Here is a 72089-nt window from a genome sequence, read left to right as displayed (position 1 = left end):
TACAGTATTATAGGCGCCGGTCAAAACACCCGTACGGTAAGACCCCCATGTGCCTCTGGGCACCAATAGTATTGTGGGCGCCGGAATTCACCGTACCAGGTAAAACGTGGTACAACCATGCCTCCAGTCGGCGAGACAACATTTTTACAGGTACCGACGTCCTCCAGTCTTGAAGAAAACAGCTCAACCTCCCACATGTACCTGACATTCTGCAGCGACATCAACAGTATTGCGAGCGCCCACCATTGTTCCATCCCTGTCGGTGTGGGCAACAAGGCTTAGAAACGTCCGTACTCTCTCTCCCTTTCACTTGTAAAGCCATCCCCTTCTATAAAAGGGGATGTGCTCCCTCCAAACACAGACGGTGAACCCAAGTCAACTTCTTCAAGTTCAGGCTCATTAGATCAATAGCTCGCAACCCCTCAAGCACACGCTAGGACACTTCGTTCATAGCAAAGCTCCTATCGATCTCGGCCCTTCCGACCGGACCGACCAGACACCCTGTCTCTCTCTCTCTCGTTTGTAACCCCACTACAGACTTCGAGCACCTGGGCTTGGAAATAAAGTCACCAATCGACCCTGACTGGACGTAGGGCACGTTGCCTGAACCAGTATAAATCCAGTGTCATTGAGTACTAGACCACCTCCGATCACAACGTACAGCAAAACTACAAATATTTACTAGTTAGTCACTTTCTGCACCAACAAAACTCTTGCAACATACCTCTGAAATAACTGAAACACTTAGACATACACTTGCAACATGCATTTTCAGCGCAATGTCACCTTGTTGCTTGGACGAATGTAGCTCGTCGTTGTGGAGCTCGACGCCGGCAAGGAGCTCGATGCCACAGAGTGAAAGGAGGTCGCGCAGTGCCCGTGATGGACCACCAGCGGAAGAAGTCCCTAACGCGGATGCCATCGAGGCCTGAATGCGGCGGTCGCCGAGGCAGCCCATGAGGCGGTCACTGAAGGTGGCGAGGTAGCTCCCCATGGGTAGCACGATGCGGCAGCTGGAGCGGAGGTCGACGGCGAAGTCACCGGAGCTGGCGTCAAGCATGTAGGCACGCGTGTTGGCTGGGAGCAGGCCACGCGGGAAGCCCCCGAGGCGGAGCTCGTCGTACGCGGTGGTGGCGGGCGGTGACGAGGCAGAGTTTAGGCGGGCGAGCAGGAGCAGGAGCGACGCCGCGAGGAGGACAGTAAGGAGACGACGCGTCATTTCGGGTTCGTTGTGCGGGTCAGAGACCAAGAGGCGGAGTCGTGGAGGCCTGGAGGGCGGAGGAGAACGGGAGAGACGTGTAGAGGCACCGGAACAATGCGGAATGGGAGAGTCGGACCGTTCAAATGTTTGGATTGAGTCGCGGGAAGAACCGCTGCGGGGCTGGACCGCTCGTCCGTAGGCCAGGCATCCGGGACACCCTGACACAGCATTTGCGGATTCATCATCGTCGGTTCATCACCCTGGGAGAAACGGTTCGATGAAAAAACGGAAGAAACAGGCAAAGGCTCCATTCGCTTGGAGGAATTTGAAGAAATCCGGATGAATTAGAGAAATTTGTGAAAGAAATATTATTTCGGATGAAAAAAAAAAGCGTATCAAAGCCGCACGCGAACGGGGGGCGAAAGTGCTGCGGCCCCTGCCTGTCCTCCTTCCCCCACCAAAAAAAAAACCCAACCCCCCCAACCCATCCACCCGCGCCCTTCTCTGTCAGTTGACTCGGCACGACTGGGCAACCGACGCCGCCGCCGGTGCCTGCTCTCCGTCGGGCCCTTCGCTGGCGACGAGCACCCACCAGGTAGGCTCAACCCATCTCTTCCCTTCCTGCTGTGCGAAACCAAGCACCCAAACCCTAGCTTATCCCAGTTGTATTCGGATCTGATCGAATTACAATCCATTGTCCCTACTAATTTCGTTTTTTTTAAAGAAAAAACTATGCTTCAGTTACGATAGGTGGCCATTTGATAGCTGAGGATCACTTGGTTCCTGTGAGCAGGCGTGGTTAGTTGCTGCCTTCAAGCATGCAGAGATCTAATGCACCATCATCGGTTTGTGCTACCATCACCTTCGAGGAGGCTCTGAGGAGGGAGATGGAGTACCGCAAGTGGGTGGAGAGGACCCACCCGCATCTGCTCGTTGGAATTTGTGGAGCCCCTGAAATGCAGAGAGTAAGGTTTCTGGTTTGATGAACTTTGTATTACTATGTGTCAAAAAAAAAAAGAACTTTGTATTACTACTAAGCATTACAGTTAGCAAACATGCTTCAAGGAATTTAGGGGTATGTGGTCCGTGGATGAATTTTACATTGGCATAACTCGGCCATTTGCTCTCTCAATTAGTGCTCAATCCCACGTTTTTATTTTTCAGATGCAAGTAGGCGCAGACAGTGATGGCTTCAGTTAGATGCCCACGCTGTGTTTACTGTTTGTTTGTTTGTTCTGAATTGCCGCTTCAAATTACCTGGAACTCATTATCAGTGCCTAAGTTATGATCAATTTTGTATCAACATTTTAGCTCCATAAGTTACTGTCTCATTTGTTCTTTCCAGATTTTTGTTTTTGTTGTGTCTCTGGAGTAAGCCACACAAGGCTTGAATCTTCAGTAGTTGGAATGCCGGGATGGTTTTGCAAATGACATTTTTTTCCACTTTAGGGCTTTCTACATCAGAAAACCATGAATGAAATGGTTCTGGCCATGCATTTTCTTTTGGCGTACAGTTGTTTTTTCTTTAGTGTCTGTTCAGCTTCCGATTGCATAACTGGGCCATTTGTTCTCTCGGTTAGTGCTCAGTCCCACCTTTTTTTTCAGATGCAAGTAGGCGCACACAGTGATGGCTTCAGATAGATGCACGCGTTGTATTTACTGTTTGTTTGTTCTGAATTGCCACTTCAAACTACGTGGAACTCATTAACAGTGCTCAAGTTGTGATCAGTTTTGGGAATTGGGATCAACATTTTAGCTCCATAAGTTACTATCCTGTTTACTGTTTTCAGATTTTGTTTTTATTCTTTCTCTGGAATAACACACACAAGGCTTTAATCTTCAGTTGTTGGAATGCAAGGATGGTTTTGTAAATGACATTTTTTTTCCACTTTAGGGCTTTCTATATCATAAAATCATGAATGAAATGGTTCTGGCCATGCATTTTCCTTTTGGCATACAGTTGTTTTTTCTTTAGTGTTCTGTTCAGCTTCTGATTCAGAAATCTTTACTTCAGATAACCAGAATACTTCAGCTTCCATAGTTCCACAGTTGTGGCAATCTAGCCTGTAATTGCTTGCAATAGTACAGTGAGTTGGTACAGCCCTGATGTTTAGAGTTCCAATGGTCCTGTGGTAGGGATGTATTTTAGTTTTCATTAGTGTTTAGACATGGAGAGCCAGGGTCTAGCTTGGTTTGGTTCTCCTTTTCTCCGTTCTGTCAACACATAGTCACCTTTACTTATTAAAAAAAACACATTTTCCATTTTATTCCTTTATGAACAATTCTGGAAACCAAAACCTATCCATTATGGAAAACAAATTACATACTTATCAGTTGTAGCTATATTCACTGTTTTATTAGGTGCTCAAAATCTGTGTTGTCTGGAAGCATGATATTTTGGCCTATGATGTTTTTTTTTGTAGGATTCTTCATGCTAAGTTCCCATTTTTCATAACTAATAAATACTTTCAATTTTCAGGATGCCAGTACAGGATCAGTACCTGATGTGATTAAGAGAAAATTAGCTCCTGAGACCAGTGTGCCTCCACAGCAGTCTAGTTTCAGTTGTGTAACTGGACAGAAACAGCCTCAAAATTGGTATCCCTCAAAGAAAAAGGTGAAAGTTCCGCATCTTCCATCACAGATTCTGCAGTGCCCCAGACCAAATGTGGTGCCATCCTTTTGGTGCAAAATTTGCAAGGTTGATTGTGTCACTGAGTTCAATTTCGGCGCTCATATTGGAGGCAAAAAACATAAGGCCAAAAAACTAGAGATTCTAGGTAAAAGGAATGCTGGAACACCTTCTAGCCAATGTGCAGCAGGTAACAGGAACCCTGTACAAAATGGCCATGCAGTTTCTGGAAACAGAAACAATGAACTGAATGTGGCTAGCAGCATTACTGCTGGACCAAACTGTGATCTATCATCTGAAAGCAGAACTAATGGAACAGAAGAAAGCTGATGCACTGTCCACCTGTGAGCAGCTTGGATTTCACTCCAATCTGATATTCCAAGAAAAGTGCTCCTTGCACATTTCTTCTGAAGGGCACAGTAACATATTTCTATGTCAGACCACTAGGACATTATGGAGATTTCATCTAATAGGTTGGACTGAACAACACTAGTCAGGAAATAAGATGAAATGTATGCAGTGCGCTATTTGAGAGCAGTAAATTATTTGGAGATATATCTGACAGCAGATCCTTCTTGTTTCTTTTTCCTTCCTTCGCGAAAATGTACAGTAGCACAACTTTGTTCCTGTAGGAGGTGAAAATTCAGGACACTGTGCTCAGTATGTACTGGATAATTATAACAGAAGTCATGAATGAATACTGTTTAACCTTTGTTCCTATTCATTGGTTTGTCAGGTTGTTCAAAACACCAGTTTTTTGAGGTGCTTGAAAGGTGTTAGCTGTTTTTGTTATTTGTTCCAGACTGATGACAATATTTTAATTTATGAAAATTTATGTGGTTTTGTAGCTTTGGGTCCACAAATGTTGTGTTGGGCCATCATGGTAGTTTGAAGCTGTAAATCACTTCTGTCCACTTGTTTGCCGTCGTGAGTCATAATTAACCACGCGATTTTCCTTCTAGTTAGTGATGTTTTACAGTGGCATATTCCTGTCTGGTCAGTGTATCTTGACTCGAGTGCCTGCCGCCTGGGGTCTGAACCTGGCTTACGCTGAAATGTTGTGAGAGGAAAACACTGTTCGTTCGCTGAAAAGCACTGCTGAAGCAGTGCTGCAGAACAGGGCAAGTCATGTGTGTAAGGATCACTATCGTTGTAAATTTGTAATGCGAACTTTGTGGTTGTATCACGACATGCCTAATAAATGACTAACAATATCTTTTAGTACATAAGGATTAGTCTCATGGATGAATTGTGATGAACTTGGGTTAAAAAGTACTTCAAAGGGGCATCAAGCAGTGCTCCTATCTAGCTAGAGGACGACTAACGGCAGTCGGCAGACTGGGGCTGTTTGGTGGATTATCAGGCCAGTCTCAGTGGCAGGTTTTATGTCCCCGTTTGCAAGAAGTGACACTTAGAATGAACAGGGTCTCTTAATACACAGTTTCATTTCACTGTTTCATAGGCTAGCTTTACCATTTAATTCTTGCACTGTGTTGTGATCAAGTGTGCCAAGCAAAATATGTAGGCTTACTACAATTCTTGCATCAATCTCGCACCAACAAATTCAGATAAGAAACAGCTTTAACACTTCAGAAATTTTAGCAACTAATATGACTGTTTTCACATCTAAGATAAAATGCAAATAGGATGACCAAGATAGATAAATTTGAGGCAAAGATCCCCTTCAGCGATATAGCGTACATCATGGAGCTCCTCAGTTCAGGGAGGTGTGCAACGATTATTCAGCTAGATTAATACACATGCAACGGCGGCGGCACATGCCAGGATGTCGCCTTGCGATTGCGCCAGCTGCCCCCGCGCCCTTTTCCTCCACCGCTGGAGCCACGCAGCCTGAGCTTTGCGCTGCCGCCGCCGAAGCCGCGTCCATCTGGAGACCGAGGAGCATGGCCGGAGCCCGGAGGGGAGGAGAGCAGGGGACCTGTAGATTGGACTCGCGTGCGCCGAATGCGAGGAGACGGACATGGCCACTTGGCCAGATTGACTCGTGTGCTGCTCTGTGGAAGAGAAAAGGAAATCGGCGGGAAGGAAAGAGAGACCGGTGGGAAGGGAAACAGAGATGGCGACTATGTGCGCGTACTTGATCCGGTGATGAAACGAAGCGGGCTCGGTGCTGGTTTCGCGCGGTTTCCAAGTTGTGGGAAACGACGCCTGCTCGTTTCATCCCAATGAAACGTTCCTCAAAACATGTAAAGATTCTATATTTGCTTATGTGTCACTCTATTTAACGTGTATAAAACTCCTGTGAAATTCTCATTGAGACTGGACTTATCCTGTGGAAACTGTCTTTGTCACAACTCTGAAACTCCTTCATGCTTTTTTTTTGTTCTAACGAAACTCTGTTCCATTGTGTACAATTTCTTGTAATGGATTTCATTAACGAATTCATTCACTTTCCCCAGACTGGAGCGCAGACAGAGTTGGTCTGCCTGCCGAGGTCCCAGGATCCATATCGACATTATGTATCCAGATCTGTTCAAGCAGTGCCTTTGTAGGTTGTGCAAAGAAAGCGACGGCTTCACTTGACATAAAGCACAAGCTACTGCTCGAGAGCGCGTTTTAAGCATACAGTGAACTAGCAGAGTCCTGCTCTTTTGCAGAAACGAAGAGAATCTCCATGGTAGAGAGAGTAGTGGGATCGTTTGAATAAAAAAGATGCATTGACCTGCATTGGATGTTTAAAGGTTTCGAGCCTTCTTCACCTACATTGACAACAACTTTTTAACGAGACATACGATACTGTATGCCTTCGTTGGTCGTGTGTGCCCTTATAGGACACATTGGAGGAGCCCATAGGACATGCTTGAGCCCCGGTCAAAATGCTATGTGTGTGTCATATTTGTGGTCTTGCAATACTCACTCTTGCTTTGGGTTTATTTGTTTTTTTTTGTTGGAGCTAAATGGCATGAAGAGTACATGTGTCAGGGCATCGAATCTGATTTAGTCGTCCTTGGAACATTGGATGTCTTTGCTAGGATGTTCAGTCGGAGAAGTTCTTAGTAATAGCCTAGGGTTCCTAGCAGACATTCGATTGCATTATTCCTACTCTCTCATTCCAAAAATATGATGTATCATCTAAGCATCATTTACAAACATACTTATCATTAATGTCTAGTATCAACTCAAATATGGTAATCGCGTTATCTTCTCACGATTAAGAAAGAGTTACATATATATATGCCTTTTGCTTTGCCCTATAACTTGTTTTAGAACTTAATTTGGACCCTACTAATAAAGGGTGGGCGCACACCCAGACATCCACCTCCCTCTCTTTGTTATATTCTTCGTCCCTATGCCCCCTCGCCACCGCCCCACCCACCCGGCTCCGGTGGCGCTCACACCGCCTCCAATGCCACCCTTTGCCATTGTCCTCACTAAATGAAAGCTAGCTTCTCCGTCTCCGGCCGGTGCATCGCCGCCTCCACCACCTCTTGTTGGCTCCAGCGCTGCGTATACCGCGCCTCCACCATTGTCGCTAATCCCAATCCCTTTCTACTTCTTCGGCCAATTCCCTCGTTGTCTGCAATGCGCGCTAATCCTAAATCCTAAGGCCCTGTTTGGTTGAGCTGTGGCTGTGGGAAAAAGCTGCTGTGGGCTGTGAGCTGTGGAAAAGCTGCTGTGGGCTGTGAGCTGTAGAAAAGCTGAAAGCTGTTTGGTTAAACAAGTATAAAATATACCTTTTATCTTTATCTCTCTTGAAACAACTATGGAAGAGCTTTTTATTCCATCAATTTCGAAAAGCAGAAAGCCAAAAGCCAAAAGCAGGGTCAAACCAACTTTCAAAAATGAACTACGGAAAAGCAGCTGCTTCTGAAAAAGCACCCTCCAAGAGCAGCCCCTTTGGTTGGGCTTTTGGCTTTTGGGGCCAAAAGCCAAAGTCAAAAGCCCAACCAAACAGGGCCTAATAATGTTTCCCTACATTTTTTATAAGCCTCCAGCCATCATAGCTACAACACCCTTACACCTCCCCAATAAGTCTGTGAACTCTAACCCTGGGCTAGGTCTTCATCTTTCGGGGAACGACGTGGCTAGTGCGCGGATGTCTGGACGGATGCCCGCGTCCAGACGTCGTCGGCTGCGGCCTGTTCGCCTGCGCCCTACTCCTCGCCCTGCTCCTTGCCCGCGCTCTGCTGCTCGCCCTACTCCTCACTCGCTGCTCACCCACGCCCTACTCGCCCGTGCCTGCTCGACCTGCTGCTCGCTCGCCCACGCCGCTCCATGGGGACCGCCTGCGCCCACTTACCGCACCTCATGAAATACTTGCAATATGGAGGACTTACTGCAATATATACATCTAAAACAGATGAAATATTTGGAACATCTGCTTGCAACATATGTGTATAGCCATTGCAACATATACAACATTCAGATAAAACACTTGCAACATACATCTGAAACATCTAAAACATACATTTGCAACATGCTTTTGAAGAACAGCTAAAATATTTGGAACATGCACTTGCAACATATGTGTATAGCCATTGTAACATGTACAACATTCCGATCTACTTTTACAATATTAAGATACAACATCTGAAACATAAACTTGCAACATGCGTTTTCAGTGCATTGTCACCTAGGGACGAATGTATAGTTTTTGTAGGGGGTGCAAATCAAATGCACCCTAAAAAACTTTTAAAAAATGATTTTGGCTAAAATTTCTATAGGATACCTTATATCTTGCGACGGGGGGAGTAGTTGCAATTGTAAGAGGACTCCGGATCCGTCGCGCAGTCTATACGAGACAGACCAAGGCAGGCACGCACGCACGCAGACATCCCTTTCGCGCCAAGAAAGCAGCAGCCAAATTAATATAACCCTAGCCGATCGACGACCGGGCGTGGCCGCCCGTGTATACCTCGTACGTTGCTTCCCCTCGCTCCGATCCCGGCGCCATGGCGCTGCGCTCTCTTCTGGCAAGGACGACGACTACTCTTTGTCGTGCTCGTGCCCCGTCATCAGGCCCCGTCTGCGTCGTCCCCCGTATGTCGCCGGCGTCGAGCTCTCGACGTTATACCTCTCGATCAGGTACGTATATCGGTATATGTACATATACACGCGCATCTCCACCGTACCTCTCTAATGTGTTGTCTCTCGATCGACCACGCAACCACCGGCAAGCTGTTCTCGACTCCACGCTTAGCAGCCGGGAGCGTCGATCGGCTCTACCCATGCACGATCTAGCTCTGTGATATCACCAGCAGTTTATCTTGCATGCTTGCTTGCTTGCCAATAAGCAAACATTGACGCCAATCATCATGCACAATAGATGACGACCATCAGTTAATCTTTAGCCAACAATGGCATGCAGACATATTCTTAATTAACTATTTGCAACCACAGTGTATATGCAGCATGTTTTGTGCATTAACAACTTGAGCTAGCTAGCTAGGCGAAACTGGCAAGAATCGAAGCTACCACTAGCATATGCCTGCGTCACTTTAGGCCCTCTGAATTAGCAAGGCTCGGACGACTTCTCCAGATTAAAACAGTGAAGCTAGAGGATCGGAAACTACGCTTGGCTCTCTTTTGGTTAAAAGTGGTTTGGTTTCACCGTACCATTCATGTCTTGGTTTTAGCTTCAAAAAACCGTTCTCGTATATATGTGCGCGTTTGATCAAGTCGGTACTGAAGACCCAACAAAAACACTTCCAAAGAGGAAGTGAAGTACATATATACCTCTGTTTTAGTTAGCAAATAATTCTTCTCCTGCAATGCTTGGATGTACTGCCATATCTTTCTCAGTTGCGTCGTTCCCTTCGGTTAATCTTCACAGGGCGGCTACGGTAGGAACTGGGATAAGGAGTTTGATCGACAGCACACTGAGCAACATTTCAGAAAATTCAGGTAAGGCCACCCCTACGGCTACTATCTATCTAGCTATATACTAATAATATCCCTTTTTATTTAGTTAGCACGATGAAATTACTCTAACATTCACCATCGATCTATTCCTCCGACGATCCATGTGTTCTTTTCTTATTTTTAATAGTAAATAATAATAACAGAGAGAACCTCGACCTCATCAAGGAGTAAAGAAGCGAGAGGATCATCTGGAGTTTCGTGTTGCATGTAACTGTTGTCCTTAGCTTCGGTGTGTACACAGTTGTGTCTCTTGGTACTGGTTTTGTTGTTGGTTATGCCCACGGAGTCAACGATACTCTTGAGACAATAGTACGCGAGCTAGCCAAGATGAAACCAGGTACTCTTGAGGCAATAGTACGCGAGGTAGCCAAGATGAAACCAGATAAGTCTACGGATGATGAGATTGTCTGAAACATACGGACTTAGTCGGTTTACCAAACCAAGAAAGAGAGGTCAAAGTCTTGTTTCTGTGCTCGCTCTTACTAAATTCATGCCTAGTAATTTGTTAGGACTACATAAACCAAGGGAGCTCTTTTCTTATTTTCTTATTTTTAATAGTAAACTAGGTAGCGTGCCTAGTAATTTGTTCCGACGATCCATGTGTTCTTTTCTTATTTTTAATAGTAACTAGGTAGCGTGCCCGTCCGTTGCTACGGGATAACTAAATCTTTTGTACTAAAAACACACGGATCGCACGATAAGATAATAATACTGTTAAATTAAATACCGATGTCAAAGTGACCTTTAATTCAAAAAGCAAAGTTCGTGAAATTAATACAGTCATGGATAGCGTGACGTCGCAGGTTCACAAACTCTACTGTATAGACTTTTTTGTGATACGGCTAAGATAATATTTTATATCGGCAGAAAGAATTCTACGATATCTATTTCTTTCATGCGCCAATAAATCTATGAATAAGTTCCACTGTATCTCCATATAATCATGTACACACAGATTCGAGTATATATGTAAATAGGTTCGTGCCCGTGCATTGCTACGGGATAGCTAAACTTTTGTACCAAAAACACACGGATCGCACGATAAGATAACAATACTGTAAAAGTATATGACCAACGTTAAAGTGACATTTAATCCAAAAAGCTAAGTTTGTGAAATTTACACAGTCACAGAGAGCATGGCGTCGCAGGCTCACAAACTCTAATATGTATATCTTTCCGTGATGCGGCTAAGATCATTTTTATACCAGTAGGAAGAGATTTTCGATATCCATTTCTTTCGTGCGCCAACAAATCCACGAATAAGTTCCACCACATCTCCATACCCGGCACTGGCCAGCAAATTAGCCCCAACTTATGTAATTAGTTTTATAATTAGCTCATGTTTAGTTCCCTAATTGATATTTAAAAATTCAATGTGACAGGGACTAAAGTTTAATCCTGGGATCCAAATACCCCCTAACTCTCGACTCCTGCTAGTTGCTCACTTGCACCACCATGCCTATGTGTCTGCACGTATATATTCTAACGCCAGAACGTCTAAGATGGTCTTTAAGATTGCCATTTGTGTATGCTGTAGGATTGGGATACTTTGCACTGATCTATGAGGGTGTCCATAAGAGTCAAAATTTTTGATGCCTTACCAATCAAACAGAGACGAAATTGATTGTTAAAATATTTTCAACACTGCTTTCATATACTCTCTCTATCCCAAAATAGAATTCATTCTCGCTTCCTGAGAAGTCAACTTTTTTTAAACTTCGACCAATTATAATACATGTATTTTTTACATGCATATGGCCTCAGGAGTCAACCAATTGATTGTTAAATGTTGCACATATTTTTTATAAACCTAGTCAAAGTTGAGAAAGTTTGACCTGCACATATCCCATAACGACTTATATTTTAGGGCAGAGGAAGTATATGCTAATGGGAGTAGTCAATTGGAAGTCGTGATGAACACAACAATACTTTCATATTATATGCTAATCGGAGCACGAAGAAACGCAGGGGAATAGACCTATATACGAATGGTGGGAATGTTCATTTAGGAAATTGCAGAAGGTTCACCAGTCTCACCATGTATAACCTGTACATCTTTTATTTGGCACCACTGATGTTCTCAAGAAGCAGCCACTTTTTAATTTCAGGTCTGCATGCTGGAAACACTAAAATTAAGGGCCAACCTCATTGAGTCATCTTGCTTGATCTTTGTCAATTGTTTCCTTCCATGCATAATTATTGTTTCATTCCATGCATGTAGGCTCAGGTGATCGATTTGTTTCCTTCAAAGCAGGCGAGGATCGCAGGGATGACAGTTTCTTTTTCTATCGCGTGGGGTATCGCATGGCCGGAAGAGAGGAGTCTTGCTTGATCTTTGCCAATTGTTTCGTTTCATGCATGATTATTGTTTCCTTCCATACATGTGGCTTCAGGTGATCGATTTGTTTCCTTCAAAGCAGGCGGGGATCGCACGGATGACAGTTTCTTTTTCTATCGCGCGGGGTATCGCATGGCCGGAAGGGAGGAGTGACAAAAAAAAGATTGTACAAAAAAATAGTCTTACTTTTAGTCTTTTTAGTTGTAGGAGATATTAATAACAGAGAGAACCTCGACCTCATCAAGGAGTCAAGAAGCGCGAGGATCATCTGGAGTTTCGTGTTGCCTGTAACTGTTGTCCTTAGCTTCGGTGTGTACACAGTTGTGTCTCTTGGTACTGGTTTTGTTTTTGGTTAGGCCCACGGAGTCAACGATACTCTTGAGACAATAGTACGCGAGGTAGCCAAGATGAAACCAGGTACTCTTGAGGCAATAGTGCGCGAGGTAGCCAAGATGAAACCAGATGAGTCTACGGATGATGAGATTGTCTGAAACATACGTACTTAGTCGGTTTACCAAACCAGCCAAACCAAGAAAGAGAGGTCAAAGTCTTGTTTCTGTGCTCGCTCTTACTAAATTCATGCCTAGTTTGTTAGGACTACATAAAACAAGGGAGCTCTTTACTGTAATGATCGATATTCAGATAATGAAGAATATTCCCCATATACATTGTGCCCTGGATCAATATTTTTCTATTTACATCTATTGTTTATATATGTTGATCGTGAGAGATCAAAAGAAAAAATGACTTAGCAGTTGGCAACGAGTTTCATAACATGCCATTATGAGAAGGAACCTCCTTGAGGGTGGACCGATCTTCACGACAGTAGGTCGAAAAATTGAAAATAATTTGCTGCGAATAGCGGGATAACTAGCTTTATACCTGTCCAATGTTGGATGCGACCAAGCGACGGGGAGAGAGGCACCAAAACCGTGAAGTCTTCGACTTTATCTCCGAACGACCGCAGAACAACAATTTGGAATTAATTCACACAAAATGGTACAGCCATACTGGGAACCATAGAGCTCGAACTAGGGGATCCTAGAGAAATCTCTTCACAAGTCTAAGAAGAACAAGGAAAAACAAAGGTGTGAGTAAAACACTCGACCACTCAGCTGCAATATCAGGGGGGTTTATCAATTCAGCGAAAAGTTCCACTATGCAGTAAGAAAGGCAATATTGTTCTATTGTGTACGTCCGGGCATAAATGAAAATCCGGACATGCACGTTCGTCTGGACGTCCGGGCGCTAGCCACGCCATAAATGAAAATTTGTTCTATTGTGTACAATTTCTTGTAATGGATCATTAATGAATTCATTCACTTTCCATCCCCCCACAAAAAAAAATCATTCACTTTCCCCAGCCTGGAGCGCAGGCAGAGTCAGTCTTCCTGCTAAGTGCTAAGGGCCATGCCAACGCTACAGCGTGGCCGGTAGTCCCAGAATCACTACACCACAGCCCCAGAATGACGATGCACCATTGGTCGCTATAGGTGGATACATCGACGCACTATCGGTCGGTATAGATCTATGCCGACACTTAACTGTTGCCACTGAAAGTGGCGTCGGGATAGGGTTATAGCGACCGACATACTTTTAGCGACCGATAGTCTGACGAAATGCTGAAGCAATACTGACCAACAGGCTGATGGCATATAGTAGTTTTACCGTCCAACAGTTCAAGGCTAAAGGGATTTATACCAACCAACAATCCAACGCATAGATCACATGACGCAAAAATACATTATTAATCTCACATTAACTAAATTACAGTATTCTTTTAGACATGAAACATACAAGGTCACATTCAACATGAGACACAAAATCGAGTCACAATGACATAACTTAGATTTCATTCATGCCAATCGGTACATGTAATAGTCATGCTGGGTTACACACCTCACAGTAACATGAGACACCAAATTACGGTATTCTTCACAACACACAAGTCTGGCTTGCACACCTCACAGCTAACATGCCCAAGGAGTTCTTTACAAAATGTTACATCATCCAAAGCAACTAGCATCCATCCCCAAGCAGTTCTTTACAAAATGCTATATCATCCAAAGCAACTAACATCCATCGATGTTTCATCTCTATCTCACAAAATGTTTGATCTGCTTGCTGACACAAAATAATCACGTTACATCTAGCGCCTTCCACTTGAAAAATCAAAACATATTTTCAGCTAGTGGGTGCTGTCTTATTTTCAGCTCATGTATTATCTGAAATGCAACACAAAGCTGGCCATGCACCACATATACTTATATGTACATATGCAATTGAACAAGCAACTTAACATCTCAAAGATGTGTACACTAACACCAGTTCTAGCCGCTTCAATGAGTTTTGGGTGCACGCCTCTCCTCCCCTGCTGCAAGACCAACATAGCACATATTAGTAAGGCATTCTGTAAGTAGCAAGATGGGCCAAAAAATCAAGATCAAGCTAGAGTAACAGAAAAAAATGAAGATCAGGTTACACTTTGTTCTCGCTACTTACATGATGGGCCAAAAAATAAATCTGCATTCTTGTTTTCTATTACTTTGTACAGAAACTCATAGCATGACAATAAAAAGCAGAAAACAAGATATAGAGTGACAAGCTAGAGTAACAGAAAAAATCAAGATCAGGTTACTGCCAATACCAAACCATCTCTGCCCGCAAAATTATATCATCGTTTACGACATGTGAACTATCAGTGTGTGCGTGCCATGAGAAAAACTGAGGTCCAGCATCACCACCTATTCCATATTAAAGGTGCAATATGCTGCCAGATTCCAGCTATATATGCTTTCACTGCTTTTTGATTATTACAGAAAACACAAAAGAAAATGATGTCTATTTAACTGAACTGAAAAGAGCTGATGCAGTATATATAGCAATCTCTAGTCCTTGCTTTCCTTAACTAAACTGAAGCAAAAGGCAAGACGAAGAACAGCTAGTGGATAGACTTCCTAGGAACAGCTAGTGGAAAGTGAAGTGCTACAGAGACTGCAACTACGTAATGATGGCAAGTGAACTGCTGTGCTGCAGTTAGAAAGAAGAGAAATATTGAATAGGAGAAGGCCTCAATAATGCAGCAAGTAATCAAAGCAGTGATGGAGTACTATGGGTCTGATTTGTTGACAAGCTTGTGCACTGGGAGAGGCAAACAGAGTCTGAATTAAATTGATGAAAGCAGAGGTGTTATGCTGCAATTAGAAAGGTGAGGTGATAGACTGCAGTAGATGCAGCAAGGCAAGTGGAGTGAAAGGTCGAGAGATGTTGATAGAATACAACGACAGATCAGTATTATGATTAGTATGTAGTACCATGCAGGCAAGATGTGAGGTCTCAATTTCCATGACAAGTAAGAGTAATGCAGTAGAAAGCACGAACGGTGAGATTCAGTAGAAGTAGTGATGAGCATATATGTAAAGCAGTAGATGTGAAGAGCTACTCAGCTCATCTATACACCAAGTCGGATTTATTGCCTACCTCATTGCATTAACATGGCTTCATCCATCCGGCCATCTCACTAACAAGCACAAGTGCACAACAAGATAGGCAGGGAAGCAAGCAAATGTAACCTTTCTTCTGGACGCAACACTCATAGCATGACAATAAAAAGCAGAAAACAAGATATACAGTGACAAGCTAGAGTAACAGAAAAAATCAAGACCAGGTTACTGCCAATACCAAACCATCGCTGCCCGCAAAATCATATCGTCGTTTACGACATGTGAACTATCAGTGTGTGCGTGCCATGAGAAAAACTGAGGTCCAGCATCACCAACAATTCCATATTAAAGATGCAATATGCTGCCACATTCCAGCTATATATGCTTTCACTGCTTTTTGATTATTACAGAAAATACAAAAGAAAATGATGTCTATTTAACTGAACTGAAAAGAGCTGATGCAGTATATAGAGCAATCTCTAGTCCTTGCTTTCCTTAACTGAACTGAAAGAAAAGGCAAGATGAAGAACAACTAGTGGATAGACTCCCTAGGAACAACGAGCAGGGTGTGTTCAGCATCACAAATTGCAGCTTGGTATAAGTAAAATTCAGGAAAAATACATACCTGCAGTAGACTTGGATGAATGTGATGCCTTGCTGACGTTCAACTATTACAAATATCATTAATTAGAAACTTTGTTCACTTATCACATATATGAATAAAAGAAACAAAGGAAAGTTTAGTTTATTACTCTGTTGTATGGTCACTGAATTGGCATTGACTTAGCATCAGCCAAAGTCTCAATGTCACCATAAGGGCGAGGTAGCACTGTATCCCTTTTAATCACAACCTTCACAACAACTTCACAATAGTGCTTTCCAAGAGGCTAGCCTCCTAGTACATTGGTTGGATTTGTTGAAATGACTATTGCCTTAGCCACAGCTTCTGGCCGAAACAAGGCATATAATGTGACCTCCTTTCCAACCTGAAATGGTTTATGCACTTGTCAGCAAAAATTGAACAAATGTATAGAACTGCAAGAACTGAAAGCAAGGTTATATTAAGAAAATTACAAGGTTAGTAGGTGAAACACGAGGAGGTTTATTCTTCTTTCATGGGGCTACATTTTTTATGGGACTAGTAGCGCTGCACTCCCGACGAAGATCAATTGATTTTCCTATAGCACTGTGCATAGAGGAGGTAGGAGCGCGCCGCGTAGATGGGGTAGGAGTAGGCTGCACAGATGGAGAGGGAGCAGGCTGCACAGACAGGGCACGAGCACGCTGCGCAGACAGGGCAGCAGCATGCTGCACAGACAGGGCAGCAGCACGCTGCTCAGATAGGGCAGGAGCACGTTGCACAGACAGGGCAGCAACACGCGCAGATAGAGCAGCAACACGCTGCACAAATAGGAAATTAGCATGCTGCTCGGATGGGGTAATATCTGCAAAAACATCATCTTCGTCATAGTGGTCGCAGTTTTCATTAATATCTGCAAAAACATCATCTTCAAATGATTGAGCATGATGTGCCTCATCAACATGTTCTTCAGACCTTGGGCTCTACATAAACAATACAAGAGGGGAAATATGTATTATTCACATGTCACCATATTATCCGGCATAGGAAAGATAGATTATTCAATCATGACTTAAGTAATTCAAAGTCTTGAAGTTCTTTACCACATGGTTTCGTGAATTAGAACCGTTGTGTGAGGCGATTTCCATATTTCTTCTTTCTTGCACTATCCTTGCCTCGTGCAGTTCCTCTTCCAATTCTTGTATGCGTCGTTCTAGAGAACCTTTGTCACTTTCAACCTTTTTATGAGCTAGAACTTCCATTTGTAGCCTTGTTGGCTTGTAACACTTCAAACCAGGGGTACCAATATCTTGGAGAGTTGGTCCTAGACCCAAAGCACGAACACGCCCTCTTGGCTCCTTTTCTCCACAAGCAGCAACAAAGACATCACCTTGCTAAATTGATCTTTCTGTCAACTCTGGGTGGGCTTCAACAACTGATTTAAGTTTGTTCTAGCAAAATGGAATATGGATGTTTATACACTAGAGACTAGAGAGAGATATTAGATACTAAAATTCTATTATGGAAAAGTTACGAAAAAGAACTTACAATTATTGGCTTTGCTTGTTGGGATGGAACTCCATTTTTTCTTGTATGTGTTCTGATATAGATTTCATCTCTTCGAGGCACACGCCCCAGCTCTACACCCTAAAATTATTTTAATTCAATACTAAAACTGCAGCAAAATAATGCACTAAAATTGAATGCTAGAGATATTTTCTATACCATTTCATGCCTAGAACAAGCAAAGCTCTTGCTTCCTGGTGTATGATGTATCCTCAACTTTGCACGATTAGCTTTGGATATTTCCATTCGAGCCTAGGATAGAAATTGTTAAATTCAGCAAATATATTGTAGTCCAAATATGAATATATAAAAATTTTACTCCTTACTCCAAATTCAGGAGAGGTCCAGTGCTCAATGAGGAACCTCCAGTCAGTAGGTTTAACTCTGTCACCATGTTCTAGCTGCAATACCTCAATTGTTACCTTTTCATCAACAAATCCTTCTTTAAGGTTGCCTTAAAATCCTTCCATTTCCTTGTAGCAGTGACAGAAACTAGTTTTTGGCAGCCTCATCAACGTCATAGAATTCCTAATTTTCCATCAATAGTAAATCAGTCCTTAGGGTAATAATCCAATACTCAGCATAAGAATGGAACAACCCACACTTCGTAGCAAATCAGTACAGAAAACAATACATGATGTGTGGCAGGTTTCAGCAATCAAGGTCCAAAGATTTGAAGAGGAAAAATACCTTTAAAGTATCCCACACTTGGTCTTTCTTTTCAACGTCAACAAGCCTCCAGTCCGAACACCCAACTGATAATGTCTGTCTCACTAGAACGCCAATGGCACTAGAAAACTGTCTATAATTCTCTCCAATAGGCTGACCAAATTCATTGAGTATTATCTTGATCTTAGGCATGTTTGGTGTTCTTGCAAATATGTTGTCCATCCTAGTGATGCTTCTTTTCCTCTTCTTTGGCGGACTATTATGAAGATCTGTAGTAAACAATTTTAAATAAGAAGCATTAGTATAAAACATGTAATATGACAAGATATTTGTGATGCAGCAAGTCACACTCTACAAGACCTTCATCGTCGCATAAAACATCTCCAGATGGCTGGTACTCAGGATCTTCTTCAATTTGCTCATTTGCATTTTCAGCACGATTTCTTTGTGACCTACGCAGATTGTGACCTACAGTTGCTGGGTCACTTGATTGTTGTGTCCTCTACAGAAAAGGCACATAATAGTAAAAATATTTGTTAAGAAATATGCAATGATTGTCATAGTAAATAAAAGTCTATAAAAAACCTTTGTTCTTTTACTAGGTTGAACATTCTGCCCTGAACTGTTCATACGAGGCAGACTTGGAGCTTCAAGCTTCTGGTTATTGATTTCAATCTGGTCATCTCGAAGTTGCTCATACGGATTGACATGGACATCCTTATTATTTCTTTTTGGTCTTGACATGTTTTCTCCTATGAATGGACAAATAAATTAGCAATACTCACAGGAAAACAGTAGACACATTGTTTGACAAGACTTACTTTTTAGAACCTTTTTTAGACTTGTTTTGATCAACAATAATACCATCTATGTCTGTTCTAATAGAAGGGACAATCCCATTAACAATATCCACAGTCACATCGCGATTTAGATTAGGCAGGTACACAACTGGCCCATTATCATTATTTATGTCCTCATCCTCCAAATTATCAAAGTTAAACACATCTCTTTGGACTGACTGAACAGCAGCAACCTAGTCAGTATCAATTGCTTCAGGGACATAGTATACTTGAACTGCCTGTGATGCTAGAATGAAAGGCTCATCAGATATCTTTTCACTTGTATTGAATAAATGCCTAAAATTCACAGTTGTGGTCCCAAATTGATCCGTTTTTACCCATTTGTTTTGCACACGGTTGTCAACCCAATCACACTTGAAAAGCACCACATTTCCTTTGTGGTGATAGTTCAGTTCAAGAATTTCAGTTATAATACCATAATATGTCTTGCTTCCTATTATAATGTTATCATTATTGTCACTTTCAAAGCTTGATGACTCAGCAACTAGAGCAACCCCGCTATTTTAAATAGGTCTACCCTCATCATAGGATAGTGTGTGAAAGTTGAATCCATTTATGTTATAGCTACTATACTTATGTGCAAACATCATAGGCCCCTTTGCTAAAAATTTTATCTCATCTGGTGCTTCCTCTCCCATTTCTTGCACCTGTGATTTTCAAACTATAATTAATATAAATGCCAAATCCACATTAACTAACCTGTGTTAAGTTTTATTATTACTTACATGCAACCTAAACCACTCATGAAAGGATTCATGATGCATGCGACTGATGTCCCGTCCATTTCGAATACCAATTGATGATAGATAGTGAGCATGCTTGCTGCAAGGTCCATCATTTTATCACTTTAGTATGCAGAGAAAACCCATCATGTGAAGTAAAGTGTGACAATGGGTCTAGATAACTTACTCCAAGTAAGGCTGTATATTGTCATAGTTGAACAAAACATATCTATGGGCTTGCAGCCATGTCTTGTGATCTATACTCACTATGCACTTTCCGGCCAATCCTCGACCAATGCTACGAAAGAAAGGAGTTGTACTACAATCTTCATTTCTAAATTGATGGCTAGTCCCATCATGTAAGTAGCGAGAACAAAGTGTAAGGCATTCTGTAAAATTAGACCACTCCATAATTGATCCCTCAGGGTGACTTTTTGTATGAACAGAACCCTTCAATCTCATCAGATACCTATACACATAAATAATAGGCACATTGATAATGTCATAAAACTAAAAGGTACCTAATTTAGTTTAGTAGTATGCCTAATTAAATTACCTCTCCACAGGCCACATGCTGCGAAAATGAACTGGTCCAGCTATCTTTGCTTGAGCAGGAAGATGAACCATCAAGTGTACCATGATATCGAAAAAGGATGGAAGGAATATAGTTTCAAGAAGGATCAAGGTTTCAGCTATTTCAACCTTTAAACTTTCCATATCACCTATTCGAATGACAGGGGAGGAAAGTGTCTTGAAAAAAATTACATATACGGATCACTGCAGCACTCACAATTTCTAGCAATATTTTTCTCACACAAAGTGGAAGCAAGTGTTGTAAAATAATATGGCTCTCATGACTCTTAAGCCCAAATATCTTCCTCTCATTAACATGTACATTATGACATATATCAGATGCATAACCATGAGGAAACTTCACCCCTTTTAGTTCTTTACAAAATAATTTCTTCTCATCAGGACTCATTGAGTATGGTGCTGGTGGTAAATAAAGTTGGTCTTCCACTTCAACAGGGTGGAGATCACTTCTAATACCAAGAACTTGAAGGTCCAAACGGGAATTCAAATTATCCTTGGACTTCCCATTTATGCCCATGAATGTATTAACTAAGCTTTCACTCACGTTTTTCCCTATGTGCATGAAGTCAAAATTATGTCGCAACATCAAATCTTTCCTATATGGCAGTTCAAACCAAATAGATCTCCTTTTGAATATGACCAAAGGCTCTCCTTCCTTGTGTCTCTTGGTTGCTGGTTTCTTTCCAAAAGGATCCTTCCCAAAAACTGTATTAAGGTCTTTAGTGCACTCCAAAACCTCCTCCCCAGAAAGTGGAGTAGGTGCTGCCCTGAACTCAGTTTTACCACCAAATTTATTAGCATCAAACCTAAATGGGTGGTCTTCAGGCAGGAATCTGCGATGACCCATATAACAAGTCTTGGTACCATTACCAAGTCTAAGTGAACATGTATAGCTGTCGCAATCAGGACATCCGGCTTCACCGGATGTCACAGACCCGGACACATAGCCTAAACCTGGGAAGTCAGTAATAGTCCATAATACCACTGCCTTCAACTGAAAGAACTCACCCTTCGAAGCATCATATGTTCTAACTCCCTTGGTAAACAGATCTAACAGATCTTGAACTAGTGGCTGATAATAGACATCCATATCACTACCAGGAGCATTTTTACCAGGAATCAACAAAGAAAGGATGAAATTTGATTTCTTCATGCACATTGAAGGTGGAAAGTTGTAGGGAATACAAATACCAGGCCAAACGCTATAGCTAACATTCATGGTTCTAAATGGATTAAAACCATCGGTGGCAAATGCTAGATGGATATTTCGACTATCTGCAGCAAAATCTAGATGTTTCTTATCAAAGTCTTGCCATAGTGGTGAATCTGCAGGATGCCTAAGTAGACCATCCTTTTTACGGTCTTCATCATGCCATCTCACTAGACTTGCTGTTTTAGAGGATAGAAATATCCGTTTTAGACATTTCAATATTGGAAAGTAGCGGAGAACCTTTTTAGGAACCTTATATACATGTTTTCCATCTAGGCCCTTCCTTACTGATTTCCACCGAGAAGCCTTACATTTTGGACATGAATCCAACCCCTCGTTATCTTTCCAAAATAGAATGCAGTCGTTATCACAAGCATGAATACTAGTGTATCCGATTCCTACAGATTTCACCAATTTCTTAGCTTCATGAAAGTTTCTAGGCAGTGTCGAACCCTCAGGTAGTGCATCATTAAGTAGATCTAGTAGCAGGTTAAAACTCTTATCACTCCACCCTCCGAGGAGTTTGGTGTGGAGTAATCTAATTAGGAAACGCAGTTGTGTATATTTCTTGCAATTAGGGTATAACTCTTTGCTATTCTCTGCTACTAACTTCTGAATGGCAACTAGCTCCTCACAGGGTTCTAGGTCTGAATTGTTGTCATCAAAATCCCCTTTATCATCTAAACCAGCAGCTAAGTCCCTAAGCAAATCAGAGATGTTATCATCTTTGTCAGTCTCCTCCATAAGTTCAACACCATCAAAGTTTCCATGATTCATAGAAGAGCTAACTTCTCCATGTAAGGTCCATGTTCTATACCCTTTTAGAAACCCATCACATATCAAATGCTCACGTACTTCACTTCCCTCCGTCCAAAATGAGTTAACACACTTTCTGCAAGGGCATAGTATCTTGCTTCCTACCGCTGAATTCTCAAATGCAAAAGCTATGAAATTGTTCACCCCTTGTTGATATATCTTGGTGTGCCTACATGCAGTTTTTAAGTTAATTCCCATGTTAACTACAAATAGAACTTTTAGTCTTTGTGAAATAAGTATGTGTACCTAGCATCATTATCGATCCATGATTTATCCATTTCCCTTTGTGAAAGATCAAGCAGCTTTAGAAATGAACTATAAAATAAAAAAAGACCATAAGAATCAAAGTAGCTACATTCTGTCAATCATGCTCTTATCCATGAAGCCACAGAATGGTTTTAATTTAAACACGATTGCCGTGTTCCTGTCCACACACAATATTAAAAAGATGGCATACAGAAAGATGATCATACCGGTACGCACAAGAAGAGCAACCGCCAATGTTGTGGATGTTCAAATAATCTCCAAAAGGTTGCAAGTTGCCCACTTCGGCTCTAGGCTGGGGTAGACAGTCCTGTGTAGATTCTTTCAGCTACAGCTCCAACGCACCAGTGCAGCTGTACTGTGAATACACATGACATCAAATCAGTACATGTACAAGTATGTTGAGTCCTGAATTGCAAAACAAAGTAGAGCAACATATAGATTAGGCCAAAAAATAAATCAGCATTCTTGTTTTCTATTACTTTGTACAGAAACTCGTCGCAGGGCACCTCTCCCTCGCAGCCACTCTAGCCCACACTGCAGTCCTTATCATCGCGGATCCCAACAGCTGCGGCAAAGAAGCGTTAGGGACCAAGAACAGGATCAAATTGCTTGCCTGATGGAATCGATGAGGATGAGGCGGGGGTCACTCACAGTCGCAATTGAGGGCCGCGTGCTGCACGGCGGGGGTTGGGGCACCACTGCGCAGTAGCGGCGACAGCAGTGTTGGGCGGCGTCGGAGGAGTTAGGCGGCGGCGGCGACGGAGTTGGATGACAGAGGAGGAGTTGGGCGGGCGTGGGTAGAGGAGGCGACGGGACTTGCGACGGAGCTGGAGTTGGGCAGATTTGGGTGGCGACGGAGCCAAGTTGGAGGGCGACGGCAGAGCAGGAGTTGGGCTGGCATGCGACGGCGGGTGCTAAGAGGAGGCCGCAGGACCTGCGACGGACCGGCTGGGCAGACGGCCGCAGAGAGGAGGCGGCGGGACCTGAGATGGAGCCGGGGGGCGTAGAGAGGAGGCGACGGGGCCTGCGATGGAGCTAGGCGAGCGGGCGCAGAGAGGAGGCGGCGGCGGTGACTGGACTAGCTTAGGCTGAAGAGTGAAGAATGAAAAGCTAGGGTTTGCATAGGAAGGTATTTAGGCCTAATTTTACCATGAATGGGCCCTGTTTCATTTTCAGTCTCCCACGAACCTGTTCTTTTATTTCCACACCGCGCACCAAAGGCACGGCCCTATACCGACCGAAGGTGTGTCCTATATACTGATCTAAACTGACCAACTGTTTGACTATATAGGTAAATATCTATACCGACAGATGGTTTATCGCAACATGTACATTTACCGACACTTGATCCGTGGGCTAGCTATACCGACCGACGGTGCAACGGTATTAGTATATTTATAACGACACACATGTGACGCTATATTAGTGTTGTGGTGTAGTGAATCCATATTAACGTTATGCATCTAAATCAGCTTAAGCAGTGGCTTTGTAGGTTGTTAGATTACTCTGTAGACGGAGCGACGACTTCACCTAACATAAAGCACAAGGCACTGCTCGCGGGCGCGCTGTAAGCATGTGGCCATCTAGCGAAGTTCGGCGCTTTTGCCTCCATGGTAGTGGTAGGGAGAGAGAGGGGGGACGACAAAGAGTAGAGAGAGTAGTGGGATTGTATGAATAAAAAGATGTATTGACCTGCATTGAAAGTTTAACGGTCTCGAGCTTTACTCACCTACATGGACAACAACTTTTAATGAGGTATACTATGATACTATATATAGGGGCGTGCTAGAGTCCGCCCGTTCGGACGGTAATCTCTGTCCGGCAGTTAATCCCGCCAATTCTGCGCTAATTAATTTCGGCTCGCAGCTTTCCCGCGCGAAGGCCGCGCAGGTAGCCCTCGCGAGGAGACGGTCCAGCAGCGCACCCACGTCAGCTCTGACGCATGCACGCAATGACTTCCAACCAAAAAAAGAAGAAGAAAAGAATCATAACTCCTAAACCAGACGTCTGAATTAAATTTCGATTACACCATCGGGTTTCTTACAACAAATCCTTTAAAACAAGATCCCATATTGATATATTTGGATAAAATTTTAATAACAAATATTTATCTTATGAAGATAGAACATTTTTGTATTGAGCAAAGATGATGTTCTAGGTTCAGAGAACAATGTTCCATCTACGTAAGAAAATGTTCTCGGTTTAGAATAACCGTATTGGTATTATAATATACATAAAATAAATAAATACATAACATAAATAAAAATAATAAAATCTAGAGCAAAGCATAAGGAAAAATAAATAAAAACACGTAATAGAGAAAATTTTAAAAGAACATCACATGGATACTTTTCATACATCCTAAAATACACTATAGAACATCACATGTATACTGAGTGAATATCACTAAATACACCATAAAACAACACTTAAAATATTATAAAACATCACACATATATATTATATGAACATCACTAAATACATCATAGAACATCACATAGATACTGCGTGAACATCACAAAAAACATCATATAACATCACTTGTATACTACGAGAACATCAAACATCATAGAACATCACCTGTATACGACGAGAGCATCACATGTATACTACGCGAACATCACAAAATACATTATAGAACATCGCATGTATACCACGTGAACATAAAAAAATATCAAAGATCATCACATGTATAACACGTGAACATCAAAATAAAACATAGAACATCACAAAAAACATCATAGAACATGACATTATATACCACATGAACATCACAATATACATCATAAAATATCACATCTATACTATATAAACATAACATCTCATAGAATATAGAAAATAAAAAATTAAACATGAAAAATAATTATGTAAGATAAAACATAAAATAGAAAATAAAGAATCTACAGAAAACATAAAGAGAAAAGAAAAATGAAATAATTACAAAAAGAATAAAATATAAAAACATGACAAGATAAAACAAAACAAACATAATAATTAATTATAGTAAAAACACAAAAGAAAGAAATAATAGAAATATAAAAAATGAAAGAATAATGAAAAATCACATGAAACAAAAAATAAAACAAAAATAAGAAAATTGAAGAAAGGACATAAAAAATAAGAAAATGAAAGAAAATAAAAAAGAAATAAAACAAACATAAAAATTAAAAATTAAAAGAATAATAAAAATCACATAAACAAAAAAATAAAAAAATGAAGCACGAAAAGAAACAAGAAGAAAAGAAAACAAAAGAAAAAGAAAAGAAAAAGAAAAGAAAATAAAAATAAAAATAAAAATAAAATAAAATAAAAAACAAAACAAAACATACGTACTTACTGTACCTTACTTTCCTACACTGGGGAAATCGCGTGCACGTGGGCCGCGGTAGCTCCCGTCCGCGCAAACGCTAGGGAAATCACGTGCATGTGGGCCGCGGCGGCTCCCGTCCACAGCCATTGCGCGGGAAAACCATCGTGCGGGAATCATCGGCGGAAGGTTCCCGTCCGAACGCTCGGACGGAAGAATTCCGCTATATATATGCCTTGCTTGATCGTGGGTGCCCTCATAGGACACGTTGGAGCGCTGGTCAAAATGCTCTATACTTATCCTACCTATTATTTTTGTTGTATATGTTTGCTGAGACCTGAGATAGATTATTCATGGCTTGAAACAAACAGGCCCATAGTACCGGGCTAGACCTGCTAACGACGTCACGGAGCTACCCGGTGCCTCGCGAGATTAGAATCGAAACAAAACATGGAAATCCATATAGTGCATAAGTGCAATGACGTCAAATAGGCGTGGGCATGGGTTCACAAATGGTTTGACATTATAAATAAGTACATCTATATATGTAATGTATCTGGGTCTTTGTTAAAAAAAATGTATGTATTTGGGGGCCAAACCTAGGTGCCCAGCAGGGAGGAGGGGTGACGAAGGTCCACCCAAAATTTTCAAATTTGATTTCAAATTTGATTAAACTTTAGGAAACTTTATTATAGTACTGACCCCGTACAAAGGAAAAAAAAAATATAGTTGTGACTCCACTTCTGGCCAAACCAAGCATATTTCAGCCCAAACAAGCAAACAACATGGTCTGTTATATCTTTATAAAAAAATCAATTATCTCTCCCTGAATAATCGTATGAGTACAAGTTTCTTTCTCGAACTCCAAAACGGAAGGAGGGGTTGCCTTCTTTAACCCATAGAGCCGTTTAATTACCATTCTGCGCCGGCTAGAAGTGTTTTTTCTTATTTGAACACTAAATCCGTAAACACCTAATAAGGTTTTTAAACCATAAAAAATATCTCCAAGCTTCGAAAAAAACCGAGAAAAACTTTGAAGATAGATTGGGACACGAGACTCAAATAATATATATAGATGTAGAACTCCGAGAACATCTCTAGTAGCTTCTAGAAATTGGATTTTTTCCTAGCAAAATGAAAAAGAATAACTAGCTAGAGAAAATCTGCAAATTTTCCTAAACATTTGATAAAAACCAATACTCCACTTGGCCAAATTATTGTAGCCCACTAATGATAGTTTAGGTGCAAGATAACTTTTCCTTGTTTTATTGTTTTCTCAAAGAATCTCTATATAACTTTTTTTAGGGAAGGGAAATCTCTATATAACTTATTATTTTAGAAATTCATATATACTTCAACAATTTTTTCTGTATATAATAATTTTGAAACAAAATTCTAGTTTTTTTTGCGGTCTTGCGCTGGCCAACAATTGGGCCCATGTTGTAGGGCTAGTATCGTTGCTTTGTCACACGAACCCATGAGGCGGGACTGGCCGGCCAGCCCACAAGAGAGGGGGGATTCGAACTCTCTATTGTCCATATAAATCATGCTCAAAAAATTATCGTCCATATAAATATATATCCGAAAAACTAATATAATTTGTTGAAAAGATACGGGAACGGAACCAGAGAGAAGCAGCAACAAGTCCTTATCTCTTCGCCGTCCCGCATGTTACCGCCGGCGAGCTCTCGACCTCTTCCCTCTCAGGTACGCGGGGTGTTGCGTAGTTGCTTTAATTTGCTCCCGTTGTGAAGTACATCAAAATATGTGTTCTGTCTGTTTCAAATCATAAGTCGTTCTGTTTTTACTAAATACATAATACATATCAAAAGTTGTGCATTTAGATATAGTGTATGTCTAGATACAAAATTGTAAAGACTACGTAGAAAATAGATAGCCACACAAACCCAAAATCCTATAGCCGCGCTCACGCCGTCGTCCTCCGGCAGATCGCTCTGGTTGGCCGGCGGTCTCCCTGCGATATACTGAGTCTAGTTCGAAAGGCTCTTCCGGCCGGCCACAATTATGTCGCTGACGTCGCTCGGCCAAAGGTCCAAATAAGATTATTACATTTGTGGCTTCCCATGGGATTACATGAGATTCTTATTAGCCTTTACTCTTTACTGTATATATGATTGCTTACATGCAAGTACATCAATATCACAATTCAGTGTAATATATATGTACATGCATGGATATGCCGAACAATTCATTGTATTTTGGAGCATTTATATTAGAGCATCTCCAAGAGTTCTCAAGAATTTGTTCCGAAAACAATGGAGTTTTTCCAACTCAAGCTAAAAAGTATTGGGAGAAATAAATAATACCATCTCCAACAATTTCCAATAATTCACTTCTAAAATATAGAAGACAATTTTACATCAGAAATCCTATACTATTTCTAAATTATCCTAACTACTTTTATATATTCTTTCTCTCTTGTACATTTGCATTAGGAACCATTTCCTACTCTTTATTATTTCCCACGCCCTTCCACCTTAGATTGGGAGACCCACGCGCGGATATATCCATGCTTTCGTTGATTTTTTTTCAAGTGCTAAAGGATTGTGAGGTGGGATTAGGAACTCTTGGAGATGAGTTTTTTTTCTATTCTTACCAAAGATTCTAAATTGGGAGGCTTTATTGAGAACTCTTGAAGATGCTCTTACTGGAAAAGAAAACGTCATAACTCATCCAACAGGCCTGAAATAAACATATGAATGCACATGATCTATCTCGGTGTGTGTGTGTCTATATATATATATATATATATATATATATATATATATATATAGACACACACACACACACTTCCTGGAGTAGTTATTCCCATAATTAATAAATCATGTTGCGTATGTGTACATACTTATTTATCAGTTTGAGTATGTTGACATATTAATATTAAGATACTCCGGCCAAATCTTTACTATGTAAATTATTTTTTCAAAAGAGCACATATTTTTTAATATATTATATAATACTATGATAATAGCATATACAATAAGTATAACCATATACTTTAAGTATACATACATACTTGTCATATATAGTACCCTAAATGGTCTAGTACGATGATATAATCCATCTACATACACTTCGTCAGACCATATACGACCTAAATCTAGAGATATACACATTGGAGTAACTACTTCCTAGAAGCAGGAAATAATTTTCATATATATATATATACACACACACACACACACACACCTGTTGTCCACTACTCCATTCCAAATTTTAAGAGTTTTGGCTTTTCAAGATACATAACTTTTTCTATGTACTTAGATATACATAATAGAAGCATTGTATCCAGAAAAACGTCTTATAATTTGGAACAGAGATAGCATATTAGTTAGCCTAATGCAACCCTCCAGAGAAAAGTTAGCCTATTGCAGCCACGCACAGTTGGTGAGAGAGCTGCAAGGGAAGGCAACACGCCTACACCTCGACCTTGGGCAAACACGTGTCACTTCGATGTGTGCTTCTCGATCTTATATCAACTGATCCTTGAGTCACTACACTTTTTTGTGAGGGCAATGGTAGGTGCTCTACCTTTTCATTTCAGTAGGGGATTGAATAATGTACATTAGTACTTAAGGTCATCTGACCCAACAAGGGAGGAAGACAGAAAATAAAGGATGAAAAAATAACAGAAATGAAGCCATATGCTGGTTAGGTGTCCAGCATCTGCATTGCTTGCCTGAGTGCAGCCACCTCCTGCCTAGTTACAGCCACTAGTTGTATCTCCATTAGAGCTCTGTTATCGTATATACTCGTCGGCATCTTTCTTTCTAAATGTTCCATGTCGTATATGTGATGATTTGGTTTCTAGTTTTCGGGTCAGCTGTTTGCATTCCGCCTAATAGATCAGACCATCATAGTTTCAGATTGGTAACCGATTGCCTTGGTTGAATGTTTGAATCACTACACTAATTTCTACATATATGTTTTGTCGTTCTCACCTCAGTTTGTGCTCCTCTAATTTATCGTCCTAGCAGGTTGGACACGGCGATGGAACTGAAGTTCATATTACGAAGATCGATAATGACGTTGATCACTTCTGGCGAAACTAAAGAACGCAGGAAAGGAGATGGACGTAGAGTTGCTTAGAATTAAAGATGAAGCGACGAGGACAAGGTAAAAGGCGCGTGCCTATGGGTGGCGGTGGCCGGGGAGTCACATCCATCACTGTTTTCTCTTTATTAATGAGTAATAGCCTAGGGTTTCCTAGGAGACATTCGATTGTATTGGTACTCTCTCATTCCAAAAGTATAATGTATCTAAGGCCTTGTTTAGATACCATCCAAATTCCAAGTTTTTTCACTCTCTCTCCATCACATCAATTTTTAGCCGCTTGCATGGAGTATTAAATGTAGGTAAAAAAAATAACTAATTACACAGTTTAGTTGAAAATCACGAGATAAATCTTTTGAGCCTAGTTGGTCCACGATTGGACAATATTTGCCAAATAAGACGAAAGTGGTACTATTCATCGTGTTGAAAAAAGTTGCAATCTAAACATGGCCTAAGCAACATTTACCTACATACTTATCATTAATGTCTATCATCCACTCAAATATGGTAATCAAGTTATCTCCTCATGATTAAAGAAGAGTTACATATATATCACTTGTTTTACCCCATAATTTTTATTTTAGAATTTAATTTGGACCCTACTAAAGGCTGAACACACCCAGCTAGACACCCACCTCCCTCTCTCTATTTTATATTCTTCTTCCACAACCTCCCTCGCGAACACCCCACCCAACCGGCTCCGGTGGCGCTCATATATATGCCGTCCTCTGTTTCCGGTTGTGTGCACCGCCGCCTCCCATCGGCTTTGGTGGTGCACCGTCGCCACCATCTCTGCTGCTAATCCCAATACCCTTCTTACTCTTTGCCCAATTCCCCCATGGCTGCATCGCTTTACTACGTTGTTGTCTCAACTTCCACCGCGGCTGGTCCGTTGGCCGCTCGAGAAGCCCCCGGTGGTGAGTTGATGCATGAGTAAAAAGGACAGCCACATCAAATCCAGAAGGAGTCAACCTCTGACCTCTGTGCTTGTGCGTCAAATATATATATATATATATATATATATATATATATATATATATATATATATATATATATATATATATATATATATATATATATATATATATATATATATAGGGAGAGGCTATTCAGCAGCCGGCTACAAAATAAGTTATTCTGTAGCCACTTCTATTTACCATAATTTTATATACTAATTTACCATAATGTCAATACATATTTACGATAGTTGGGTTACTATAACACATGGGAATATTTACCATAACGTTATAGTAAACCATTTAGTAAGGAGTTACTGTAAATCTCATAAATTAACATAGTAATTATCGTAACTCAAAGTGGCTATAGAATAAGTTATTCTGCAGCCAGCTATAGGATAGTAGTTCATATATATATGTGTGTGTGTGCGCGCGCGCGTGTGCAGGTGTTTGCTCGGACGTCCGGACTCTCTCTCATGTTTTTTCTTATCAGTGTGGCTAGCGCTTAGACGTCTAGACGTTTATCTAATACGCATGTGCCTGCTACTGCTGCGCGCATACGCATGCTGCCCTGCCCTGCTACGCGTGCTACTGTTGGACGAGCCCGCATGTGCCTGCTGTGCTCACAATTTTTGAGCGGGAAGCGGACGCCCGTGGCCCCAATCTCTAGTGATGCATGGTTACCAAAACACGGGAGCTGTAACCGGTCATTGTTGTGGACCTCAACTACAAGCACGAGATTTCTAGTACCCCGCATGCGCCTGTTGCTGCTTGGCGCACCTACGCATGTGTGGGGGTATTAACCCCTATACCCTTACGGTTAGGCTTGGGCCGGCCCGGACCAGGGGGTCTGGCCCACTAGGAGACGACGCGCGGCCTGGCCAATTTGCTCGGAGTCCCGCGCAAGGAATCAAGGCAGACTTGGAGATCAAGCAAGATCCTGGTCGGTTAGAATAGGAATCCTTATTCGGCCACTTATGGCAATTGTAACTGGTTAGGATTAGTTTCCAGATCTGTAACCCTGCCCCCCGGACTATATAAGGCGAGCAGGGGACCCCTGTCAAAAACAGATCTCATCGACATACAACAATATAATCAGACGCAGGACGTAGGTATTACGCCTTCACGGCGGCCGAACCTGGATAAAACCTCGTGTCTGTCTTGCGTCACCATCTTGTTTGTAGCTTGCACATCTGTCTGCCGATAATCTACTACCTTGGGCATACCCCTAGGTAGACTGCCGACCATATTTCGTCGACAGTGGCGCGCCAGGTAGGGGTCCCCTCTAGGGGTTGTGCCCCTTTAGGGGTTGTGCGTGCCGGTCCTTTGGCGAGCCAGATGGGAATTTTCTTCACCGACGTCGTCATCCGCGACAACTCGGGATCCTGCGGTGGGCGACCCTCAAGATCAACTTCGCGATCAAGATTAACATCGTCTGTGGCAACTCAAATGTTCGTCTGGGTCTAGGGCGGACTACGACGACGCGTTTCGTGGGCAGCTACCAATGTGCACAAAGTCAAACAGCAGCCCTAACATTCAGCACGGCGTCCGGCAAGGGTCGATCTGATCAATCATGGCCTAGTTGGTCCCGCTTCGTCTCAAGGGTCTGGCTTCCCTCCACGGCTGCCATGCATGAACGAAGAAGACATATACTTGTTGAAGCTATCGAAGTTGTTGTCGGCGGCCGGCGGCGCACGGCCACGACTCCAAATAGGCAAGCAAGGGCACGTCCGAGTCCTAAGACAAGCAAATAAAGAAAGAGATATATACGTACATCTACAAAGTGCCATGCAAGCTGATTACCAGAAAGTCATGCAAGCTAAATATTGAAGACCATGCAAGGACAAAAATTCATACGTATGCATGTACGTGAGCCGTACATTACGTACAGATTTGTTGCTGCTCTTCCACGTCTCCAACATGAGTTCGACTTCGTCCGAGCCCATCAATTCATTCAAACTGATCATGCTATCAAGAAAGGTGGAGCCGAGCCGAAGCAAGCCGCTCAAGTCATCACGCAAGTCATGACAAGCTGCTAGCAAGCCATGTTGAGCCATCAAGCGAGCCGCTGAGCGAGCCGCATCGAACCACGTCAACCACGTCCCGAGTGGCTCCGCCGAGCTCCGACCACGTCGACCACGACCCGAGCGGCTCCGCCGAGCTCCGACCACGTCGACCACGTCCCGAGCGGCTCCGCCGAGCTCCGACCACCTCGACCACCAGACCACGTCGCAATGATGATCGCCGCGAAGAACGGCGCTATGACAACCACGACCACCGTCACAACAGACCGAAAAGCACGAGGACCGGACAACTTTATCGCCATCGACCAGATTTCTATCCAAAGATAAGTACACTTCTAATATTTATATTTAATACAATTTTCATTACGACATTTCTCCACAAACGTCCTCGTCGTGATTATTCTTCAAATAACGTTTGTCCATGTATACCATCTTAAAGATAACATACAGCTATACTTAATGCAAATCCTCGACCAATCACGTTGATGCTTGACGTCTCCAGAAACGGCTCTGTCTATCGGCTCTCTCCACACGTGTATGAGCGTCCGCCCTCTGCGTTACGGGTCGTCGGCAGCGGCTCCTTAGCGACGCCTTCCTACACGCACACGGGCTCCGCGCTCCACGCTACAATGAAGCTAGCTAGGGCTGGAGGCTAAGCTACATACTAACTGGTCGGGCGGTTTATATTAAATATAAACACAAACTTCATATTAACACTGATGTTTACAAAGCACTAACTGCTTTATCACATCATGCTCATTTGCAAATGACTGATGAGCGTCATACACTATTTCTGCACCGCTGATTTTTCTCCATAATTTATTATTTTGTACATCATGCACTACCGTTCTATATATTTATGTTGCAGAGATCTCGAGCTATGCTCGGGGACTTCGTCGTTTGCCTCTCGACTTGCGCTCGGGGACTGGCGCACCACTCTCCGACCACAGTTTGGACTTCGCCGCTCACCCCTTGACCTGTGCTCGGGGACTGCCCCGACCACTCTCCGACCATAGCTCAGGGACTTCGCGTCTCGACTACATGCGACTGGCGACTCGCATACAGTTGTGATATTTTTTTCTCGTTTAAACCTTGCTACAAGGCTCATACCTCGCCTTCCAACAAGCTCGGGGACTACATCTGTACGATGCACCTGATGGTGCATGCTGTATCTAATTAACAAGACTTTTTTAGACCCTGGCACCACGTGCCTGCGTCACCTACTACCAGGGTCGGGGACTAAGTTGGCACACTTCACCTTGCGGTGAATATGCTTATTTTATCGACCCCTACGCTCTGACTGTTGGCCATAACTACTATTGTACAAGGGTCACTTACATTTCTTTTCAGAAATACAAGTGGGCACACTTGATCAGGAAAGAAATCTTTTTTTTTTCTTTAGAGCACCATGCATTCTTCGGACAACCAGAATCTTCGGCTATAATTGTGGTCTACTGCTCTAAGTGCTGACCAGAATACTGGCACATTTGCTTGGTCAATGTTTCAACCAGTTGGAGATGACATGAAGACAGATCGCATTAGCCGAAGAAGATCGAACGGCGTGTCGCAACATAATACATGGTTCTCGGGGACTAGCTGTGGGGGTATTAACCCCTATACCCTTATGGATAGGCTTGGGCCGGCCCGGACCAGGGGGTCTGGCCCACTAGGAGACGACGCGCAGCCCGGCCAATTTGCTCGGAGTCCCGCGCAAGGAATCAAGGCAGACTTGGAGATCAAGCAAAATCCTGGTCGGTTAGAATAAGAATCCTTATTCGGCCACTTATGGCAATTGTAACTGGTTAGGATTAGTTTTCAGATCTGTAACTCTACCCCCCGGACTATATAAGGCGAGCAGGGGACCCCTCTCAAAAACAGATCTCATCGACATACAACAATACAATCAGACGCAGGACGTAGGTATTACGCCTTCACGGCGGCCAAACCTAGATAAAACCTCATGTCTGTCTTGCGTCACCATCTTGTTTGTAGCTTGCGCATCTGTCTGCCGATAATCTACTACCTTGGGCATACCCCTAGGTAGATTGCTGAGCATGCACGGGGGGACCGCCTCTGCCTGCACTTGTTTCCCATGCCTACTAACGAAAATACTTGCAACATGAAGAACTTGCTGAAACATACGTCTGAAATAGATGAAATATTTGAAACATATGTGTATAACCGTTGCAACATATACAATATTCAGATAAAACACTTTCAGTAAACTTTTGAAACAGCTAAAATATTTGAAACATACACTTATAACATACGTGTATAGCCACTGCAACATATGCAACTTCAGATAAAACACTTATAACTTGCAACATGAAAATGTACTTGCTGCAACCTAAGACTAAAACAGATGAAACATTTAGAACATACTCTTGCAACATATGTGTGAAACATATGCAACATCCAGATAAAAAACGTGTGCAAACATACAAATAAAATAGATGAAACACTTTGAACAAATGCTTGCAACATTCATCTGAAACACTTGCAACATATGCAACATGTGCAAAATTTCCGATCTACTTTTGCAACATCCATAATAAGCATTTGCATCATACTACTGAAATATCTGAAACACTTGAAACATACGCTTGCAACATGCGCTTTCGGCACAACGCAAAATCTCCTTACTGCTTGGAAGAATGGAGGCTCATCGGTTGTGAAGTTCACTGGAAGCAGCGGCTCGGCGGCTGCTCGACACTGCAAGGAGGCAGTGCCCGCACGACAGGGAGAGGGAGACAGATCTAACGGGGGAGCCACTCGTGCTGGGCCTACCATGCTGGTCCATCCGTGACTGGGGCTGTCGGCGCCGTTGCGCCGCCGTTTTGAGGGCCGCTCAGGCCTCCGCGTCGTGGCCCGCTCGTGCTGAGGCCATGCCGAGGCACTGCGCCGGGACGCTTGCCCGTACCGTAGAGAGAGATGGAAGGAGTAGCGCTGGAGGCACACAAGAGTGAGAGGAAGCGAAGGTAGGGAGGCACGAGAGAGAGAGAGAGGAGCAATGTCTTATATTTTCTGCATGCATGCAGACGAGAGAGAGGAAGGGATGGCTGATATTTTCTAAGGCATACATGCGGACGATATGTACAGGAACGGGCAGGTCGAAGTCCGTTCGGACCGACGGACATCCTCAGCCTATCATTATCGTTTCCTTATTGGTAGAGCAACACAACATCTTTGCTTCGTTTTTTCAATCGACATAAGTCGACACTCAAACATGAGTTGGTTCTTTCTCTTTCATCCAAAGAATCGATATCTCCAATCATGATGAGTTGAATCATTGCCTCATCGGACGATGCATTGACCACTGGAGAAGAAGCCCCGGATCCGTCTGCAGCCATAGAAAACCCCTATAAGAGCAACCACAATGTGCTTCAAAAGCAGTCCATAGGGACTAAATTATTCCTTATGGACTAGCTGAAACACTGTGAAAGAAGCAGTAGAGGAGTCCATAGCAAAAGTCGCCCATAGGACTATGGACCACCCATAAGGAATAAAAAAATATTTCTCTCCGTCTCTCTCTGTACCCGCCCTCGAGGCTACCGCCCCGGCCATCTGTGACACCCGCGAGGCCGCCGGCCAGACCATCTGCGCCGCCCCGAGGCCACCACAGCCATTTGCGACGTTCTTGCCGCCGTTGCCGCAGGCATCCATACCGCCCGCGAGGACACCGTCATAGGCATCCGTGCGGCCCACCACCATCAGCACGCTGAACATGAGGAGAAGCGGCCACCAAGCGGCGCCGCCTCCACTCCGGCGAGGGAGAAGCGGGTGAGGGAGGGGCCAGACCTCGGCCGCCCGTAGCCTCGCCGGTGGAGGAACAGAGGAGGGACGGACCAGATCTCGGTCACCCTGGCCAGATCTCGGAGGAGATCGAAAGAGGAGGTGGGCGCCGACTTTTCTGCGGCGGAGGAGGAAGAGGAGGTGGGCACCGGTCTCTGCAGGAGAAGAGGAGGGCGGTGCCAGAGCGGAGTCGCGGAGAAGATGCGCATGCACATGCGCCGCGAGAGGAGCGGGCTACAGGGAGAAGATGCCGCTCATCAGTTGGGACCGTGGGTTTTTAATTTTATTTTTATGTGGACCCCACCTTATGGGCTGGACATTGTGGAAGATGAGATAGCAAAAGACTACTGATGCTGAGGCCCGCTCATATGGACTGGTTTGCCATATACTTTTTCAGCCGTACTTTTTTCAGCCAATGAACAATATTTTTCTCTCATAATAAATCAACCAACAGTACTTTCAGCCATAACTTATCAGTCAAGCGAACAGGGTATACATCAACGATTGGGGATTGGGGTGGGAGATGCAATGGTAGGATCATGCCGGTTTGGGCTGACCCTTTAGGGCCTCTTTGGCACGGCTTATGCCGGCTTCGGCTTCATCTATTTTGCGTAAATTGAGGCACTGTAGCGTGAAGCCGTTTTGTAAGTCGGGGTTAAAATGAACTAGAAGCCGGAAAAAGGCAATTTTTCTGGCTTCACCGGCTTTGGCTTTACTGGTGAAGCCGTTTGGATGAGCCGTGTCAAAGGAGGCTTTAGTCGTGTCATGTGTGGCCAGTAGATGCCATCCCATGCACGACCCTACACATCGGTGGGGGGTTGGCTCGGGTAGGATTGTCGAACTAGCTTGTCCATCGCCATCTATAACTCTGACCAGCTGCCATCATATGCCGTGGGCAAGCACATCGTGGCCGCACGCCATGGACACAATGTCCTCTAGCTCTGAGCGTCCCGAAATAGTAGTATATGCGACCGTTGGTGATATAGCTTAATTCAAATGATAAATGTCCCAAAAAGTAACACATTGTATGTGGCTGAGCTGTGTAGCCACCGAAGATCACAGGTATATGATCAACTTTTGGCTTATTGTTCTATTGTTATCTTCTATCTGTTCCAAAATAATTGCACATCTCATTTTTTGAGTAGTAAGACTTTTTAAAATTTAACCAAATAAATACAAAAGTATAGTAATATTTCATAATAAGTATCTTCTTTAGATTAATAGTTGAATATAATTTCATAACAAACATATTAGAACATATCACATATGTCAAATGTCTCGTTGATAATATTTTTCCAAGTCTAGTTGAAATCTTCAAAAAGTGGAGATGTGCAGTTATGTGTTACGATGGGTGGAACATGTCAAATGTCTCGTTACAAATTGGCTGTGGCCAACACGGCAGCGATGCCTCCTCCGTTGTTGTCCCCACGGCGCCACTATAAATATCACTATCACCATGACACACAGCTCCATCCAAAGCTCACCACGAGTAGCCGCAGTACGTACTGAGGAACCAATGGCGCCGCCGCTGTCACGTCTCCTCGTGATACTCCTACTAGCGCTTCTCTTCTCCGCCGGCGCCGGGGCAGACAGAAGCACCGACGGTGGCCACCACCAGAGCCAAACGACGCGCCACGCCCGCATCTTCAGCTTCGGCGACTCGCTGACCGACACGGGGAACTTGCTGCGCATCCTGGGCAAGGGGACGCTGATCAGCCGGCCACCGTACGGCGAGACCTTCTTCGGCCGCCCCAGCGGCCGCTTGTCCGACGGCCGGATCATGATCGACTTTTTCGGTGAGCACCGCCATGGCCGCCTTCGACTTTCTCGGTAAGTGGTCTTCTCGATCTCAGTTGTGGTCGATGATGACATCTCGTGTGCGTGGTCGATCGTCGTCCATGCATGCAGCTGAGGCGCTGGGGGTACCTGAGCCAACACCGTACCTCGCCGGGAAGACGGCGGCGGACTTCCGGCGCGGGGTGAACTTCGCGGTGAGTGGAGGGACGGCAGTGGACGCCGCGTTCTTCGAGGGCAGAGGGCTCAAGATGTTCGTGCGAGTCTCTCTTCGGAACCAGACCAGGTGGTTCAAGAATGTTTTGCAGCGTCTTGGCTCGGTTCGTGGTAAGTTCTCGACATGTATGTCATACTATTATCATATATCACGATAGCTAGTTCCATCTATCTATACTATGAATATGAATTCTTCTGGAAATATTATGAAACTGCACCCTAATTGTTTGCCACCCACAATAACATCTCGATCAGAGCGGAGGAACATGACGGCGACCTCCCTGTTCATAGTCGGGGAGATCGGGATCAACGACTACATCATCAGCGGACTCTACAGAAACCGCACCCTGATGAGCGAGCTGAAGACCGTCTTCCTGCCGCAGATCATCCGCGCCATACGTTCCACTGTGACCGTGAGTCGTCGTCGTTAGTTGTTCCCTTCCAAACATGCTATATGCGTGCTCACTCACTTTCCAACACGTCTACACTTGACTCACGTCGTCGTCGTCGTAAATGCACAGCACGTGATCGCCGCCGGGGCACGCACGGTGGTAGTCCCTGGGGTCATACCGCTCGGCTGCGAGCCGCAGCTGCTGGCGCTCTTCCGGGGACGCATCGGCGCCGGAGGCTACGATCCGGCGTCCGGCTGCATAACGTCGCTGAACGACCTCGCCGAGCTGCACAACCGCGAGCTGCGCCGCATGCTCAGGGGCCTCCGCCGGCGCCGCGCCCACCCCTGGTCCGGGACGACGACGACGTCCGTCGTCTACGCCGACCTCTACCGCGCCGTCACCGACCTCGTCGTGTCGCCCGGCAGACACGGTACGTATACGTGCGTGCACACATTATATTCTGTTGATTGATGATCATCACTTCCTACGGTGCATGCGATCGGTCGCAGGTTTCGGGGATAGACCGCTAGAAGTGTGCTGCGGCGGCGGCGGCGGCGCCTACAACTACAACACGGCGTCGTTCTGCGGCGCGGCGGGGACGAAGACATGCGCGGACCCGTCGGCGTACGTCTACTGGGACGGGGTGCACTTCACGGAGGCCGCCAATAGACGCATCGCCTGCTCCGTGCTGCAGAGGTTATCGTGGGTCGTCACGGAGGCTGGCCGCTGTAAGATCGGGTGCGCCTGCGCCTGATAGTGTACGTCATCAACAAAACATCTAGAAACGATCCGCAACAAGGCGCCGTGTAATCCTAGGTTTGATGATCAAATATGTATACTAATATTTATGATGCGTGCTAAGTGTTATTATTAAATTAGCTATGTAATATATTTTCATAATAAATCTATTTGAAGATATAAATGGTGATACTATTTTCTATAAATATAGTCAAACATATGATTGTTTGATTTTTCTCAAAAAGCGAGATTTTTATTCTTTTTAGAAGGAGGAAGTAATATTAACAATTAAATATATTGTGCCTTGCTACGACATCTTGTTGCACGACTTAACATCTATTTAACGATTGTGTCATCCATCTGTTACAATATGTATTAGAATCTTACTCTATACTCCAACGCTGCACACACAAATGCGCGTCGTGTTAGTCCAAGTCAAATTTCGAATTAGGAGAGACGTGATGATACTTTTTGGGAAATAAAAAATGGACAGAAGAATCACTTCTCTTCGCTCTTGAATACGAGAATTAGGGGCTTATTTGTTCCCTTCTCAACTTAACCTGGCTTGTATCTGGGATGCAGGCTCTGTCAGCCAAGCCTAAGTAGATGCTAGCCGAGCTGTTTGGTTGGTCGCATGACTAGATATTTTTTTATTTTACTTGAATCAATGCTTAGTAATTATTTTTATCATATAAGCCTTAATCTATTTTGAAACATACTAATGCAGCTTAAAATGTGCTAATCATTTGCTAATGGCACCATTAACAAGCCAATACCTTAATTTCGCGAGCCTGGTTCTTGAGAAACAGAATTTCTTTGCACACGGGGCACATGCTTTGGCATTCATCCAACCAACTAAACATCGGATGCATCTAGCCAGCCTGGCTAAGTGGCTAGCCCATATGCAGGGAACCAAATGCCCACTAGATATCTCTATAAGACTATAATATTTCTATAAATCTAATAATAATAATAATAATAATAATAAAGAGTGAAGTATTTCTTCCAACTTGCTTTTGTACTTCCCAAACTATTTCGTCTCATTTTTTTATTTCCCAAACTACTCTCACGTTCCGTCTCCCTATATTCTGAATTATCTATACCTCTCTATATGTACCAAATATTATATCTAGTTGTACACGTTGCTATATACGAAAGTATATTTGGTTTGCAGTCCTAGTACATTAAATAAATTGATGTAAAGGGAAAAGGAAGTAAATCGGAGTCATCCTAGGCGTAGCTGTAGGCATGGCAAGCATTCTTGAAGAACTGCGAGTACGTCGACGCGCACATGTCACTAGTAGAGAACAGTCTAAGCTTCCATTTTTGGCCCCGGGACTAAAGACAGAATTAGTCATAGTTGGAGCAACCAACCGGGACTAAAGTCCCATACCCAACAGCTAAAGGCGCAGCTTTTGCAGGAGGGAAGCAGGAGGGGACCTTTAGTCCTGGTTCGTGATTCAAACCGAGACTAAAGGTCACCCTCCAGTTCCGGTTGGAGCTACCAGCCGTGAGTAAACCTTTAATCCCGGTTGGCGGCTCCAATCGGGACTAGAACTTTACCTGTAGTCCGGATTTATACCACAAACTGGGACTACATGTCCTGGGCTATATACTTTCTCCTTCTTCCTCCCCTAGCCCGAGCCATTTCAAGCTCTCTGCCTGCTGTCTGTTCTTGCTCGTGGAAGGAGTTCATGCTTGCGGGATTGGTGAAGACTTCATTACTCCATCCATTCTTCGGTTCTAAAGGTTACCAACTTCATCCTCCCATGTTTCATCACTAGCATGGCTCATTTCTTGTGGTTTTTTAGATTGGGAATGATGGTGGATTTTTTTATTTATATCCCATTTGATCTCGAAATCACTTGATAGTTTGAATATGAAGTTGAAGGAAGCTTATAGTAGTTCATCAAAACTAGTATGCACCTTTCATTGTCTCATTTCATGGTCTAGAAATAGAGAAATTTTTGGTTTTCTAGATTGGGAATAATGATGGATATTTTTGATTTATATGCCGTTTGAGCTCAAAATCACTTGATAGTTTGCATATGTAGATGAATGAATCTTATAGTAGCTCATCAAAACTAGTATGCACCTTTCATGGCCTCATTTCATGCATGGTTTAGAAATTAAGAAATAAAAGTTTTTTTAGTATATAGCTCATTTAATTTCATGGTTCACAAAATGAGAAACTTATAGTAGTTGATGAAAATGAGTATAGAGAGTCATAGATGACGACTGCTTCCGGGTCCTCGGCCTCGCATGGGGTCCCTAAGCGACTTGAGGCCGGACCTTCCTCTCATTGCGTGCGGCAAGTATGGGCAGAAGATTGTGAGGGAGTACAGGGTGAAGAAGAAGGGCCCCAAGCAAGAGCGCATCTTCTACACATGTCCGGATCGTGAAGTGAGTAATTTTTTGTCATGTTTTGCTATGGTTTGTAGCTATTTTTCGTGATGATTTTGATTAAAGTTCTTGATTTATTGTTATAATTTTAGTGGGATGGCACTGGATCATGTGATGGTTGGTACCGGGAGGAAGAGTATGTTGAGCATGTCCAAAAATCTCTTGCAAAGGAGACTAAGGTGGCTGATGAGAGTGCACATGTGTATGATGAGGCAGTGAACTAGCAGAAGAATGATCTGTCTGTTTTAGTTGGAATTGGTCGCGAAATCCTTATTCTACTAAAGTGCATTATAGGTTTAGTTTGTTTAGTGATATTTGGAATTGTCTACATTGTATCAAGGCTTTAATAAATTAATGTTCAAGAGTACGTGAAACAGCTGTGTGGTATATGATATTAATTAATCATGTTGATTGATGGATATTTTGGATCTTTTAATTAACTACTAACCATGCATATTGTATAATTACAAGTTTTTGATATGGTGTACGTCATGTAATGCAGATGAACTGGCAATGGATGTACAACGCTGACCGTCGCTCCCCAGAGTTCATGAGGGGCGTGCATGATTTCTTAAATGTGGCCAAGGCAAACATGCGGAATGGTTTCATGTGCTACCCATGTGTTCTATATAAGAATAAGAAGAATTATTCTTGCTCAAGGAAAATTCACGAACACCTGTTTACGTCGAGTTTCATGCCAAACTATGTTTGCTGTACTAAGCACGGAGAAAGATGTGTTATAATAGAAGAAGATGATGAAGAAGGGGATGATGATAACATGATTATTCGTGGTTTTGCTGAATACGGTGCCTTTGATGATACTGCAATGAGGGAAGCTGAAGAAGAGGTAGCTGCTGAAGAAGAGGTAGCGGCAGAAGATGAGCCCGATGATGATCTTGGTCAAGCCATCTTTGATGCACAGAGAGAATGCAAAAGTGATAAGGAGAAGATCAAGTTCGAGCGCATGTTAGAGGATCACAAGAAATTGCTATACCTGACTGCCGAAGAGGAGCAAGAAAAGTTGGGTACCACACTGGAATTGCTGCAATGAAAGGCAAAGAATGGTGTATCTGACAAGGGATTTGGGGAGTTACTGACTATCGCAAAGAAGATGCTTCCGAAGGCAAACGAATTGCCCGCCACTACATACACAGAAAACATGCCGTCTTCCCTCTGGGATTAGAAATCTAGAAGATACATGCATGTTCTAATGACTGCATCCTCTACCACGGCAAGGAGTACGAGAATTTGGATGCATGCCCGGTATGCTGTGCATCACGGTATAAGATTAGGCAAGATGACCCTGGTGATGTTGACTGTGAACATCCTAGGAAGATAATCCCTGCCAAGGTGATGTGGTATGCTCCTATAATACCACACTTAAAATGTTTCTTAAAAAACAAAGAGCATACAAGTTACTCTATGTATCTACAACCTTCCTCCATGGCTACGCCTGAAGCGGAAGTTCATTATGATGCCAGTACTCATCCATGGCCCGAAGCAACCTAGAAACAACATTGATGTGTACCTGAGGCTATTAGTTGAGGAACTTCTACTTTTGTGGAGTAGCACAGGCGTACGTGTGTGGGATGAGTACAAATAGGAACACTTTGACCTGCGAGCATCATTGTTCGTAACAATCAATAATTGGCTTGCTCTTAGTAATCTTTCAGGACAGTCAAAAAAGGGATATAATGCATGCATGCACTGTTTTCATGACATGGAAGGTATATTTTTGAAAAAATGTCAAAAGGTCATGTACATGGGCCATCGTCGATTTCTTCCATTGAATCACGCCCTAAGAAAGAGAGCCAAGCATTTTAAAGGTAAGACAGAGCACCAAACAAAGCTTGACAACCGTAGTGGTGAGGATTTATTCAATATGGTCAAGGATGTACAAGTAGTCTTTGGGAAGGGACCTAGCAGCCAACCTATTCCGAATGATGCTAACGGACACGCACCCATGTGGAAGAAGAAGTCTATATTTTAGGAGCTACCCTACTGGCAAGTCCTAGAGGTCTACAACATGATCGACGTGATGCACCTGATGAAGAATCTTTGTATGAACCTGCTAGGCTTTATGGGTGTGTATGGGAAGTCTAAGGACACACTGGAAGCAAGACAGAACCTACAGTGTATGAAAGAATGAGAGAACCTATATCCAGAGAAGGTAGATGATGGATGCCAGTACTTAAGTCTTGCCAGCTACACTCTTAACAAAGAAGAGAAGGAAAGCATGTTTGAATGCCTAAACAACATCAAGGTCCCATCTGACTTCTCCTTGAATGTAAAAGGGATAATAAATATGACAGAGAAGAAATTCCTAAACTTAAAGTCTCATGACTGCCACATGCTTATGACACAATTGCTTCCGGTTGCATTGAGAGGGATTCTACCTCCAAATGTACGATTAGCCACTGTGAAACTATGTGCATTCCTCAACGCAATTTCTCAAAAGGCGATCAATCTAGCACATCTAGCAAAGCTACAGAATGACGTGGTCCAATGTCTTATCAGCTTTGAGTTGGTGTTCCCGCCATCCTTCTTTAATATTATGATGCACCTCCTATTTCACTTGGTCAAAGAGATTAGTATTCTCAGTCCTGTGTTCCTAAACAACATGTTCTCCTTTGAGAGGTTCATGGGAGTCCCAAAGAAATATGTTCACAATCATGCTCGGCTGGAAGGAAGCATCGCCAAGGGCTACGGAACAGAGGAGGTCATTGAGTTATGCGTTGATTTTATTCCTGACCTCGACCCGATTGGTGTTCCTGAATCACGACATGAGGGGAGACTAAGTGGAAAGGGAACACTTGGAAAGAAAGCATATATGGGCAAGGAGGATGATTATTTCCATAAAGCACACTACACAGTTCTGCAAAACTCCTCCTTGGTGGATCCGTATATCGAGGTACACAAGGACATTGTACGATCTGAATTCCCGGGGAGGACTGAAGCCTGGATTACGCGTCGGCACATGGAACCTTTTGGCGGTTGGTTGCGAAAATGATATCAGGGTGCCGAGAGTTTGGATGACCAACTGTACTTATTGTCTAGGGAACCATCTTGGCATATCCTAACATTCAAAGGGTACGTGATAAATGGCAATACATATTACACGATAGCCCAAGATAAAAGGAGCACCAACCAAAGTAGTGGTGTCCGCATAGATACCACAGACCCAAATTGGAATAAGGAAACATATTATGGCCGCATAGAGAAGATATGGGAATTAGACTATGGACCTTATTTTAAGGTCCCTTTGTTTCGGTGCCAATGGGTGAAGGTGACCGGAGGTGGGTTAACAGTGAACCATCAGTACGGAATAACAACAATGGACCTCAACAATCTTGGGTATAGAGACGAACCATTCGTCTTAGCCAAGGATGTGAATCAGGTTTTCTATGTGAAGGACATGTCTACCAAACTGAAGAAAGGGAAAACCAACGACAACGGCTTGGACAATGAGCCAAAGCGCCACATAGTTCTTTTAGGGAAAAGAAACATCATAGGAATCGAGGACAGGTCTGACATGTTAGAAGATCATGAAAAGAATGATGGAATTCCGTCCTTCACAGTAAACAGTGACCCAAGCATCTTGCTAAATAACGAGGACACTCCATGGTTATGGCGCGATCAAAACCAAAGGACATACGTCAAGAAGTTCATTGCTGTTCCCACTTGATATGGTGATGTATTAGACCTATTATGTAATAATTGTGACTTTAGATTTTTTTGTCGTGCTTTCATATTTTCTATGGTTTAAATGAATTTTCTGCTTGACGGTCACAAACACCAATTATAAACCGTCAACATAACCTGCATTTATACTTAATTCCATCACCAAACATAGGTATAGGGATTTAAACTAATAAATTCCATGAGTTTGTTGAATTTGTGTTTTTAGTAGGGTTTATCTAGAAAACCGTCAAGGGGGACCTATTCGTCAAAGGAAATTACGGAATTCCACCGCGTAAACAGCGTGGGAAGATTCTAGAAGACTCTAGGAGGCTCTCCACCGAAGCAGACCCCGAGGGGCTGCCATGCGTGGCCCCACCTACAGGCCAGCCGACCTGTGGGTCCCACCAGTCAGCCTCCACTTCGAAAGTTAGTTTCCCACTGCCATTGAGATCCAATCTTCGCTGTTTATTCAAGTCGGTTTGATCCGAGGGTTCAGGATTGATGATCCAGCCTATATATATATCAGCCCCTACCCCCCTCCCTCAGTAGATCCCAGAAAACCCTAATTCATATCTTCAGGATCAGAGCCAGCTATCAAGAGAAGATTAGTCCTCCATAGGATCTAGTCTTGTAAATAATAGTGAGATGGATAGTGAGGAAAGAGTTTGGAGGAGGTGCCGACCTATTGGTGCCCTCTCTATGGCTTGTACCTTGACGGATACAAGTTCTATTTGAGCTTGCCTCTGAGATTTCTCTAGTAATCAACTTCTGATTCAAGTAAGCTGCCTGTTTATATTATTCATCAGGTTCACAACTTGTTTGAGTGCTTTATTCTTTATCCGGGAAGAGTAAAGTAGTACTTGTAGTGTAAGCGTGGTGCTTAGACTCTGGTTACTTGTGGATGCATCTTGCATTCTGGATTAGTGGTAGCTCACGAGGGTGACTCTTATAGCCTCGTTGAATCCTCTATAGTCCACCTCCCATTTGTAGGGCAAGTAGGACACGATTACTATGGGAAGCATCCTCTACTGGTGTCTTTCCTTAAGTAATGTCCCATGTTGAATAGTAGAAGACATAGCTTACCCGAGTCAGAACTAGAGAACCTTAGTTTTCCTCTCTATGCTCTTATTTATCTTAACCTTGTTGCTACCCCTAGTTAAGTTAGATTGTAGTTAGTCTCACACATTTCCCTATGGATACGATACTTGGAATAGTTTTGGTTAAAAGCTACAATGGTATTCGTGCGCTTGTGTATTTATCTGTGTGCATTAAATATACCAACAAGCTTTCTGGCGCCGTTGCTGTGGATACGTTTGCTGAATTAACTATGAGCCTAGCTTAATCTCTTATCTTTTATCTTCTTTCTTTTATTCTTTTCCTTTTATCATGGATTTCACTCCTATCTACCTATACACTACCTATACGGTGCACCTACAAGCACGCGCCTAGAGCCACCAAAATCTATAGAGCTTATCCTTACACCTGGTTATGAGCTACGCCTGTGTTTTATAAAACTAATTCGGGATCAATCCTTCTCGGGAGAAGGCAACAAAAACCCATGCTCACACCTACAAGAGTTTGAACAAACCTGTGCATGTTTGCGTATCGCTGTCATGTCTGACAAACCCTAAAGATGGAAGTTATTTCTATTCTCTTTGATGGGAAGAGATAAATAATGGTACAGTCAAACCGTAGGAAGTTTGCAAGCAGATTGGGAAACGTTGTGCTCTAAATTTTGTTTACGTTTCTTTCCCATCTCTAAAGTGGTAAGCCTTCGAAAAGAGGTTCTAAATTTTAGACAACTAGAAGAAGAATCTCTTGGCATATCATGGGATCGTTTTAATGACCTCATCATCACTGGCCTGGACCTTGCTATTCTAGACCCAATGCTCCTTCAACATTTTTACATGGGTCTTAGCAAGCATTCCATGGAATCCCTTGATGAAGCCTCTAGAGGAGCTTTCCTTCATCTGTCTGCTAGTGAAGCAAGGTCTATGCTTGATAAGATTAGTGGAAAAACTCCCTTCACTAGCAATCATAATAAACTCCTCGAGGAAGAGAAGGAATCATCTCCCGAACAAGAAGAGAAAGTTTTGATAGCCAAATCACAATCACTTCAATCCCAAGGTTTAACTATCAATCCTAAACCATCTATACCCCAAAATCCAAATCCTCCAAAGGAAGAAGAAATTCAATCTTTTGAATTTTCTTGTGAGGATGATCTTTTTGATGATTTTGGGAAAAGCTTAAACTTCTAGTTCCACAAGAGACCTTCGAGCGAATATAATTCAATTCCTCTCAAGAAGCGATCTCTTAGAAAGCATCCTTATTCCCATGTTGGACACTGGGAAGAATTCAAGGATGGCATGTCAAGTGAACCCATAGAAGGAGAGATAAGTCATTTAGAAGCAATTCCTATCTTCTCCCCTTATATGCCCACATTAGATGTCTCATTCAAACCCATCCTTGACCCCGACGATTTCTCTTATGCTCTTTCTCCTGAAACTCATGATGATCTTAGAAATCCACCAAGACACCCAAAGTATAGGAGTTATGGAGGCCACAAGGATGACCAAGAAGGGCAACGACAATGGTTAGAATGTATTAAGAACTTATATGCCATTGCTAAAGAATGGATGGATAAGAACGAAGTCTTATGGGTAGAATCCAAACTTGGCTTAGATCCAAACGGTGAGCTTAAATCAATCTCTTTAATAAACAAGACTCATCGAAGTTTGGAGGAGGCCTTACACGAGATCAACCCAAGAGCCACCAATCCATGGAAAATCTTGGACAATAAAACATCCAATGAATGTCATAGGCATGGAATGATGGAGACAATGTTTCCGCCTATAGACATTCATGAAGAAACACCCCTAGAGCTTGAAAAGGAAGATGACATCGACGAGCATGGAAGTTATTTCATGAGCATCTCATCAAATCCATGCTCACATGAGAAATCTCCTGAATCAATCGGTCTTTCCAACATTGCCACACACGAGATCTTCAACCTCCTCATACTTTCTGTTCATGAAGACTTTGAAGGGGTGGTTGTAGATGCATATGTTTATAATAAATATTACAAATCTCGTTGGCATGAATCTTGAGATAGGCACCCAAAGTCTAGTGTTGGAGGGGATACCACTTCACCAATTAGAAACACAATTTGAAGGTTTCCCAAGGATAAGCTTCTGCCCTAAAACAAGCACTTTCGGAAGATAATATGAGTTTTCACCTTCTGTTGTGATACCCTTGTGAAATGAGCATAGAAACATAATTGTGAAAATATTCCTTCGGGTATTATTGTCACTAACCATTCTAGGTTTGAAGCAAAAAGGATGAACGATGATGACTTAAGGTATGTCCAACCAATCATCATGCAACATTGAATCACATCCATCCAAACTTGATTTTGCCTTGCAAAATTCATGTGTGGGGGATGAACTTCTCTAAAAAATCTTGTGCTATGTTGCTAATTCATCTTGGTTGTGTCTACCTTTAAGCCATGCTTAATTTGCTAAATAACAATCATTCTCTTTCATCTCTATTTGAATAAATCTCTATAATGCTTTTATGCTACCTTTGTTTACTATAGTATGCTTAAGGTTTGGAGGATGATCTTACATCTTCAAAATTAGGCATGGTGCTTAGTTTAAACTGTTTTTCCTGAATTAAATCAGACACAGTATATAGTTTGATTCTTGAACCAAAAGGGTGTGCTGATTTTACTTCTAAAGGCTTTTAAATTAAGCATGGTGCTTAGGTTAAAATGCCTTTCTAAATCAAATTAAACATGGTGTCTAGGTTGATTTTTGAGTTGATAGTATGTTTTAGTAGGCATTGGATATTTTGTGGACTAACCCTTGTAGGAAACTTTTAATTCAATATTGGTAAGTCACGAGATGAATTCAAATCGGAGATGAAGCTAGGCACATGATGAACTCCAATAACATTGTGCAAAGAAGAAATAGCTCATTCATGATGGATGGAAGAACTGGATGAATGAATATGAGCTATGCCTGTTCATGGTTTGGCATGAATCTACAAACCCAGCCACCAGTACAACTATGGAACAAAGAGGAAGAAGACGAGTTCATAAAACAAAGGGTGAGGTAGAAGGACCAATGAAGTGGCAAGATCAAAGAAGCAAAAAGATAACATGACAAAAGGATGAGAAAGAAAAGGTGCAATCTAGGAAACAAGAAGCTCATGAATAGCTCAAGATGCGAGACTAGCCGAGCAAGGAAAACTTTAAGCAAAAGGGAAGAACCATCATGAGTCATCTACCCTTCGTCATATGGTGTCTTCACGCTCTAATGATAAAGGTAACATCCTAAGGTAAATGGTCATTGTTTAAAAGGCTTTTCTTGATTCTGGTAGGCATACAAATAAGAAACAAACATGTTTGGGTTACAACTCTATTACTTGATTCAACTTGATTAACTCAACATATTAAGCTTGTTCCTAGCACGACTTTCTTGATCTCATAGTCTTAACCAAATGAGTTAAAAAGTGCACATCTTATCTCTGGAAGATGATAGTTATAATCATGTAAAGATTGATACATTATGTAGAAAAAGAAAATCCTTCAATAGGTTAAGCAATTTAACCATTTTGGCCAAATGTACTTAAATGCTATATTCATGCTCAATCTTCTGATCGTAACACCCATGTTACAATTAAACAAAGTGCATAACATCAACTTCATCTTGTCCCATGTGCCTAAGGTTAAAGAAGAATAAATAAATTTTTTGGTTTTGTAGGTGTTTTCCCACCAAGAGAGCCCATGCACTTGATCTCTACCTTGTCTTATGAGTAGGACACACTTCAAGCAAAGTGTAAGGGAAATATAGTCGACTCCCCAATTTCTACAAGTGAAGGTCCTGAACCTGTCAAACAAAAATAAAAACTCAAAACTAAGATAGGTTTGGCGGAACAAGGTGGCATCACCATTAGAGGCGCCACCTCAAGAATTCTCATCTTCAGAACAAACCAAGGTACTTGATCAATAAACTTCACAAGGAGAAGTCCGGTTCGAAGGACTTACAATACCGAACCCTCACCGAAAGAGATAGCTTGGGGGAGAAGCACTCCTGTGTATCCAGGTAAGTATTCTTTCTCCTTTTTGTTTTAATTTTAGTTTCTTTTTAATAGTTAAAAAATAATGAATGAAAAACAAAATAAAATTTTATCTTTGCATTAGTCATCTATAGTAATAATGTGTGATCTAGTAAAATAAAAAAAATAAAAAAATGTGTCTAGTTTGCTTTAATTTATTTTTAAGAGTTGAATAAAATAAAGAGAACTCAGAATAATCTCTTAAAATGGAAATAATGAATAGTTGCTTTGTTGTAATTCCTTTTAAGTACCTAGTTTTCAACCTTGAATTCTTCCAAGTTTTGGATAAGATTATTTTGATATAAGGATTTACTCTGAACTTGAAACTCGTGGGTAGTATATGCTTGATCTAAGTCTAGGTAATTAATGGACATGATATGAGATGGTCTGAGCTGCTGTTTATCTTATTCCAAGTGACACTAAAGTTCCAGAGATTTATTTTTTTAAACACAAAAATGCTATATGATAAGTTTCTCTATGATAAAGCTTGAATTCCCTACCAGAGCCATACATGTTATTTAGGCTAGGAAAACTTTCACATATATGCTGCTTACTTTTGCATTGAGTTTTGTCAATCTTTATTGACCCTTATGAGAGATTTATCATGCTCTTAAAATCAAGATCACGTACACACCACCCACATATGCACTACTCCTACACTGGGGGTAGGCGCAAAAAACATACCTTCCATCTAGATCCATCCAAAAATATTCTACTCCTACACTGGGAGTAAACCCAAAAACATGCTTGTTAGGTTTTCCATCCACCAAATAAATGCTTCAGGTTGTTATTGATGTCTCTCTCAAAGTTTTGTTGTAGAAAAGAGACATGGGGCTATGCAAAAGTTATTCAAAAGTAAAAAAAGAAAGAAAAGAAAAAAAATAGAGATTGAGAAAAAAAATGGACAAGTGTCCGAGATATCTAAAACAATGGGTACTTAGATGCCCATCTGAAAAAAGATGAATAAGATAGACCCTGCTCTCTAGCAAATGTTTTCAAGTTTTAAAAGAGAGATATGTTTTCAAGGAGCAAAGTAGAATTAGGTTAGCCACCATTCATATCCACCATATATCCACACACATGTACATCTTGATTTGATTGTATGACTCAACTCTCTTTGGATCCGTTGTTTGACTTTACAATATATGCATTGCAAGTATGCTCTAGCTTTCTCTCTACCTATGAACTCCACATAAGCCTTAGTAGTAGGAAGATAAAAGGCATAACACCTTTATTGCCTTGGTGAGGATCCACAAATACCATATATATTGAGAAACTTGAGAGTGTCATATAATAAAATCTCTGAGTTTTATTTTGAAAACTTATAAAAACTCTGGAACAATGGTGAAACAAACAACTTGAGACATAGTGCATGACTTGATCGTCCTGTCTTTCAATTGCTCAAGACCCAAGTGAAGGTTAAGAAGCCCCATGGTTGAAGGTAATATGGGTAAGTTTGAAAGTCAGATCAGTTTATTCTAATTCGGAGGAGATTTTTGATTGAACACATGTGTACTTTTGAAGCATGAAAGCATTGTAGGAACTCTTGATCCATAGTTAAGTTTAGCTTTGCTCAGGAACTAGCAAAGGTTAAACTTAGGGGAGCTTGTTGACGGTCACTAACACCAATTATAAACCGTCAACATAACCTGCATTTATACTTAATTCCATCACCAAACAGAGGTATAGGGGTTTAAACTAATAAATTCCATGAGTTTTGGTGAATATGTGTTTTCAGCGGGGTTTATCCAAAAAACTGTCAAGGGGGACCTATTCGTCAAAGGAAATTACGGAATTCCATCGCGTAAACAGCGAGGGAAGATTCTAGAAGACTCTAGGAGGCTCTCCATGGAAGTAGACCCCGAGGGGCTCCCATGTGGGGTCCGACCGACCCCACCTACAGGCCGACCGGCCTGTGGGTCCCACCAGTCAGCCTCCGCTTTGAAAGTCGGTTTCCCACCGCCATTGAGATTCAAGTCGGTTTGATCCGAGGGCTCAGGATTGACGCTCCGACTTATATATATCAGCCCCTACTGATGAGGACATCACTTCTTTAGAGGCACCCGTTGATCCTCCAACTGTCATGCAAGGTCCAATGACCCGGGCTCGAATGCGACAACTCAATTTAGAGGTGAGCTCATTCTTAAGCGATCCTTTTCATACTTTTGAGAATAGACTACTACCTAATGATGTTATCTTGCTTAGGAAAATTGGAGAGGGTCATGAGGGACTTAGAGGACGTGGTGGATGCGAGGATGACCAGCAAGGATGTCCAACAGAAATCGGAGGCCCGATCCAACATGATTTCCAGTCTGCCTCGGCCTCTAGGACCAGTCTGCCTTAAACTGGTCACCCAGGATGCATCCGGACTCCGTTTTCGATGATCCACATATGGATGGAAAGATAATTTGATAAGGAAGCAAATCCAAGTGGTCTCACATCAAAATCTGTTCAGAATCAATGGGAATCGTGGTCACAATTCAGTGTCCAAAATCTACCAAGGTGCTGCGACACCGTCTTTTGGTCCGTTGGACCATGTATCGTGTTTGGGCCCATTAGGGGCGTGTCCAGGGGTCTTGCACGACCCTAGAGTCTTCATAAATAGCTGCCGCCCCTCCATTAGGGTTTGAGTTTTGCTTAGATTATTTTGTCAAGAATAGTTTCGCCGTTCATCGGTTTGTGAGACCCCAACTTTGAGAGATTAATCATTCATCTGCAATTTGATTGCGTTCTTTCTTGTTCTTGCTTGTGTTCTTTGTTGCGCAGGCAGGGATTAGCCTTCTTAGCGAGGTCAACCTGGTCCATGACTCGGTTGATAACCAGAGGAGCTATGGTGCTAAGATTACAGGGTTCGATCTTTCGATCTGAAGCCGGATCGGTGTGTCATTCTCCGCCACAACGATAGTGACCACCACCTGACGGAAGATCGGAATCCCCATCTCCATTAAGTGGTATTAGAGCTAAGGTATACCATTAGGTTCACATTTATTCTCTAGTTTGAGTGTTTTGTATTCATCCCATAGTCCAGTGCCATACTCGTTTTTCCTGTCCTAGAACCTTCCGGGCACCATAGCCTTTGCATATTTCAGTTTCAGAGTCCGTCGTGTTGAGTTTGTGTCCTAGTCGAGGTCTTGTTGCTGGTTAGGTCGTGTTAGAGTCCAGTTCATGTGTTTTCTCCCATCATTTCCATCAAATCTTCGTTGTTGTGACCAGTTTTGTGCATATTGTTCCCGTTTTGTCCTCTAATTCGGAGTCAATTCTTAAAACTGGTCTAGTTTTCGCATACGAACTTCGATTTCGATGTTCCATATATCAAAATCAATCAGAAAAAATTTCGGATCCATCCATCCCCCGCCTTGTCGGGTCGGAAATTTTTAAATTGGTCAAAAAGTGGTCACAAGATCCTCTTTTTGTGGTCACAAAGTTTGTGTCGATTTTGAGCAAGTTTTCTGAATTTTCCACAGGCCACGTCTTTCACCTGTTTAAGCTCATATTTTTTGTGGTTACTTCTTTTGTACTCCCAAGTAAAGGAAAAATATCAAAAAAATAAAATAAAAAAGTCAAAATTTTCCAAAAAACAACGACAGCCCAAAAAATAGAAAAAAGAGGGGCAAAAGAGGAACAATATCTAGAGGAGCACATAGAGAAGACCAAAGTGAGCTGTGTTAGCGTGTGTTGTCTGGTTCCTTGTTTGTGTTGCTGTTTCCATCCACCATACTTGTTTTTCACACACCTGTCACCTTGCTATCCACCATACTTTGTCACACACCTGATACTTGGAACATTTTAGACCAGCAACGAGAACAAGTACTTTGGACTATAATTCAACATTACTTTCTGTTACTGACTTGTATGCTGGATATACATATTACTCTTTGTTTGCCTTCCAAGTTCCACAAATTTTTCAGATCAGTACAGAAAAGGGCTTTGCAATCTCGGTACCACTATCTCACAAGTATCACGAACCAGCCACCGGTTGTACCGCCCACTACTTGCGTTGGTAAGAACTTTGTAAGACCTTGGTAAGATGCTTCCACTTGCTGTGAAAAGTGACACCACTACAACCACATAGTCATTTGGTAGGGATAACTTTCACCGTTTGTTCCTGTTTTTGTGTTTACAATGACAGGAGGTGAACAGACTGGAGATAACAATCCTAAGGGTTTCAACGAGTGTGTCAGTCAAGAGCAACTACAAGCTGTTGTAGAGGATGCCCAAAAAAGGATGAATGAGGCCGTCAGGAAGGCCGTCACTGATGCACTCATTGAACTCAACATTGGCAACAACATGGAGAGATTGGACAAAAGAATTTCCACGCTAACCGATAAGGTTACTGAGTTGGAAACATTGGTGGCGGTCAACAACAATGATGTCTCTGGCAGCAACACCGATGGTCTCTTGCCAGAAGACACGGTGCATGATGCCACTGGAAACATAGATCGAGCAGCCTTCCGACAAGCAAGATTACGATGACGTCTTCGCCGCAACATGACAGGTATGGGTGGTGTCCACCACCATCAAGGTAATAATCACCGTGTGCCTGATGATCCTTATGCTAAGATTAAGTTCACAATACCATCTTTTTTGGGTCATTGTAATGCTGAGGGATATCTTGATTAGAAGATGACAGTAGAACAAAAGTTTAGTGCCCACCTTGTGCCTGAGCATCATAGAGTTCATCAAGCTACTAGTGAGTTTAAGGATTTTGCCATTATTTGGTGGAATGGGCTAGCTGCACAGGATGCTTTACCTGGTACGTGGGAAGAACTTAAGGTAGCTATGCGTGATCGCTTTGTTCCTCCTTCTTATCATATAGACTTGTGTAAGAAATTGATGCATTTAGAACAAGGAGATAAATCTGTACAAGATTACTATGGTGAGCTCCAAAAGGGGTTGATGCGCTGTAGTGTTGTGGAGAGAAACGAAGATGCCATTTGTTGTTTTTATTCGGGTTTGAGGCGTGAGATTTAGGACATTGTTGATTATAAAGAATTTAACACTGTCAACTAGTTGTTTCAGTTTGCTATGCTTGCAGAAAAGGAATTGTAGGGGCGTGAACAGCAGAGCAAGAGCAAGGTCAGCACCACCACATACACGCCATGCTCGACACCATCTTCGGGGCTGACCAAGCCAACCACTTTTTGGGTGCCTCCACCAGAGAGCAAGCGACCAATAGCCTCTGGAGTTTCCGCTACACCTAAGGCACCTCCCACACGACCTTCAGATTCAGGTAAAAATTCTTTATAGGTGCCTACCAATAGTTCCTCATTCGTTGCATCGACAGGACGCACTTCGGGCATTCAGTGCCACCGCTGCCATGGCATTGGCCATGTGCAGAAGGACTGCCCAAGTCAGCGGGCAGATATTGCTACAGAAGATGGTTACATCAGCAGCTCTGACATTGAGGATGAAGAAGACAAAGATGCAGATGAGGAGGATGGTGAAGTCCTTGGTGGCAAGGCCACGATGGCCTATAGGATCATCATTGTACAGCGGGTGCTCAGCTCACAAGTCCGGCAACCTGAGAAGCTACAACGCCATAACTTGTTCCAGATTTTCTTCGTCATCAACGGCCGTCGCACATGTGTCATTATTGATGGAGGTAGCTGCAACAATTTGGTGAGTTCTGATTTGGTTAAGAAGCTTGGATTGACCACACGCCTACACCCACGTCCATATCATATTCAGTGGTTAAATGATTCTGGTAAAGCAAAGGTAACACAAACTTACAGAGTTTCATTTTCCATTGGTTCTTATGCTGATTCTGTTGATTGTGATATGGTACCTATGCAAGCTTGTTCACTCTTATTGAGTCATCCTTGGGAACATGATAATGATGCCACAAACCATGGTAGAAGTAATAAATACACTTTTGTGCATAAAGGAAAGAAAATTACTTTGGTACCTTTGACCCCTGCTCAAATTGTACAAGCTGATAGAGAACGCGCTGCTAGTTTGAATGATGTCCAATCTAAAAATCAGCAAGTTGCTAAATCTATTTTCCCACCTAAAAAGGATAAGTCTACATCTATTTCTAAGGCTGAGGGGATTAAATTAAAGGGTGGTGTTATGCTTGCAACAAAATGTGACTTTGCTGAAATTTCTGATGATGATATTTGCTATACTTTGGTATGCAAACGAGCTATGTTTTCGCTTGATGATATTGTTAGCTCGGTGCCTCCTGCTGTCACTAACCTTTTGCAGGAGTATGAGGATATTTTTCTAGCTGAGATACCCCTAGGGCTGCCACCTATGAGAGGGATAGAGCATCAAATCGATTTGATCCCGAGAGCAACCTTGCCCAAGCATGCTGCCTATCGAACCAATCCCGAGGAGACTAAGGAAATTCAGTGGCAAGTCCAAGACCTTTTGGACTGCGGGTATGCACGTGAAAGGCTTAGTCCTTGTGCTGTTCCTGTACTTTTGGTTCCTAAGAAAGATGGAACTTGGCATATATGTGTTGATTATAGAGTCATCAATAATATTACTATTCAGTATCGTCATCCTATTCCTAGGCTAGACGACATGCTAGATGAGTTGTGTGCTTCTATAATTTTCACTAAGATTGACTTGCGAAGTGGCTACCACCAAATTAGAATGAAACTTGGAGATGAATGGAAAACTACGTTTAAAACCAAATTCGGGTTGTATGAGTGGTTAGTAATGCCTTTTGGTTTGACAAATGCACCTAGCACTTTCATGCGCTTAATGAATGAGGTTTTAAGAGTTTTTATTGGACATTTTGTCGTAGTTTACTTTGATGATATATTGATTTACAGCAAGTCTTTTGATGAACATATGGATCACCTACGTGCTGTTTTAATGCTTTACGTGATGCACTAAATATATCAACAACGGTGGATACGATACTTGGATTACTTCTAGGAGAAAGCTACAGCGGTATCTGTGCGCTTGCGGATTTATCTGTGTGCATTAAATATATCAACAATGGTGGATTTCCTATGGAGAATGTGTGATGAAAAACCAAATGATCAGCGTTAATAAGATGTGAAAACTAATTTCCTGTCAAAAAGCGATAGTTTTAATGATTTCAACCAAGTAGTACATTTTTGCATGGTGTAAATTATGATTATTATTTACACTATGTTAAATATTTATACGGTAAAACAAAAGAGTTTAGGTTACGGATTTTTGTTGTGTATAATAATGCAAAATCAGGTCCAGGAAATTTTTTGATTTTTTGGCTAATATTTTATTTACTAGGCAATTAACAACTCTCTGCATATTTATATAAAAGAAATATATAAAAAAGAAAAAGCTTCTAGAAACTGGCGGCAAGCCAAACTGCAGCCCACCTTTACTACCGGGTGGATCAACCACCCGGGACTAAAGGTGGACTGTGTTTTCGTAGCCCGCCAAAAACAACTTTAGTCCCGAGCTGTGGCTGCATCCGGGACTAAAGGTCCCAGTTCTTACCATCACTCGGGACTAAAGGTCCTTTAGTCTCGGGCCGTGGCTTCACCCGGGACTAAAGGTCCCCAAATATATATTGCCTCGTCTTCTTCTCCCCCACCATTATCTTCATTCTTCGCCCAAGAGCCACTGCGCCGCCGCCGCTTCTAATCGCCTCTAGCTGCCTCCACGCGCCTCTCCCATCCGTGCGTGGCACCTAGACCCGGATCCGCCGCCGTCGTCCTCGCCCTCACCCAGATCTGATTTGGATCTGTCGTGCCCTAGTCGCCATCATCGATCCTCGTCCTCGTCATCGCTGGCTTTGTCCCCATCTCCACACGCATGGGCACCTCGCCGTGCGGTCATCGTCCCCTTCGTCAGAGCGCTCATCATTGTCCCCATCGCCGCGTGCTCGTCCTCATCATCGAGAGATCACCTCCAGCTAGCACCGCACCACGAGCTCGTCCTTCGTCCCCGGCGGTTAGCTCTACGCGCACGCGCGCCTTGTCCCAGCCGGCTCCACGCATTTGCTCGTTGTCCTCCATGGTCGTCGTTGTTGATCTCCTCGCCCTGCTCGTGCTTGTGCTCGTCCTCGCCATCATGCGCGTGCTCGCCGTGCTATATGTGGGCAACAGTGTGTGTATGAGTGCGTGTGTGTGATGTGTGTGCATGTTATTTTTTTCGGCGTAGAAAAAATAGATAGATTTTATTTGTAGACAAAATAGAAAAAGTGTAGTAGTTTACTTAAATATAATATATATAGAAAAAATGTTGAGTGGTATGAATTGTAGAAAAAATGTAGTAGTGTACTACAATATATAGTTGTAGAAATATATTAGAATCTTCGTCACAATTGAAAAGATTGTTTTTATTAGTGCTATGAATTTTTTTGGTATATATATATCTGAATTTTGATATATTGACATTAATGTTGATATATTTCCAAATATCCTAAGCTCCGCTCCAAACCCTAACGAAGGCGTAAATAATAACCCTGAATTCTATAGTTATATATATTTGATTCTTCATAATTAGTGTGACATGAATTTTGATATATTTATATACACCAATGTAGATCATAATATATATCCTAATATCCTGAACTCGCTCCTAACCCTGAATTCTATAGTTATTTAGGTTTAAGCCCCTGACTCCATCCATTAATTAGCATATGCATGACTAGCGTATGGTTTTCATTTATACATAGTTGTGGTAATTAAGATGGCCGAGCCACAAGACGACTACAACCAGAATGAGGCCATGATGAACATTATCAATGCTGACACTCGATATGGCCCCAACAAATAGAATGAGGCCGACCCGAAGTTCGATGATGGCTCTCAATACTTACTAAATTTTGAAGATGAGCAAGAACATCTTGTGCAAGAAAATCCTGTGCAAGAAAATGCTGGCGAGGTATATTTATTAATAATCTTGCATCTCTTATATATATATGAAATTAAACATAATTCCATTAATTCGTATATTTATATATATGTATGTATTATTGAATCTTTGTGTTTCTTCATACGTAGCCCTCTGGATCGACGATGTCGATGAAAAGTGTACGAGGCCTGACAAAATCGTTGGAGGGCCACTACATAATCATAGAAGTCGATCCTAATACCAGCGAACCGCTCCTACCAAAAAACAATGCAAAGAAGTTCATAAACCACTATGGGGTTCTTGTTAGGGAGAGGGTCCCGATTAGCATCCGTGAATGGAAAAAGAGGAAGGATGATCCTCTGATCAGTTTTGTCTCTAAGCGAGAAAAGGACATTCTTTGGGATTCAGTCACTGCACATTTCACTCTATCGGCAGGTGAAGATTTAAGAAATCTAGTTAAAAGTTGGGCTCTCAAGAAGATGGCCACACAATTCTAGACCTGAAAGAAGAAGCTGTACACTAAATTTGTCAGGAAGAATCTGACTCTAGATTTAAGTGAAAATAGCCTATACAAAAAATTGTGGGACAACCGGCCTAAATTTGTGAGATACAAGACCTCGGAAGATGGTGAGGAATGGGTGAGAAGGTACCAATAGAATGCACGACAGAAGCGGTACCATCATAAAACAGGATCAGGTGGCTACAGGAGTGCCATTCCAAAGTGGCAAAGAATGAAAGAAGACCGGCTTGCCAAAGGGATCCAGCTATTTTTAATTGATTGGCCCAAACGCTCCAAGAATTGGTTTTTCGCACATGGGGGATCACTGGACCAAGAGATCGGGAGCCGGTTGTTGGTGGAACAATCGAAGAAGCAGCACGAAGACTTTTTGATATTGTAGATGCTTCTGCCACTGGTGCCTTTGTGCCCAACCGAGAGAAGGATGAGCTCATGTACACCCTCCAGACTCCTGAACACCCTAGGCGAACGCAAGACAAAGGGTTGATTTCATGGCGGTATGGCTTCCCTAAGGATGCCACTACCTACAGAAGCCACCAGCGAAGGAAGGATGAGGAGGCAAAGCAGATCCGTAGGTTAGAGGAGGCGGTGCTTCAATCGCGGGAGCGAGAACTAAGCATGGAGGCGAGAATGCAAGAGGAAATCAAACGGTAAGTGGCACTAATTGAGTAGCCAAAGGCAGTCATCAACATCAGAGCTTGCAGTCAACATTAGCCCTCCTCAGCTAAGAAGTAGTTGCACTTCCACTGAGCTCCCAAATCAAGATGATGCATTGCAGCACTTCCCCGTGGATGACATCATAGTGCCTTTGACGCCATGTGAGCTGCACATTCCCTTAGGGAATACCGGTGCCATAGTCTTGGTGGCACACAGTATTGTTTCTCCTATGGTCCCCGACAAGACATGAACAATCCATGGGAATCCAATTCCACCCGGCTATTATAGCATCTTGGTGGATAGAGTTATCAAAGACTATAGGGAAGTGCCTCTTGACTTTCCTAGAGGTGATGGGGAGAAGACCCTATGGCAAGTAGAGCATTCATTTATTTTATGACGCAAGCACTACATCATTATTCCTAGTGCGACAGCTAGGGTACCATCACCTCCTCCTCAACTACCTCATGATAGATGCGGATGAAAGTGAACGAAACAATTTTTCAATAATTAACCATTCTCAATTATTGGCTTCTCGCGTAATAACCATTTACACCCAATCATTTTTGTACTCACAGGTCTCCCAACCTGAGTCCACTTCCATCCCATGATGATCATCAGAGTGCTCTAGACAATGATAATGCATTCCATGGCATGACTGCATCTCCATCTCCATCTCCTCCAAGGCGGTCTCCCCCTCCTCCACCTCCCGTGCCGTAGAGCTACAAGAGGCCCCCGCCCCTGGTGAAGTCCTCGGTGAAGAAGAAAGCCAACTGTCGTAAAACAAAGCCCCCTTCGAAGAAGCTACCTTATGAGCAGTCTGAAGAGGAATTAAAAGCGGTGGCATAAAAAGATTTGGTTAACTGAAAGCAAGGTTTAGTAGAATCAAGAGCAAGGAGGTTGGAACTTGAGAAAAACCTGCCAAAGCCGCACTACATAGCTCAACAAGAACTAAGGAAAAAATCAATGAGCGCGAGAAAAAAGCAGCGTGAGGCACGTAAGCCCTCGCCATTATCGGACTATGAACGCTCTCTGGACATGTCATATAAGGCATTGCTAAAAGCGAAGAGAGCAGGGAAAGATGTTGCACAGCTCGGGCAGCAATCTAAGTAATCTATCGACCCGCTAGGTGTTGAGGGTGATTTCACAAATGCACTATGCGGTCCAATAGATAAGGAGGCATTGCAAGACTTCATGGTCACCACAGGTCTAATAGCTGAACAACTCATGGGGGAAGCATCGATACCAAAGGCGACTATGATATTTACCAGACCTATGTGTATGGCTAGAGTCTTATCAACCCTACGTACTACTCATCATTGGGTACGCAGATGTTCTTGTTGAACAAGTGGTACTTAAAAGTGACCGAGAATGATGAAGCAGCATGGCTTGTTGCCAGAGTGAGACCAAAGCATTACTTGGTCTTTGACGTTGTACATATTGAGTTCAATGAATTACACCAACTATTACACCAGGACGCTCTTGACAAATCTCTCATCAGCTGTTGGTGTCTGTAAGTGATTCTTTCTACAATTGAATTGAAGTAACTTGCATGTTAGTTCGTTGTTCATATATAGTTATCCTCACACGATATATATTGTACTATATATATGCAGATATGAGATGCTAAAACTAAAGAAAAAAAGCAATGACTGAGGTTGGTTTCATTGATCCGAATCGCGTATTCAAGGACAGGGTTACTCTATATGATAAATGGTGACCTCAAGTGGAGAAGCTTTTGTTTAGGTTCTTAGATAAGAACGCTAACAAGACACTGATAATCTTCCCATACGTCTTCAAGTGAGTGTGAATGTCTTGTGCCCATTTTATTTTGCTTACTCCATGTTGACTTTAGTTAATGAGTTATGCCTACATATAGGCATGTATCTTTCACTGGATACTGCTGGTCATCGATATGACCAGGAGCCGTGTAAAAATCTTTGACTCAGCGACAAAACCCCGAGTAGATTATCAAGAAATCCTCGATATACTCTAGTGGTAATTTCGGTCTCGCACACACTATATACTCTCTTATGCCATTTTAATGATATAACTCCATTTATTTATTTTATTGAGCAGCGCTTGGAAAACGTTCGCCGAGAAACACCATTATGGTAATTGGGAAGTGCCTCTGCATATAGGCCAATACCCAGTAAGTACTATCTAAGTCACCGCATCTTTATTTAGTTCAATTCATTATTACCATGCTTCATTGGTTGAGGATGAATCTTTTTCTCGTAAAATGGTGTCTGCAGCAGGGATCGGGGAACAACTTATGTGGATACTATGTCTGCGAGTTCCTCATGGAGTACTCAAGGAGAACAAGTGAAGAGATCCTTGAAGTATATAAAAAATATACATAATTTATTTATTACCATTGTGTTGATATATATAATCATATATTTATATTCATACTTTTGCTTTCATTCGAATTGAAGATTGAATGGAGGAAGCAAAAGTTCCTGCGATGTGACAAGATCAAAGCAATTCAAGAGGCATTGTCAGGATTTCTTTTGGAGCAAGTCATAGATCCCAAGGGCGCGTACTACTATGACCCTAAAGAATTCATACATAGTAGCCAAACGACGGAAGATTAGGGTTGCAAGAAATCCCAAGGACATGAGTACATTTGTGACTTTATTATATATGTACATATTTCATGCATGCACAACCTCTTGAAATATTGGTATATATATAGTTTCATATATTTTAGTGTGTTATTTATGTATAATGCTCGAACGGAACCTTATACGTAAGTATATATGGACGTATATTAGCAGCGTAGAATTCGTATATGAAAAGCTAATCAAAACCAAAAAGAATTGAATTGAAAAAAACCATAAAATGAAAAGGAATGAAATGAAAGAAAGGAACCATTAGTGCTGGTTGAAAACACCAACAGGGACTAAACATGCCAGCCTCGGTACAATGTTTGGGGGACCATTTAGTCCCGGTTGGTAATAGCAACCGGGACTAAACGGGGGACCTTTAGTCCCGAATTCACATTCCCGATTGGGCAACCGGGACTAAAGGGAGTTTCCCAACCGGGATTGCAACCAAGTCCAGCACTAGTGTGTTTAGGTTCTCGTAGTATTGTGACACCCCGAATGTCTTGCATGCAAAGCGGCACGCCATAGCCTTGCCAGCGCCGGACGCCGATGCAGCCATAACCCTCAAAAAGAAGTGATTCTCTTCCCCCGCCATTTTTTTTAATTTCCTAAAAGCCCCCTCCATGTTGCGTATATGATCCGGACTCGCAACTCGAGCACATACGAGTTTGAACGGGTTGCCTCCAACAATGGTGCACGATCCAATTTTTAGATGTATCAGATCCTGTTGCAGTACAGGGATCATACGTCTGCTAGAAATAATAGTTAATCGGGCTTGCTAACGCCCGGACATTCGGATGAATGGGGCATTCGGACGTCAATGCCTGCGAACCATTTCTCGCGCCGTTTCATGCGGGACCACGCCGCCCTGGACGTCACCCACATCGGGAAGAAGGGGAGGCGCCGGCGGATGCCCAGCCAACACCGGGAGGAGGAGGAGACACTGAGGCGACGGCGGAGGGGACAGTGGATGCCCTGCCAGCGCCGGGAGGAGGAGGAGACACTGAGGCAAGGCAGTAGAAAGCGAGAAGGGAGATGCAACACCTGATCTACTTTTGAAACATCAAAATGCAACACTTGAACATACGTTTGAAGGCAGATGAAATACTTGAAACATACATCTGAAATACTTGCAAAAACACATGAAAATACTTAAAAACTATTGTAAAACATACGCAACATCCAGATAAAACACTTGCGACATATGTGTGAAACATATGCAACATCAAAATAAACACACTTGCAACATACGTCTCAAAAAAAAACAGATGAAACAATGGGAACAGAAGCTTGCAACATACGTGTACAACCATTGCAACATATGCAACATCCTGATCTACTTTTGCAACATCCGCGTTAAACACTTGTATACCTCTGAAACATTTGAAACACTTGAAACATATGTTTGCAATATGCGGTTTCAATGCAACATCTCCCTGCTGCTGGGAGAAGAGAAGCTCATCGAGTACAAAGTTCACCGGTGTAGAGCTCGCCGGTGGCGCGGAGCTTGCCGCTCCTGTGGAGAAGGCCGCGGCAGGCTGGCCGTCGCGAGCTGTGTGCGGGTGAGATCTGCCCTAGCCACAGCGAGCTAGGCAGGCAGAGCGCAAGATGTGTGTGGGTAGGCTCTGCCTAGGCTGCGGTGAGCTGCATGCGGGCGAGCTTCGCCCCGGCTGCGGCAAGCTGGGCAACCTCCACCCAGCCGAGATGAGCGCGGGAGGCCGAGGCGAGCACGAGATGAGTGCGAGCGGAGGCCGCCCCGGCCGGTCGCCACGAGGTGCACGGGTGGGGCAGTGCGCGCCGCGCTCGATCTGCTACTATTTTTTTTTTAAAAAAACTACGGTGACCAACGGAAAGGAGGAGGTTATTTAGGCTGCTATCGCGACCCACCAACCGGTAAGCCGTAAACAAAGATGGTAAGGCTGCGCACTGGTTCCGCGTTGTTCAGTCGGCTCGATTCCACTTTTTTTGAGAGAAGGCACTTCGTATGGCTATCATCATTCGTTGTGTTTTTTGGTGACGGACTAGACGCTCCACGATCCCGCAACTAGACTTGATGAAGCGACGGTCATGTCGCGCTCGGTCCAGAAGAACCAGTCAAATTTTTTTGGCCGGTCCCGGTCCTGGTCCGAATTTGACCCAAGCTCGATGCGGCGTCGTCCAACACAAAAGCAAGTTGCGACCACTAGACGGACGCACTCACACTAGTCAGTGTGTTGCAACAAGATCATGACTGTAACCATACAAAACTACATACCATGACCACATTTTATGAAAACGTTCACATTGTACTCAAATAATGACATATAGTGTGGCACTTCGCTGGTCGTGGTCATGGATAGTAGAGGTGCATCGGCTGGCCATTTGATGGAGAAATAATGACAAAATGCTATAGAGATGTGTGTGTATTATTTCCTCCACCCTGAAATATTATTTATTTGGAATTCTATAGAAAATTATGAGTAACGAAAATAACATATGTCATCCTTCCTTAATCATAGGGATGTATTATATAATGGGCCTGTTTGGATGAGTTAGGGCTAGTTACAAGTTCGGGTAAAAATTAGTTTAATTTAGCTGAGTTTGCTAAGCTAGTTGGCTAATAACAACTAGTTAGAGTCCTAGCTACAAAATTAGCTCATCTATTATCACTACTAGAAAACAGACATTTCATCCCGCCTCTATTTTTGCCTTTAGTCCCGGTATTTTTGTGTTCGGGACTAAAGGGACTATTAGTCCCGGTTGTATCCTCAAACAAGGATACAAAGTTCCTGCCCCAAGTGTGTGGCGACGGCAGGCAACAATTAGTCCCGGTTATAGCCCAGAGCCAGGACTAAAGGTTATCCTTTAGTCCCGGCTGAACCCTCCAACCGGGAATAAATCTTTACTCCCGGCTTGAGGATCCAGCCGGGACTAAAGGATGACCTTTAGTCCCGGCTCTGGGCTATAACTGGGATAAAATCTTTCTTGATAAAATAATATAGTCGCGCTGGACAAAAAAATGGGGCAGCTAGGCATTGAACCCACGACCTCATAGCCAAGGTCCAAACCGCAGCGCACTAGCTAGCCATCTAAACTAAGTCACTTTCTCGACAAGAAAGCACCCAAACATTTATTTAATAAGAGAAAAGACCCTTTAATTGATTATATTCTTCACTCACACTAGTCAGTGTGTTGCAACAAGATCATGACTGTAACCATACAAAACTACATACCATGACCACATTTTATGAAAACGTTCACATTGTACTCAAATAATGACATATAGTGTGGCACTTCGCTGGTCGTGGTCATGGATAGTAGAGGTGCATCGGCTGGCCATTTGATGGAGAAATAATGACAAAATGCTATAGAGATGTGTGTGTATTATTTCCTCCACCCTGAAATATTATTTATTTGGAATTCTATAGAAAATTATGAGTAACGAAAATAACATATGTCATCCTTCCTTAATCATAGGGATGTATTATATAATGGGCCTGTTTGGATGAGTTAGGGCTAGTTACAAGTTAGGGTAAAAATTAGTTTAATTTAGCTGAGTTTGCTAAGCTAGTTGGCTAATAACAACTAGTTAGAGTCTTAGCTACAAAATTAGCTCATCTATTATCACTACTAGAAAACAGACATTTCATCCCGCCTCTATTTTTGCCTTTAGTCCCGGTATTTTTGTGTTTGGGACTAAAGGGACTATTAGTCCCGGTTGTATCCTCAAACAAGGATACAAAGTTCCTGCCCCAAGTGTGTGGCGACGGCAGGCAACAATTAGTCCCGGTTATAGCCCAGAGCCGGGACTAAAGGTTATCCTTTAGTCCCGGCTGGACCCTCCAACCGGGAATAAATCTTTACTCCCGGCTTGAGGATCCAGCCGGGACTAAAGGATGACCTTTAGTCCCGGCTCTGGGCTATAACTGGGATAAAATCTTTCTTGATAAAATAATATAGTCGCGCTGGACAAAAAAATGAGGCAGCCGGGCCTTGAACCCACGACCTCATAGCCAAGGTCCAAACCGCAGCGCACTAGCTAGCCATCTGAACTAAGTCACTTTCTCAACAAGAAAGCACCCAAACATTTATTTAATAAGAGAAAAGACCCTTTAATTGATTATATTCTTTTGTTAACTATACTATGAATTTTCTGGTCCATGTGCTTTCTAGTGCCTGATTGATCTCATAATTTTTATCAGGGTTTCAAATGCCCAGTGTGAAGCCACCACCAAGTTCGAGATTTTTCTGAATTGGTTTGGTCATTTTTTCACTTTAATTGAATTTTCACACGACTTCACCGAATTAATTATGCGTTGAACTGAGTCCACCCCGAAAAGATCCTGGAATGGATGCCAAACTTTGCCAAATGGTCTCTTGTGCCCTAGGAGACAAATATTTGTGGAGGTTGATGCAAAATTATATTGTTTTGAATATGTAATTCGCCGTATTTCAGTCTCACGCGGCACAAAGAAAAATGTAATAATAAAAATAATTATCAGAAAAACCTAAGATCTTGTGTGGGGCCATATTTTGGGTGTAAATGACCGCCAAAAAAAGTTTAAGCCATTTCGACATAGGCGGAGTCGACGTGCTTCACAGAGGTATATAGAACCTTTCGTCGAACCCTATCTATACACCTAGGTTCTCTGGGGATTCTGAGGTCCATGTGCTTTCTAGTGCCGGATTGGGCTGAAACTTTTTCTCAAGACTTCAAATGCCTTATGTGTAGCCACCACCGAGTTTGAGATTTTTCTGAGGTGGTTTGGTACTTTTTTAACTTTAATTGAATTTCCGCCCGAACTCACCGATTAATTATACAATGATTAATGAAGAACCTAAAGATTTACGTTACAATTACGTGAAAACTAATTTCCTACCGAAAACCAATAAATTTAATAATTTCAATTAAAGTCTACATTTTTGCATTAACGAAAATAGTGAGTATTAGTTGCATTATGTTCAACATTTATAATAAAAAAACACAATAGTTTAGGTCACATATTTTTTTGTGTGCAGTAAATGAAAATAAAGTTTATTACTTTTTCTAAAAAATTTATGCCTAGTATTGAATTTACTAGCGCAAATAATAAGACTTAAACATTTAAATACAAAACATATATAAAATAAACTGATCTACTTAAAAGTTGGTTGGAAATAAAAATGTAGCCCACCTTTAGTCCCGGCTCCTGCCACCAGCCGGGACTAAAGGTGGGCTGCATTTGGCGGCCCGCCAAAAAATCCTTTAGTCCTGGCTCCTGCCACCGGCCGGGACTAAAGATCCCCCCTTTAGTCCCGGCTGGTGGCAGGAGCCGGGACTAAAGGTGCTTTAGTCCTGGGCGGTGGATGGAGCCGGGACTAAAGGTCCCTCTCCAATATACCGCCGCCTCCCTTCTCTCTTCCTCCTCATCGATCGTCTTCGTCTTTAGCGCGTCCCCAGAGCTCCACCACCGCCGATTCGCCTCCCCGGCCACCCCCGACGCTGCCTTCCTCACCGGAGGGCACCCTGAGGCTCGCCCACCTCGCCGGAGTAGCCCCGATGCCGCGCCCCTCACCGAGGAGCTCCTGGCCGCCCCCGACGCCGCGCGCGCGCCACGCCGCCGCCGATTTCGCCTTCCCGGCCACCCCCGACGCCGCCTTCCTCATAGGAGGGCACCCCGACGCCCGCCCACCTCGCCGGAGTAGCCCCGACACCGCGCCCCTCAAGGAGGAGCCCCTGGCTGCCCCCAACGCCGCGCGCGCGCCACGTCGCCGCCGATTTCGCTTTCCCGGGCCACCCCGGTCCGACGCCGCGCCTTCTTCCTCACTGGAGGGCATCCTGACGCCCACCCACACCTCGCCGGAGTAGCCCCGACGACGCCGCGCCCGGCCAGGAGCCCCCGTGCCTCGATCCAGGCCACTGTCCACCACCGCCCATCGCCAACACTCCGTTCTAAACCGCCGGTATATATATATATTATATTTATTATATTTATGAATTATATTGACGAAATGTGTATTAATGTATATATGTATGAAATTATATATGTATGAAATGTGTATATATATATCAATTAATGTATATATGTATGAAATTATGTATGTATGAAATGTTTATATATATATGAATTAATGTATATATGTATGAAATTAATGTGTGTATATATATATATCAATTAATGTATACATGTATAATTTTTCCTTAGGAAAAAAAATCAATTGTGTTATATTCTGATACCATGTGGCCTATACCCTAAACCCTAAACCACCCTAAACCATAAACCACCCTAAACCCTAAACCCTAAACCACCCTAAACCCTCCCTGGCCACCGACGCTGGCCGGCCGCCCCGCGTAGGCACCACCGCCCCAAAATGTGTATGAAATGTCTATGAAACCCTAATTGCATAATTATTGTTTTATAATTGTTTAGGCTCTCTATGGCCGACCCGAGAGACGATGACCTGGAGGCGGAAATGATGGATATTATCGACGCCGACACTGAACATTGTGCCGATGTTGATAATGACCAGCAGGAAGACGACGGGAGTCAATACTTGAATCTCGATCATATTGTTGAGGAAGTTGTTCATGAAGATAATTCCGGCGAGGTATATATTTCTCAATATCTAGCTCTCATTTATTTATTATGCATACATGTAGCCCACTAGAGCGACCTTCGTTTTATAATACCTTTTGTGTTTCTATGCATACATAGCCGTCTGGATCGACGACGATGACGGGGAACACAAAGAATGTTCGAGGGGCCAAAAAGCCATTGGAAGGACGCTACATCATCTCAGAATTCAACGTGGCTACAGGCGAACCACTAGGACAATATGCACAGAAATTCGTGTACCACTGTGGGTACCTTGTAAGGGACAAGCTCCCGATCAATGCCCGTGAATGGAAAAAAAATAACAATGCTCCTCATATTAGTTATGTCTCTGATAAGGACAAGGAGCTGATTTGGCAAGATGTTCTTGCACATTTCATGCTCCAAACAGATGATTATCATGAAGACATCACCCACGAAAGGTTGACAGAGCGAGTTAGGCACTGGACAATGAAGAAGATGGCCACCCTAATTCCAATCTTGGAAGAAGTAGCTGTACAAATCATACGTCAAGAAGAACAAGACTCCAAATTGGAACGATAAGGGCCCAATCGCGAAGGCAAGGCCCTACTGGGAGGAATTTGTACAGTATAAGACATCAGAAGAGGGTGCGGAACGGGCGAGAAGGAACCAAGAGAATTCCTAGACAAATGTAATACCACCATAACATGGGATGAGGTGGCTACGCGACTTCCGTTCCCAAGTGGCAAAAAATGGAAGCAGACCTTATTGCCAAGGGGGTCGTACCTGAATCAGCATCCGTGGCCTGAACGCACAAAGCGTTGGTTTTTAGGTCATGGGGGAGGATTGGACCCTAGTCACCGAGAAGCTCGTCCATGGCACAAAACTCGAAAGAGCAACAGAAAGGTTGATTCAAATTCTAAAAGCTAGAGATAGTGGACTATTCGGCCCAACAGAGAGAAAGATGAACTGACATATTCCATCGGGACTACTGAGCATTGTGGACGAACTAGAGGCAAAGGGGCTGTTCTGTGGGTGCAAGGTTTCCCTGAATGGATCGATTCATACAGAAGCCGCCAGAGACTGGAAGGATGAGGAGGCAGAGAGGATACGCATCTTGCAGCAATATGTTATTGAGTCACGGGAAGCGGTGCTTGAATCACAAAGGCGAGAAAAAGAAATGCAAGCGAAAAATGCAAGAGGAAGTCGCAAGGCAAGTGCAAATACAATTGAGTGCCCACGGGATTACAACAGCTCCGGAGAATCAACATTAGCCCCCCGATCAGTTGAGAAGCAGTTGTGCTTCTACGGAGCTGCCTGATGCCATAAAAGATGCAGAGCTGCGCTTCCCCGTGGATGACGTCACTGAACCTTTTACATCATGTGAGCTGCACATTCCAAAAGATAATGGCACAGTGAAGGTGGCTATTGGTGTTGTAAACCCTATCGACCGTACCAAGACACCAAGAATCCATGGGGCAGTAGTACCTAGCTGGATATGCTACCGTCTCGGTGGATAAAGCTATTGAAGGTTTTAGCGATGTGCCTCTTGACATTCATGGAGGTGATGGGGAGAAGACCGTGGGAGAAGCAGAGAAGTCATTCATTGCATGGCGCAAGCGCTACATCAATATTCCCTGGGAAGCCATTGCCGCACAATAGGTACGGATGAAAGTGAATGAAACAATTTTTTTATTAATT

At 42.8% G+C, this 72089-nt stretch overlaps 2 protein-coding genes and 3 pseudogenes across 4 annotated transcripts; 3 read left to right on the top strand and 2 right to left on the bottom strand.

Moving 5' to 3' along the window:
• The first annotated feature begins 1644 nt into the window (after positions 1-1644).
• LOC136545203 (uncharacterized) lies at positions 1645-4634 on the top strand. 3 transcript variants are annotated; one of them, XM_066537250.1, is made up of 3 exons: positions 1645-1796; positions 1995-2166; positions 3681-4631. In XM_066537250.1, the coding sequence occupies exons 2-3, from the start codon at positions 2020-2022 to the stop codon at positions 4161-4163; spliced, it is 630 nt and encodes a 209-aa protein (XP_066393347.1). In that variant the 5' UTR covers positions 1645-1796; positions 1995-2019; the 3' UTR covers positions 4164-4631. The 3 variants fall into 3 exon arrangements, with proteins under 3 accessions (XP_066393347.1, XP_066393348.1, XP_066393349.1); XM_066537251.1 differs by having other exon boundaries at positions 1707-1796; positions 1926-2166; positions 3681-4633; XM_066537252.1 differs by lacking the exon at positions 1645-1796 and having other exon boundaries at positions 2011-2166; positions 3681-4634.
• An 11919-nt stretch (positions 4635-16553) lies between these two features.
• LOC136543326 (uncharacterized) lies at positions 16554-18534 on the bottom strand (annotated as a pseudogene).
• Positions 18535-18610: 76 nt separating this feature from the next.
• LOC136543325 (uncharacterized) lies at positions 18611-22712 on the bottom strand (annotated as a pseudogene).
• A 15682-nt stretch (positions 22713-38394) lies between these two features.
• On the top strand, positions 38395-40189 carry LOC136545202 (GDSL esterase/lipase At5g45910-like). Its single transcript, XM_066537249.1, has 5 exons — positions 38395-38730; positions 38843-39055; positions 39200-39357; positions 39466-39766; positions 39846-40189. Exons 1-5 carry the CDS (start codon positions 38451-38453, stop codon positions 40088-40090), a joined length of 1197 nt encoding a protein of 398 aa, XP_066393346.1. The 5' UTR covers positions 38395-38450; the 3' UTR covers positions 40091-40189.
• A 3553-nt stretch (positions 40190-43742) lies between these two features.
• Positions 43743-46162, top strand: LOC136543324 (uncharacterized; annotated as a pseudogene).
• The last annotated feature ends 25927 nt before the right edge of the window (positions 46163-72089 follow it).

This window comes from Miscanthus floridulus, chromosome 3 (assembly GCF_019320115.1).
Source record: "Miscanthus floridulus cultivar M001 chromosome 3, ASM1932011v1, whole genome shotgun sequence".
Taxonomy (NCBI): Eukaryota; Viridiplantae; Streptophyta; class Magnoliopsida; order Poales; family Poaceae; genus Miscanthus; species Miscanthus floridulus.
The sequence above is the reverse complement of the archived record's forward strand: the minus strand, read 5'-3'. Positions and strand labels throughout refer to the sequence as shown.

Excerpts from the sequence above, each read along its gene's own strand:
- LOC136545203 (XM_066537252.1), top strand. The coding sequence starts at position 2,020 with ATGCAGAGATCTAATGCACCATCATCGGTTTGTGCTACCATCACCTTC. Across the intron at positions 2,167-3,680 it reads GAGCCCCTGAAATGCAGAGA|GATGCCAGTACAGGATCAGT; the intron begins GTAAGGTTTCTG and ends TTCAATTTTCAG.
- LOC136545202 (XM_066537249.1), top strand. The coding sequence starts at position 38,451 with ATGGCGCCGCCGCTGTCACGTCTCCTCGTGATACTCCTACTAGCGCTT. Across the intron at positions 38,731-38,842 it reads GATCATGATCGACTTTTTCG|CTGAGGCGCTGGGGGTACCT; the intron begins GTGAGCACCGCC and ends CCATGCATGCAG. Across the intron at positions 39,056-39,199 it reads GCGTCTTGGCTCGGTTCGTG|AGCGGAGGAACATGACGGCG; the intron begins GTAAGTTCTCGA and ends CATCTCGATCAG.